Raw genomic sequence first — 72,089 nt, forward strand, 5'->3', positions numbered from 1 at the left:
AGAATAATTATAATTTTATTGAATAATTTTCTAGAAAGTATTCAGTACAGAACGGTACTCTTATCTAATATACAGTTACTGATAAGTAAGCTTTATCGCTCGGTCGCTAACTATTCCTTTAGCAAATTCTTTCATTTTAAAAGGTAATCACAATTTTCTCTCTTCTCATGAGATCTATTTAAAAGATTCATCACAGTACCTTGCATCAGTTGATTGAAGATGAAGGACAAAGGTTCCCTGCAGCCTCTGAAGCTTTACGGTTTTCTACTTACATGGATGATATAGTCACATCAGTCTCATCAGTGGAAGCAGCCAAGCAACTGCAGTCCGAGCTTACTGAATTGTTAATCAAAGGGCAATTTGAATTGCAAAAGTGGGCCAGCAATCATCCTGCCATTCTATCAAATCTCCCTCCTGAGCATTGTGCTATTGAAGCAAAAGATTTCACTTTGGAGTCTGACAAAACCACTAAAATTCTTGGCTTCCAGTGGAATCCGATTGGTGACTACCTCTTCTACAGGGTAAAGGTTCCATCCAAGCTAGCTACAAAACGAAACATTTTATCAACTTTAGCACAAATTTTCGATCCATTAGGATATTTGACACCTTTCATGCTTACCATCAAAAAGTATAATTCAATATCTATGGCAATCTGGATGTGACTTGGACGATGAAGCATCCGTGAAGGTAGTGAAGAAATGGGAGTTTATTTGCAACCAATTACCCCTGTTGGAAAAACTGAATATTCCTCGTTACTTGAACTTTGAGCTGTGTGAAAATATACAGCTGCATGGTTTTGCTGACAGCTCAATTCAGCAAACAGCTTATGCTGGAGTGGTTTATTTGCGAGCCTCATTGAAGGATGGTAGCATGGTATGCACAATACTAAGATCTAAAGCCAAGGTAGCTCCATTGAAGAAAATCACACTGCCATGTCTGGAGCTTTGTGCGGTTGTCCTAGTAGCTAGATTATTACATGAAGTTCAAGAAGTGCTCTCAAAAATTATAAACATAGACTATATTGCAGCTTGGACTGATTCAACCGTGGCACTGAGTTGGATTCGGTCTTCACCTCATCGTTGGGCTACGTTTGTGGCAAATCGTGTAAGTCAAGTACAGGAACACCTGTCTACAGAGCAATTCAGATATGTGCCAACCGAATGTAATCCTGCTGATTGTGCTAGTCGTGGACTATTGCCCAACGAATTGATTGGTAATTCTCTGTGGTGGAATGGTCCTGATTGGTTAGCCAAACCACTGGAGTGCTGGCCACACCAACTCCACGGTAATGATGATGAAATTCCCAAACAGATTGAATTGGAACCAAGAAAAATTACACTAGCAACACAGAGTAAAGAGCCCTCACATGAACTTCTTCTTATAAATAAATTTCCCTCATTGACTGTATTGAAGAGAGTTACAGCATGGATTGAGAGGTTCATTCACAATTGTTGTAATAAAGCTAGCAAAGATACAGGTCCGTTGAGCACTGAAGAGTTGAATGAAGCAATGCTCTCTATAATTGCATTAGTACAAAAAGAATCATTTCCCGATGCTATAGCTGCTATACAATCAAACGATAAATCCATCACAAAAAGTCTTGAACAGTTGAACCCTTTTATGGATTCAACTGGGTTACTAAGAGTGGGGGGAAGACTGAGAAATTCAAGCCCATCTGATAGAAATAAATACCCATTGCTGCTCCCAAAAACTCATCACGTGACAAATTTGATTATAGATCACTACCATAAACTGTATTTACATCCTGGCCCAGCTAACTTGCAAGCAGTCATTCAAAGACAATTTTGGATCTTGAGAGCAAGGGACATAATTCGTAAGAGAACAATTAAATGCATGGAATGCTTTCGTGCAAAACCCACTAGGCAACAACCACTCATGGGAGACCCCCCGTCTGCTAGGCTGCAAGGAGTCAAGGCATTCCTAGATACAGGGGTTGATTATGGTGGACCTTTTGATATAACACTAGGGCGACTGAGGAAGGCTAGAATATACAAGGCATATATTTGTTTATTTATTTGCCTTTCAACTCGGGCTGTACATCTAGAATTAGTCTCGGAATTATCAGCAGATGCTTTTCTAGCTGCTATGAAACGATACCTAGCAAGAAGAGGCACTGTTCCCACTATGTATAGTGATTGTGGTACCAATTTTGTGGGAGCAAGCCGAAAACTGTCACAATGGTATGAGCTCACAAAAGCATCAAGGTTCAATGAGGAGATGACTAGAGAGCTTGGTAATTGAGGAATCAAATGGCTATTCAACACTTCAGCAGCTCCACATTGGGGAGGAATCTGGGAAGCAGGAATAAAATCTACTAAGAGATTGCTCAAGGCTGCAGTTGGTAATCAAATTCTAACGTATGAAGAATTCAGTACTGTATTAACTCAAATTGAGTGGATATTGAATTCAAGATCATTGACCCCTGTTAGATCAGACCCAAGAGATTTAAGTGTGTTAACTCCAGGTCATTTTGTACTCATGGAAAGCCCAAAGGTTTGGCCAGAGCCAGAGGAATCAATTGAACCGGTGAACTTAAGAAATTGATGGAGTTTACTCAAAAGAATTGTATCTTCATTCTGGAAACGTTGGCAATTGGGGTATGTATCTAGCTTGCAAACCCGAACAAAATGGTACAAAAAACAAAGTAATGTTAATATTGGAAGTATGGTTCTCTTAAAGGAAAGTAACCTACCCCCTCTACAATGGAGGCTTGGCCGAATAACGAAGATATTCCCTGGACAGGATGGAGTTGTGAGAGTGGTGGAGGTACAGACTGCAAAGGGAAGTCTAACTAGGGCTGTCAATAGGGTATGTCTCCTCCCTATTGATGAAGATTAGGCCTTATTGAAGGGAACTTCAATAAGTTTAGTGGTTGGTTTTTTTTTTTGTTTCTCGTTTTACATGTGGGAAAGGTTCCCAAGTTGCTTTGTTTCTTGTTTTTATCTATAGTGGTTGTATATAGTCATTGTTTCTCGTCCCATCCTCTCCTTTCCGTGGGCCTCCTACTCCTTTTTTTATAAGTCTCCTCAAGGGCCCCTGAGAAGTGAAGATATTTTCCTTTTTTTTCCTAGTTTCCCTAGTAGGGTTCGTTATCGGTGGTTTTTGTTTTTTTTTTTGTTATTAGAAGTTCTTCCAAGGTGGGTGGAATGTTCGGACGTTATCCATGTTGCTCTGTTGTCTGGCGTTGTGTGGTAGAGGGGGCAATTGAGGGGTGATGCGCAAGCATGATTGCCACCAGTTGCCGATTGACAGCCAATCGAACAGCTCACTTCTCGTAATGTCGATTTTTGCAAAGTGATCTATTATTATTTATTGTGATTTATCACAAGTGTTGTCTCGTCTCGTATTGTGATCTGGACCCGGGATCCTGGAAACAAGGAGGATTTGGACATGAAGGTAGGCCTATGTTATTGTGCACTTAGCCATTTTAATTGTTCAACTTGCTACCCGATGCCAGACAACCCAAAAGTTCTCGATGTAATTGATACAGTCCACAAACCAGAGTGCTGTTTGAGCCAGCCTCTGTCAAATAAACATCAATAAAACAATATCATAAATAAATATAACATCTTAAATCCATTTCTTTCTTCTCCAACCACAATACAACATTTTCAAATCTGCTGCTCGGCAGAGATAGCAACTTACTTTCTATACAACAAACATTTTGATTCTTATACAATAAATCTCTTCCAAAAATACTTTCAAGTAACAATGGGCTCATTTACAATACTTCATTTACAATTTTCAGGTCTCTTATTTTAATAATATTCTCAAGATACAGGTACAATTCTTCTTTGCTATACTCCGTTTTGGGCTTTCTCTGGTAACTGGTTTCATTTGAGATTTTTTGGTAACAATGTGTTAATAACAATGATAATAATATAAGACATCTAAATAAATATATATATAAAATTAACTGATACAATAATAACATAAAAAGTTTTTTGGGAACAATTTCTTTTTACAAACATATGTTTAAAGGGCTATATGCTTTTTATTTAGTTGGCATTCGCTAGTCTACGATTTCTAGATTTCTACTTCCTACATCACAATTTGCTATCGATTCAGTTCCAATTAACCTAACTTCTACAATTCTCACATTTAAAGGTAATTAACTTATTTTATTCTACATATCCCATCTTGTGGCCTTTTTTATATGATGCTTAGAGAAGAAACACATAATTAAAAATTGTTCTTTGGTTTGTTACTTGCCTCTATCGGTTGGAGTGAATTGAAAATCGAATTTGGCTACACAAGGTGATACTTCAATACTAAATTTATTCAGGTAGGTCAGTATTTGGTTGATAATATTGTTTTTATTTGTCTTCTTATCGAATTTGCTTCAAATTCTGTGATATGGCATTTAAAATTTCCATGGTTTTCCTGTATCTTCTTGTATTTCTGTTTGTAGATATTGATGTAGGCCATTAGGTTATCTGCTATCGATTGGTGAGGCTGTCCTATTGATAATTTATCCTTCATGAATTTAAAGCCCCGGTATCTGGTGTAGTTTTTCAAACATTTCATTGATCTGGTTCCTCTTTCTTCCTTACTATCTCTGTTTATTCCATCGAGCTTTATTTTATTTTCATTGGGTTTTGGTATTTTCACTTTACCGGCCTTGTTTACAATTTTAACTACACCAACAAACAATTTTATAATATAAAGCTTCCAATTTTCTTCATCCGGTACTTTCCACTTAGATTCATCATTAGTTTTCATGATCATAATAATAAATAATTCAACAATATAGGACTTCCAATCAACAATAATAAATTCTTTCAACAATAGCATTACAATCTTTTTCATCATATTCACATCAAAGTCTTTTCTCACTGTCATGACAAACATTACACAGTATATCAAAACATTTATCCTCTCTTTGATAATATAACCTATCATCATATAATAGTCAGGTACTTTCACTTTCTTTATATTATTACTTATTTCTTTCAATCTTCTTAAAAACATTCCATCCTTCATCAATCTCCCACGATAATCCACTTCATTGTTGCCCATGCATGAATCCAACGTAGTTTTCCTAGCAGTTCTGGTTTTATTCCATTTCCTTGGTCCATTTATTCGGTCACAACCTTGAGTATCTTCCTTAAAACGTATGTGCCATGGATGCATGCTGTCGATCCCTTGTCCTCCATCCTGGTGTCAGTCGTCCGGTGTCCTCCTAGGCTGCTTGAAACGTGCATGTGGACTGTATAGGCGTGCGCGGTTCCTCCCTCGTCACTTCCGTCTCTGGGCCTTGCGGTTCATGCTTCTCCTCTCCCGGATGCCATCCTCTTGGTCCTCCATCTTGGGGTCCTTGATGTGCCTCGGTGGGGTCCATTTATGCGCGTGTGCAGGTCCTGTGCGTGGATGCATGGTGGTGGTCCCTTCCTGGCGACTGTTTGCATTTGGTAGTGCTGGAATTGGGGCATTATTGTAGTGGATCGGTTCTTGTTGTGGGATTGTGGCCGGTAGTGCTTCTTCAGGGGAGGGAATATAGGGCTCAATAGGGATTGTTGTTTGTGGGGTGTTTTAAGTGCATGGTGGGTGGCAGTTTTTGGTGGTGGGTTACCTTGTATTGGTTTCTGTTCTTCTAATAATATTTCCGGTAAATCATTCACAAAGGTGGTATATGGGGCTGAGGTATCTTTATTTTCTTTATCTATTTTTTCTGAGCTTATGTGGGTTGTATCGGGGGGTATCATATAGCCATAATTGTTCAGAAGTAGTCTTCTCTGTGTTTGGTGATGGGTTATCTGGTGTTGGTTTCTGTGTTTTTTGTTGATTTAATCTGGATGCATGCTTTACTGTATAATTTGTACTTATTTGATGTGGGGGCGGTTTATAATTTCTGTTGTAATTATTATGAGTATATCCTGTATTAGCATTCAAACGGTCATAGTCATCATAAGTATTCTTTCAGTTTCCTTGTTGTGAATAATGATTTGTTGAACGATTCTGAAAATTTCCATTATTCCTGTTATTACTCTGATGCTGGTTCTTGCGACACTCAAAACGAGGTGTCATTCGGGAATGATGATATGGTAACGATTCATAAACTTGCCTGGCATACTGATTAACATTTGAGTTATGTTGATTTTGAATGTATGACTGATCTGACTGGTGATTTGATATTGCCATCACAGATTGTATATTGTATAAATGATTTATCAGATGTTTGCAACCAGTTATTGGCTGTGTAGTTAATGGCGTTCTGACTCAGAAGGGTAGCTTTTTCAGGATTATGTTTGCTAAGGCAGGATCATTTATTGGATCATCCAACTGAGCATTCTTCAATTTAAGCTTGAACTTTTAAGCTTTAAAAGCCATTTAAGCTTTTTTTGGACTTTTAAATTATTATCTAAATTTCGGAGAGAAATAGTACAAGGAGTATCCTTAGTTTTTCTCTCCCATTCTGTGCTTTCTCGTGAAAATTAGAATAATAAATGAATGTCTCAATGTAAGCGTGGTAACAGAATTGATATATGTGTCATCTGCTCTAAGATTAAACTCACAAGATATAATATTGGCTAGTGTATCCATTTGTCTATTTTTACTCCAATATTGTTCCAGGAAAGCAGCAATAAACTCATCCAACGACAAAAATTTGTGATGATGGGTCTGGAAAAACATTAGAGGTTCACCACTCAACAAACTGATTAATCGGAGTCGCCACATATTCCAAGAGGTGGGTGTTAGGGATTTTACCAATTTTATTTGATCTATAAATTTTTCAGGTTGAAGATAGCGGTCTGTATTATCAAAACGGCCTAATCCATTGAAACCGTGCAATAAATCAAATGTTGCTATGGGGATAGGCTCTTCATTCTTGTGTGGAAATTGATGTACCTGACTCTCGAGTTGTACTAACTTCTCTTGGGCCTGTTTTCAATGACCAGTAGCTTCTGTTTCATTATCTACTACTTTGGCATTTAATTTAGATAAAAATAATTGCTGTTCTTCAATGGCTGTCTCCAATGAATTAAAAAGTACTTTGTTTTGATTGATATCAGTATTTAGATGAGTTATTTGGGTAGATTTAATATTCTGTTGTTCATTTATGGAAATAAGTTGACTATTGTTCCTATTTACTGTTGAGTTTATGTCCTGTGTTTTAATTACTACTTGCTCTAGAATTCCTTTTTCACAATCGGCTTTAATGCTTGTTGCTATTTCCTGCATTTGCGAGGTGTTTTGTACTGTTAGGTTATCTATTCTTCCATTTAATTCACAGGTAATGGTATCAATTCTTTCTGCTAAGCCTGCTGTAATTATTTCCTGATTTTCATTTTTCAAATTTATCATTACCTTCAATTCCTCCCTATAATTTTCTGCCTTGCTGTCAATAGTGTCCAACTTACGTTCTACCGCTTGTATTGTGTCTGCAGTTTCCTTACCCATCCTTTCTGATGTATCCTCCAATGACTCCTGCACTTCCTTTATTTCTGCCTTTATATCCTTCTTTACTCTGGCCATTGTATTTCCTAAACTTTTAGAAAATGACTCGAGCATCCCCTCCAATATAATCCTCCTTCTTGCTTCTTGAGAGATTTCTGATGATGTATCACTGTTCCCAGGATTCATGGCGGTGACTGGAGATATCTGGGCAGTGGATTCCATAGCGCCCCCCTCAGCATCGACCACCGCTACTTCGACTGTCTGCTACCTCACTTTGTGCGGACGAAGAGAGACTCATTTTAAAAGGATAATGTGTCAAAAATTTAAAAAAGTGAAAGTATGGCTAACAAGGCCTTCATAGGTCCACAAGATAGAACTGTAAAAAAGTGGAGTGTTCAAAAAGTTTTCCTAATAAGGAGTACCTCAATTTCATATGACAGGTATTTATCAATTTTAATTTTATTTATTGCTTATTTATTGTAGCCTATAATATTTCCAGAACGGCTTAGATTTAAATTATTAGTGACTTGATAAAATTCAGCAGTTTAGGCCCATAAAATATTCTAAAATACAGTTTCAACAATAATAATAAAAATTTATAAAAAATAATTTTCCTTTGCTTAAAGCTATTGATTCACAAAAAATTGTTTTTCATATTGCTTGCAGTCCCAAGTAAATTCTTACTGCCTATCATCCATTCACGACAAATCTCAATCTGTATTGACTTGTCTATGATTATCAGCGATATACAGTCTTGATTTACTCTCAATAATGATTCTATGAGCTCTGTTCTCATCACCAGTCCCACGCTCGGGTGCCATGTTTATGTCATGTTATTTCTTTCAATAATGGGTTGGCCTGCTTGGCTGCAGTCGATAGAGCATGAGTAAGAAATTGTATAACCCTTGTTGTGGTTCTTAGAATATAAATTAAACTAAATTCTTACTGGCTCGCTCAGGAGCTCCCGCAATTCTCTGCTCTTGCGGGTTACTGACGTCGGCTGCTCCAACAGTTCACAATTTCTGTGACTGATTTGTTCATAAATATCTATAGATAAATTTGAATTGGCTCATTATTGTTGCCCATCAACTACTGCAATTTGATTGGTTCATCCAAAATTCATAAATGCATCCATGCGCCTACTGAATATCATACTTCCTTAATATTTTTATTTATTTTATGTGTTTTGTACATGCTCATTACAGATAATAATTTTTTTTAAACTTTTTAAGTTGTTTTTCCATTTACAACAAGTTGCCATGTGGTTACGAAGTCCTCTAGTTGAATACTATTTGTTCATAACAAAAATTTGCCAAGGTGTCTGGCTAGATTTCAAATTACACGGCTTGATCGATTATTAGGTTGCTGACCAGTAGGTATTATAGCCTAACCTCAAAATTCCAATATTTTATATAATATAATAAATAGCAAATAAAATTCTTTTTTTTTTTTTTGCTGTTCTAATTGTAGCCATGATACCCATTATTATCTAATCTTTCACTTGTTGCTATCGCACCCGGCGATAATAGAGCAGCTGTTTGCTCAAGACCTATAAAATCCTTTCATTAGCGATTTTGCTTGCTTATCCAAATTTGATTTGTTACACAATCTACATAAATTAAACCCATTTTTACCTTTTATGCAACTACAGATACAAAAATATTCCATCTTATATTGTTTTATGATAATCATTATACTTTGTAAAATCTTTGTTTTTAGGGTTGTTTTGTGTACATGTGTGAGTGAATGGCAACTTGATTAGATCTTAACTTCTTCATTTCTGGTAGGTTTTTCTGTAGGATTTAACTAGTGGAATTTGAAATATTGTTCCAATTGTATCAATAAATTAAGTTTGAAATTCTCTTTTATTTCATGCTATTTTATTTTGATTGAGAGTTTTATTTATTTATATTAATCTTATGTAATCTTATTATCTTATTATCATCATCGACTACCAATGGTGAGGGGTGGCCGGCCGATAAAGGAGTGCTAAAGGAATTCGTTGCTGAACTCTTATCAGATGATATTTTCGTCAATAATCTTGTCGACCGAGTTGTCATGGAGCTCAATGATAGTTTCGACGAGGTGATAAAGGCTCGATTTCTAAGCGAATGCGAACCTCGTTTATCTGCAATGGAGGAGAGGATCGCTTCATTGGAGACTAAGATTCAAGCCATGAGTAAGGCGTCCGTGGAACGTGCTGAGGCGTATGAGCGAAAATTGGACGCTCAAGAGCAGTATCAGCGCCGAAGTAATGTCTGTATCTTCGGACTTCCTGAGAAGAGTGGAGAGAATGTTACCGAGGTTGTCACTAAACTATGTAGTGACAAACTCAAGTTCTCGATTGATGCAACACTGATCGATCTCTGTCATCGTGTGGGTCGCCTTCACTCGAGACCTGGTGAGACTGAGGCCAGGCCGCGCGCAATAATTGTCAAATTCATAAGTTATCAGCGTACTGTGATAGCGGCGAGGAGGCAGCTCAATGGCTCCGTGATGACGGTGAGAGAGGAGCTCACTCGGCGGCGTGATACTTTTCCGTGATGTCAATCATTCCGTAGCAATTGCTAGACACCAGATTCGATCTTAAATAAGGAATATGAAGAGAATTTGATTACTAATAAAAGACAGATAATTTAAGTTTATTTATTGTAAAGCAAGAACTATTCTCTCACTCATCTCTGATGTGATGTATACGTCATACTATTTCCACCAATAGCAAAATTCTATGCAAATTAAGTAAGACGGAACTGCTCAGCAAAAGTTTTTCGAGAAGAGAGACACTACTTCCCTTTTAATGCCTTCACTGTGAAGACCTTGTTCTAAAAGTTACCATTTTTCTAGTGAGATTCTTATTGTTAAATTCATGTATTTTGATTGTTAGCCCATATCTGAGGCAATATTATTCGTTATATTTGTGAAATCTATCACTTGATTACTTCCATAAACCTGGATTTTATTATTCATTTTTTATTAGTGAAGGAAATAATTAATTTCTAAAAAATCTCCCATGTGCTGGAGATTGAAGCTTGGACGAACCATCGAGTCTAAATTAATTCAAAGAAACCACAATACCAAGAACGATCACATGAGTTCTCTTTTATTTTATGGGCCCCAGCCTTCGCTTCGAAAAGAAATCACTTCAATTTTTTCTTCGCTAATTATTAATGGCCACATCGAAAGCGCAAATAGCTTAAGTGTACTGAATTGTGATTGTAGGTTTTGTGTCCTTATCTGCCTGAACCACGACCCTGATTAAATTTCACATATTGTAATATTTTCTAGTCAAATCATTGGAATAATAATTTATCTTTAAGGATTTTTAAACTTTGTAAAGAAGAACGTGCATGATAGCCCAGCATCATAGCACTAATCCAAATAAGCCTGTCAGCAGAAAATTATTCAAAACCTTTTTATCAAATCTTGAAACTGTACTGTTTATTAATTATTATTACTGCTCATTATATTTAAAATTTAATACTTTATTTCCTGAGTTCGATTATTCCCTTAACCCTTCAGATTTTGTGTTTGGTACGTTTGTACTTGTTAAGCACCGATCAAAAACGATCATTCAAATAATTGATCCAAATTTGGTTCAAGGAACAGATCTGAGTGGAAATATTAAGTGGGGTCAGATCGAGATTAAACGTTCTCTGTCCTTACCTGCTAATATCTCAGCTTCTATCTGTGCCCTATTTCGACTTAGGAATAAAGGTTCCCACCACAGAGCAGAGCAGCTACAGCGTAAAGAATCATACAATAGAGCTTGAAACTTGGAAAGATTCTGTCCGCGAAGTATCTTCCGAACGGCATTTGGTATATCAAATCTAGCCTAGACCGTCGGAATTTATTAGTGGCGCAATCCCGCAAACTATATGCATCAAGTTCCTTGCTCGACCTGTTTGATTTTGTGCACTGTCCACAATACAGGTAATAATTTAAGGTCTTTGAATCTGGTGTCTAGCAATTGCTACACTACGACGCATACTTGCAAAGAATATTATTCTCATAGTGATAGTCATTGAACAGATCAAGGGTTTGCAGGCACAAGCTCCCGCGATTTGGACTATTAAATTAAATCTTATACTGAATCTCTCAGCCTGGTGTTCTATAGTATTCATCCACACCCTCATAAATTTGAGATTACAACACCGAGGATTCAGTGTAAGATTTTATACCTGTGTGACGTCTCCGTCTGGGGCATTATTCTAGTCAAACAAAAATCCAGGAACTCCCCAAGGAGCGTTACATAATAAATTTTTGACGCAACGTCAGGCATTTAAATAGGACCACCACACTATATAAATAGATTTGTAGTCTACTATCTAGAGATAATGCATGGGAGAAAAAAGTCAGTAATAAAAGATCTAGATTGAGAATATTGAATAAAATATGAATTGAATAGGAATTATAACATTCTGGGAAGGAATATTGAAACAGAAAATCAAGAGAAAAAAATTATGAATCGCTCTTTAGGCCTATCATAGAGTAAAGATAGTTAAATTTTTATTTTATTGCTTGTCTACTTGTTATTAAGTCTATGTCTATACTTTCTTGTGAAAATCTTGAATATCATAATAATTTTGAATTCATAGAACAGACGAAGGAATACTTATTATATTTATATTGGAAATCTATATTACGATGATATCTGGTGGTTAGAAGAGAACTAGTCACGTCATTTATGAACAGTAATAGGAAATCTATTGTAATACATAAACGACGTGACTAGTTCTCTTTAACCACCAGATATCATCTATATGCAGATGACCTGAAAATCTATAAACACTGTAATAAAAAAAATTCAACACGACAGTAGAGGAAATCAATGATGAATTAGTACGTTTACTTGATTGGGCTGGTAATATTGGGCTGAAGGTGAACGAGACGAAGTCAAAGGCAATCGTGGTTGGTAATTCGAGACTACTGAACACACTTGACTTGTCAGATGAACCGTATATTACATACAATCAATGGCGTACAATTAGAGTACAGCTCAGACGTGAAAAACTTGGGACTCACTATGACTAAGATCTTGGACTGGACAAACCATGTGACTTCAGTTATGGGTTTAGAAGAGAACGATGTGTTTTTGAAAAGACTTCATTCAGGCAGCGCCAGTGAACAACAATGTTACACTCACAACATCTGACTTAAGACTAACTATTCCTTAATTAAACGTATCTATTTATTGCTTCATAATCAGGAAAGAGTTCTAGTAACGAGTGATTACAAATGGCCAAAGTTTAGAATAGGCAAATAAGAATAACATATTATTCGTTATCATTAGTGAATACATATTATCTTAAGTTTACAATAACAAGTGATTACATTGATCAAAGTTTGGAATCTGCAAATATGACTCATATGTTATCTGTTATAATGTCATTAACAACTACAGTTTAGATTATGCAAATATGACTTATATATTATCTATTATGATGTCATTGATATCTGTATTTAACTTTCGACATGCAATAGGGTGATTGCTGGGATCAAAGATGTTGAAGAAGATTTCTGACATTATTCCTTTTTCAACAAAGGTTGGTTTTTTTTTTTTAAGATTACGTCCTAAAGACTCCAGTCATGGAGTATAAGACAAGTCATGTTATTACATGATAATTCTAACACTAAGTAGTTCAACCTAGTTTAGGTTTGAAAGGAATTCTTGTACACTATAAAAAGCTCTATCAACTAAATATTTTTTGATTTGTTTTTTGAAAATCTTCAAATCATCATTACTTTTCAAGATTTGAGGTAGCTTGTTATAAAATTTCCTACCAATATAATCTGGTTTTTGTTCAAATAACCTACTATTGTGACCCATTATATGATAGTCTGCTCTGTTTCGCGTATTATACTCATGAACATCTGAATTCTGGATCACACCACTCGTTTTCACATGCATTACAACTTCATATACATACAAAGATGGCACAGTTAATAGACCAAGCTTTTAAATAAAGGCCTACAAGAGTCTAACCTATTCACTTTCTCTATACATCTGAGTGCCTTCTTTTGAATCTTAACACCCTGTCCATATTTTGTTGAGATGAATTACCCCATACTAAAATAGCATACCTAATATGAGATAGTATAAGTCCATGGTAAGCAGTTAACAGTAGTTTTTTATCATTCAGCCTAGCAAGCTGCCGCAGGACAAATACCCCAGATGATATCTTATTACATATCCTCTCAATGTAAGGATGCCATGTTAATTTCCTGTCCAATAAAATTCCCAAGAATGCTACTTTCTCTTCTTGGTCTAATTCATTTTCCTCTACAAACACATTTATTTCTCTATCCTCTACTGAATTATATTTACTTTTGGATTGTAGGAATTGACATTTCTTACTATTTATTGTTAATTGCCTTTGCTTCAAGAATTGGACAATTGACTGTACTCCAGTAAAAGCATTTATTTCTAGACTATCTAATAAATAATTGTTAAAGATAAGCGATGTGTCATCAGCAAACAACAGAGCTCTGTGATCTTTTAACTCTTTTGGTAATTGGTTCACATACAACAGAAACAGTAAGGGACCCAGAATTGAGCCTTGAGGTACTCCAGCCTGGACCTCCAGTTTTTGAGATTTAATTTTTACTATTTCATTCCCATCCACCTTGGTAAGCTCAACACACTGGTTTCTACCTATGAGATATGATTCAAACCATTTTAGTTCTATACCATTCACACCTACAGTATTAAGTATTTCCAATAATATTCTATGGTTCACACAGTCAAAAGCTTTGGATAAATCAAGAAATATTGCGGCTGCCTTTTCACCTGAATCTATTATATCTATTAGTCTTTCAACAAGGGATACTATTGCAGTCTTAGTAGATTTCCCTTTCTGGAACCCATGCTGTTCATCACATATGAAATTAATTTCTTCCAGGTGCATCAATAGCCTATTTAAAACTACTATTTCAAAAATTTTACTTATTACATTTAGAATACTAATGGGTCTATAATTTTCAACTCTTTCAGAATCACCGCTCTTGAAAATTGGCAAAATTTTTCCTTGTTTCAGATCATCAGGGAAAATACCCTGCTCTAGTGAAGTATTAAGGAGATGCAATAAAGGGTCCAGTAATTCATTTTCACATTCTTTTAAAATTTTGCTTGAGACCCCATCCAATCCTTTTTTTTTTCGTTATTCAAATTTTTTATTATTCTTGACAACTCATCTCTTGATAATGGATGAAATTTACCTTTCAACAATACCTTTTCAATTGGCTCAGCATTTAATGTAGTTGTATTATGAGTATTAGTGTCCAGTGACTTTTGGAGATTATATGCAACCTGTTGATAATACTTATTGAAAAAGTTACAAATGTCTATACTATCATCCATATAATTTCCATGTTCATCGATTATCCTAGGGACATTAGTAACTGTATCTTTTTGACCTGCTCTCCTATTTCTATTTATTACCTCCCAAACAGCAGAGTTAAAATTGGTACTAGTTGTTAATATTTCAGCTGTTTTCTTACACTTAGCTTTCCTCACTTCTTTTGCATAGTTTTTCTTTAGACATTTGTATTTGACTTCACTCGGAACATCCCTCACTAATTTAAATTCCTCATAAGCTTCCCTAACAATATTTCTTTGAGTAAGAATATCTTCAGTTATCCATTCATCTACTTTTTTCTGTTTAATTTACTTTTTACTTTGACTTTTTTCATCGGACAGCATACACTAATGTGAAATCTTAGAGTATCAATGAATTGCTTATATTTGTAATTTAGGTTACAACTGTTATAAACACTACTCCAATTTTCTTGAAGCAGTTCCTGCTTCAAACAATTTATATTTCCTAGCTCATATTGCTGAATTTCTTTCACAAAAGTTTTTTTTCTGCTTGGATTCTGGCCCTGCAACTTAACATCTAAAATTTGATAGTTATGATCTGATAGATCTGAGCTACCTAACCTGACATTACAACCTTCTATATTTGTGAGGATATTATCAATAATTGTCTGTGAAGTTCGAGTTACTCTTGTATATTCGTGGACCTTAATTTCTAAATTATTCATATTAATAATATCTCTAATATCCTCTGTCATTTTATCCTGCCTGGCAAAATCGGTATTAAAATCTCCTACTACTATAACATTTGTGAAACGAGCGGTTGTAATTTCCAAAAGTGTATGGAGCAGCTCACAAAATTTTTGCCAGTCTCCATTTGGTGACCTATAGATACCTAACACTGCTACCTCAAATCGATCATCAATTTTTAACCTTAGTCCCGTCACCTCTGAATCCATCTCAACAGAAAATCTCTTAACAAAATCCAGTTCATAAGTTTGGGTATGTTTAGCATTGCTAGTGAATATACATACACCACCACTTCTATGAGCTATTCTACAAAATTCTGATCTCAGTGAATAGCCTGGAATCCTAACTTGATTTATTTCCTTTATTTTCAAGCAATGCTCTGTGAAAATAACAATTTCAGGATCCTCCTGTTCAAGAAATACTTCTAATCTGTCAATTTTGTTGCGAAGATACTGAATATTTTGATGATAAATACTAAAAACCTTACCATCTTGTGCTGCTCTATCTCTAGCATTTGTAGCTATTTCCCTTTCCCTGTTTTGAGCCAATTTACTAAAAAATCGTTATTTGTTTTTTTGACTGTTTTTAAACCAGAGGATTGCAAACGGCTTTCAATCAGCTCTGCCAATCTATTACAAAAGATTACTTTGCCAGATCGATTTAGATGCAACCCATGATTAGTGAAGTTATGTCTTTTCAGCCTTTCATTTAGAAAACAAATCCCCAGTTGTTTAGAATTCTTATTTTTTAGGCTGTTGATAGTATTATGGATTGATTTGTTTGTCGAATTGATTGCTTCATTTAATTCTGGCCTATCAAACCTATTAGGAATAGTACTTATTATTAAGTTTGTTTTTTTGCTGAGTGGCACAATTTCCTTGATTTTTTCTGTTACTTGAGGAAGATGATTCAAGTTAGGTTCATTCATATTATTTGAGCCACCCAGTACAATTAGATAGTCATTTTCATCAAAGTCTTTAGTTTGTTCCCTAGCTGACTCTACAACTGCATTGATTGATGCACTTGGCTTGAAAAAACATTGGACATCAAATTTATTTTTCAATCTTTTATCAAGGAGATCACTGCAATCACGTCCATGACTGGACGTCAGTAGCAGAACTCTTCCTTTCCTATCTTTATTTTCCTCAGCTATATTTTTGGTTGCTGTCTTTAAAACCTCACTGTACGTTTTATTTCGACCATTTTCAGAGCATTTCCCATCATTTAGGTTAGATTCTATTTTTTTTGCATTTGGACGGAGGTTCTATCATACATTTAGTATTATCAAATTTAGATTTTAGTTTCTTTATTTCCTCCGACATTAGACTACATTGATTTTTTAGATTTAGTATTTCTTTTTTATGGTCATCTTGTAATTTTATAATCAGTTCCAAAGATTTAATTTCTTCTACCATCCCTAACCTTTCTTCCTCAGACGTTTTTTTGCTGAAGACCTTGATTTTCCCGGTTTTCAACTATTGCGACATTGTAACTACTGACATGACTGTTCAACTACTGCGGAGGATGCAGCGTGCGCATAACTACTGTGTCCGCTTCATCTTCAACCTCAGACGTGACAACCATGTGACTTAATACTTTGACCGACTTGGACTCATGAAGCAACATGAATGTAGGTCATTACATGCGGTTCTCTTTCTGCATGAAGTGTTGAAAACTCAGACACCCAAGTACGTAGCTGAAGACTTTCACTTCTTGTGTGACATTGGTCAGGGTGGTACCCGGCATGTTTCTCATTTACTGGCTGTCCCAATTCATAGGACAGTCATGTTCAACAAGTCCTTTCTTGTGACGGCTTGTGGATTGTGGAACACATTGCCTGTTGAGCTGAGGCTAATTGAGGAACCTCGTCGGTTTGGCGCGGCTGTTTTCAGGTGGATCAGGGGTGGTGTGGGTGGCTGGACCTAGCACATGGTTAATTGGTCAGTTTTTCTTTCTTTTTCCTTTTTCTCAATACAATTCAATATTTTTTATTTCCCTTTTTTCCTCTTCTTTTTCTTCTTTTTCTTTTTTTCTACTCCTACTCCTTTTTTTGTTACATTGTATTATTTTTCAGTTTCTATTCTTTAATTTCTATTCATTTCTCAATAATTATAAATTAGCTTTAATTATTTTTTTTCTCCATTGATTATTATTTTTGTATTTTAATAATATTTATTTACCTTGTTTGTAATATTGTATATATGTTTTTTCTAAATTTGATTTGTTTAATCGAGTAATTATTTAGCGTTGTATTGGAGGGTTGAGTGTAAGAGAGGGCCAGCTGCGCCCTAACTTTGCCCTCCTAGGTAAAAATAAAGGCAGCTATCCTATTCTATTCTATTCTATTCTATTCTATTCTATTCTATTCTATTCTATTCTATTCTATTCTATTCTATTCTATTCTATTCTATTCTATTCTATTCTATTCTATTCTATTCTCTCTCTCTCTCTCTCTCTCTCTCCTCTCTCTCTCTCTCTCCTCTCTCTCTCTCTCTCTCTCTCTCTCTCTCTCTCCTCTCTCTCTCTCTCTCTCCCCCCCACCGATGTCGAGTGAGTGAACACGTGCTGCAGTTCGGCTCCATACAGAAGTATAAATATCGTAGGGTTCAACAGTTTAATTTCGTTTCGGTTTTACATAGAAGTGATTTTTTTAGAAGTGAAATTACTTTTCTAATAGCTTGATCCGTTTTTTCACTATCATCGAGAAAAGTTTTTTGTCTTTGATTTTTTTATAACCCACAGTAACCTTCAGTAACATCATTGTGGAATCCAGCCGCCAGAACAATGGAACCACACCAACAGCTCAACATAGCAGCACCCCGCAGGCAAGGATTACTTCAACTCCGCCGACTCAACCGCTTGGCCAATCTATTTCAGGAGTGCTGCCATTGTCCAACAAATTCCTCCTAATTATGAAGGAACAAGTCAAGAGAGCTGTCAATGAGGCAGTTACCTCAGCAATGCAAGCAGTGTTTCAGGAGTTTGAAGCCCTGAAACAGGAGAATAAACGGCTGAACGAAAGGATTTGTGAGCTGGAGGTCGACTGCCAATTGAGGGTTGATGACCTCGAACAATATGGATGACACCACTGTATCCGCATTTTTGGAATCCCTGAGACGGACCAAGAGGACACCGATCTGCTCGCCCTAGAGGTTTTCAAGGATCAGCTGGACCTGCCCGTCACCCTGGAGGACATCAACCGCTCTCACAGAGTAGGAAAGCGTCAGCCTCACCAGCAGGGACAGCCCAAGCCGAAGGACCGCCCGATCTTCCTCCAATTCATCAGATACAGGACGAGACGGATGGTTTTTGATGCCAAACGGAAGCTGAAGGGGTCCGGGATCACTATTCGGGAGGACCTGACGTTGGAGAGGCTGAAGATCCTGAACGCGGCAGCTGACCTTTATCGCAAAGTGTGGAGCATTGACGGACAGATCAAGGTGGCAACCAAGTACCTCAGTCGCTCAGTTCGCAGCAAAAGCGATTCCAACGCCTCTGTCTAGTTATAGCGTAAGCTAAAAGGAGTCTACGCAGTCTGACATCGACAGTTTCAAAAAAGTTGTTGTTTGTTGCTTGTCATTGTAGTAATGAATTCGAATGTTGAGGAAAGATCGTTGTGCGTTCCTTTTAATTTTTATAATCCATATAACTTTGGAGCAGATTGTTGAAGCTCACATTAGTTTTATTATTTGCTGTTTGTCAGAAGTTTTGTAATTTCCTCTCAAAGTGATACCGTAATTGAATCAGGAAGCTTGTTCAATGGTTGTGTTCATAAGCGATCATTTTTATTAATTTGTATGTATTGATCCTTCCTTTAATTCCTATTTCTCTAATAACTATTTCACAAATTAGCTTATGATATTCTAGGTACTGGCGAAAAATATGGTATAAATTATATAAGTCCTTTCTTTTGTTCATTATTGTGCATGAGAAAACTTGATTCCATTTGAATATTTAAACCCCTTAAAATTTTATACAGTCCACTTTTGGGATTATGTGGAATCAAACCAGAACAGAAGGGTTGGTAGTCTATTCATATTCTTATGTAGGGGCTGTGTTTCATTAAACATTATCTCAGAAATTCATCATTAAAATATTACAGTACTCAATTTGCTGCTTTTATCATTATTGCAACTCCCAATAATTTTTTGCCCTTGTTCTCATACTTTACTGTTCAATCCTATTTTAAACTCATCTAAAATAATCTCTAGCACTTTCTCAATAGTCTCCTCTACTTCTCATTTCTCTTTCTCATTTCTCTTCTTCATCTTATAGCTATTATAATTACTAGAATATTGTTGTAGCTATTACATTCAATATAACTGTTGTGATTGTTGCGAAGATGATTATAACAGTATTATTTTCCATTCTTCTCCTTCCTCTTCTTCTTTTCTTCTTCTTCTTCTTCTTCTTCTTCTTCTTTTTCTTTTTCTTCAAAAAGAATTAAGCGGCCAATATTACAATCCCCTCCAATTAGAAAACCAGATGGTTAATTGGTCTATTTTTGAGGTATATTTATCTGATTGTCTATTGTTTTAGCTGTGGCAATAATAGATGATATCATTTTGTACACCTATTTTAGGAGAGATTACTATCTATACCCATAGATGACATCTATATCTATAACGTATGTTAATCATCCAATTTATTTGAAATTCAGCATTTCGAAAATTATTAATTATGGAAATAAAGGTGAAAGATGTAAATATTAGTAAGAATACAGATACTAATTTTCTTAGTATCCTCTGGAGTATAGCAGTTGATGCATAGAACGTAGTTTTGAGAATTAATATCAAGATAAATCATTAATCAGTATCAACAAATGTGGATTTCCTTAGTTTGAAATAATTGCCCTATATATAATCATAAATAGCAGTGGAAAGATTCATTTATAGAACAGAGATCCGGCTCATGGAAAATGTAAAGGTATATCTACTGTGGAATTTATTATTACGAATTTCCTATTATTGTAGTGAAGGGCACCTTAGTCATCGAATGCTGAAATGATTCCTTTATTTTTAGAAGGTCGGTAATCCTCTCGACTGTGTGGACCCTCTTGGATCCTCCCTCGCTGATAGAGATCTGGATCCTCCCGTCAGATGACCAGATTGATTGATTGATTGAGTACTTTATTTATGTAGATTACAATATATACTGTCTTATACACTTATATACAATAGCTTACAATGCAGCAAAAATTATAGATGAATTTACATGATATTGACTAAGAAAATACTCCCCAGAGAGAGAGAGAGAGAGAGAGAGAGAGAGAGAGAGAGAGAGTGAGAGTGTGATTGATTGATTGAGTACTTTATTTATGTAGATTACAATATATACTGGCTTATACACTTATATACAATAGCTTACAATACAGCAAAACTATAGATGAATTTACATAATAGAGACTAAGAAAATAATTATTGAACTGTATATGATATGAAAAAGCAATTTGTAATATAATAACTATAGATAATAATTATATTGTTATGCATCTACATAAATTGGCGGAGCTTTGGACATATCAATGTCCATTCTTCGGAAAGAGTATTAAAAATATCCTCCCCACTAACTCTCTACCAAAACGTTAATTTCATTATTCAATCTAAGGATTTATTCAATTATGGAAATATTGTAAAAGTTTTGATTAATATGAATATTTAAGAGAAAAATAACAGAAAATTGATAGAGTAAACTGATTATATAGGTAGATAAGATCAAATAATTGATTAATAAAATGAAGTAGGCTGAAAGTAGATCAGGGTAATCAACTTTCAGTAATATACAGCAGTATGCAGAGGATAATTGAAATAACATGAGTTTATATAATATATTATATATATTTATTTATTCATTTATTTATATACAATTCGTTCTATAACAGGTTTAAAGGTTTATATTGGTGGAATGGGTGAGGGATGTTTGTCATGTGATCGTTTTAGGGCCGTACAGTTTCAGTCATTTGTTCCAAAAGATGTCTTTTTAGGTCAGGATGAAGCTCGCTCGGCTCTCGATAGACCTGATAGAAACAGGAAGTGCATTCCATGCTCGACAGGCACTGACTAGGAAGGATTTTGTGAAAATAGTAGTTCGATGATTGGGTATCCTTAAAGTACTTTCTCCGGTTCTAGTATGTGAAGCATCTACCCTCTTACCTTTAGCGACAAATTTGAAATCATCTTTAAAATAGTTCGGATTACCGTATTTCAAGATATCTCTAACAAGCTTGACTATTCGGAAAAGCCTTTGATCGGGAAGCTTTAATGTTGAACTAGCAATGTGGGCTGGGGTGATATGATCATGGCGTTGGAGAGAGTAGACGAAGCGTAGACAATAATTTTGGCAACGCTGTAGTTTATCATTCAGAGTGACTTGCATATCGTTAAGAACAGAATTACAATACATTAAATGTGGGAAGATGAGATATTGAACCAATAATAATTCAATGTTTCTAGGGAGGATATCGTGCATTTTCTTCAATGCATGCATGGCTGAGAATACCTTTTTACAGGTTTTGTTCACTTGTTCTGACCAGTCAAGAGTATTGTTCATAACTAGCAGGAACCCGTGCTTCGCAAGGATCTGTTGTAAAACTTGACGTAATGAAATTTTGAAGAATTGAAAATAGACCATCCTTGGTTAATAAAGAATCTGTATGCAAAATTTCAAGTTAATTAGTCCAGTAGTTCAGACGTGATGATGCATCAATAGTTATTTGTGCAACTAGTGCGCAGAGTGACAGTTTGCTGCACCGAAAGAAACGTTTACACCCGAGCCGTAGGCGAGGGCGGAATGGCTTCTTGAGTGCAGCAGAGGAACTTTGCGCACGTATTTCACATTTTAATTTTCCCTACAGTTACCATTGAATATGAAAAGTGGGTAATTATGGATAAAATAATGGCTGAAATCCATCAAATGTTTGTGTGTGTGATGCTGTTATAATTAACAACCTTAATTCATTTAAAAATTAATAATCCAATTGAAGTTGAAAATTCTCAGCCAAAGTTCTCATTTTTATTCATTCAAGAATCAGAAAAAATAGAGATAAAACAAAAATTTCGCATTCAAAATAGGCTACACGCCAAGCAGCTGGACTGCAAAATGGCTGAACCGACAAGCGCACGACCTAGCGGGAAGAATCGTACCTAACTTTGTTTCATCCAGCTAAAAACAGTAGGCTATTCAGATATTTAGAATTATGATTAACTAGAATAAATTACCGAAAAATACCATAAGTAAACTGAAAAATATTTATAAAATAACATAGACAACAGAAAATATTTTAATGTAATAATTAACCTGAAAATTGGAATTTCAAAATGTGTGTTTGCTACATTTCTCATTGCTTGGAGTTGAAATAATTATTACTGTTAATAGAAAATAAACATTATCTATTATTAAATGATGAGAAGTTATTATTTAATTATGATTTAGATAAACATTATCCTTGTTTTGGATTTCTAGATTGGGATTTTATCATTTATATGTAGGGTACGGTAGCCATTGAAATGATTCTTATCTAAATCTAACCACAGTCATTGTAACCAACTTAACTTTTGTTTTCGTGCACTAATCCTCCATATAACCCACCAACTATTTTGTGTTGCCATGTTGCAAATCTGGAGTGCAGAAAAAATTTTTCCCGCACTAGAGCGGAAAAGTGATTCTTTGCGTTCTGTAATCAGTGCAGGAATGGCCACTTTTCAAGGTAAATGTGGGAAAACATAATTTTCCTATCCCGTACGTGCATAAGCCAGCTCTCTACTTTATATAATAATTATAGAAATAGTTAACGACTGCAAGAGATAGGACTGTGGAACAGAATAGTGGTGAAACTATGATAGCGCCAGAAGTGTCTCAAACACATTAGTAGGTACCTACTACATGAACTTTTTGAGAGTGATTTGAAAAAATGTTAAAACAACAGAACTGAATTCTTATCATTCTACCTTCATTTAGAGAGGCTTTTATTTGAGCCGAATGAAAATCTATTTATAAAAAATGAATGTCTGTTTGTGTGTTTGTTTGTATGTTTGTTTTTTCCCTGTAGACTTGAAAACTACTTGACATAATGGCATTAAACTTTGGGAATATGTTGTGTGAATATTGAGGATTGTTTCTGAACAGAAATTTCAATAGAGTGGCTAATAATAATTATTTATCAATCCATTCACAGACCTATGTTTTCGAAATTTTCGGCCGAGCGGCTACTGAAGAGCGGAAAGATGATCATGATTCAAAATCATATTATTGTGATAATATGATTCAGCATTTAGAGTTACCAGGTGTAATAAACACGTCACCCTATGATAAATTGTGTACTGGTATTTATAAACAGTAGTTTGGAGTTGAAGTGTAGTTGATTGGTACCAGCTGTTGATAATGGTTCCTTAGAAGACCTGTACAAATAATTATCACTCCCCTATCATTGAGAAACTGGAAAATGTTGAAAAAAATTATTCACCCAATGAAAGAGAGTTTTTCATATTGCATTCATTAATTACTGAAGAATGAAAGAATAATTATTTTTTTTTTAATTTAGCTTGGCTTATATTCATCCTAAAATGGAAAGAATATGAAATTCTGTGTGATTCATCGTACTTCGCATATTTCCTGGACCATATATCGATGAGCTGGACCATGCAGCTATGAGAACATTGAATTCATCTTTGAAACACTGATTTAACCTTTCTTTTTTTGGTTCAAAACTTTACTGATAGATATTACTACCAATTGATTGAGAAGAATAATATGTTTTCGGAATAATGAATGCTGCATGACTAAAGCATATAGGAAGTCCGTATTGAGACGTAAATGAGAATATTGATTGTCTGATAAATTTCACAATTCGCCAAATAAATTCAAGTGTGACATGAGATACATTGGCGGTACGAAGTTTGTCGGGTAAGCTAATTGTAAATTAAGCTTTATTATTAATAGTCAACGCTGAAAAAGACAGGCTCAATCACCAGAAATACTATAAATTCTATGAGGGAGCAGTAAGCCATTAATTTTGGGTAGTTCTATTACTTCCATTATGGACACTGGATACATTATGGACAATCAATACGTATGAAATTTATTAGCTACCGTACAGAATAAAAAACATTACTTTTGATTGCAATGACCACGGCTTCTATATTATGAATAACCATTTGAATAAAATATAAGGAATCACTCGCATCTCTCATGAACCCGTAATTTTTATTCACAAAATATTAACAAAAAAAAAAATATATATATATATATATATTAAGTTATATTTAATAAACTCAAGGCTAGTACTCAAGTTTGTCTTTTTCTGGCCGTGCTACAAATGAATGTGTGTGTATATGTTTGATATTTTGTTTCTGTAATCTTGTTGTCTATTAAGGAAGTTTTCTATGTGATTTTTGATGGCAATAAAATTTGAATTTGAAAAAAGAATTATCAACAAACTCCTAACCAAAGGGAATCTATGTGCTCTGTTTTAATCGGAATGTATTACACTCCATATACAGCTGATAGAAGGCGCGAACCGAACTGGCCAAGCATACAACAATGGAACAAACACTTGGGAAGCTCGCGCTCTCAATCAACGCAAAATCAATTTGATCAGCCGATTGATCAAATTGTTTTAAGCTTTCCAATGATTACAACATATGTTAGAATATCATGTGTGAATTATCTCAGTTCCATAAGGAGTTCACCTTACCATGTTCATAAGCTTACATAATAGGGTTCTTTTTCATCCTTTGAAATCCTTAGAGGCAAAATATCTCAAAACCCGTTCTTAGTGCGCGTCTGAAGAATATTTGTGCAAATTCTTATATCTGTAGGCTAATTAGTTTGAGCTGTAGTGTGATTTCACATCAAAATTTTCGAAAAGTGCCCTCTCCTGAACCCCCCTGTGCTCCTGATCGGAATTTTTTTCTGCAAAGATCTAATTTTTTTCGTAGCTGAACGGAAAAGTTCCTCATGACTTTGCTGTGCAATGAGCGGTTAAAAAGTAAAATATTTGGGGGCCCAGCTCCCTCGGGGGGGGGGGGGTTTCCTGAAAATCCTTTCGTAGTGGATGTTTTGAGGCTACCGTAAACAATTTTGCGAAATTTCAAGTTTTTGGCTCAGTTGTTTGGGCTGTGGTGTGATTCCAGTTCATCCGGGCTTAGCCTTTTATAGATATAGATAAGAGAAGAAGAAGAGGAAGAAGAAGAGGAGGAAAAATAAGAAGAAGATAGATTATTATGTTGCTTTGACCTGCGATCTGTATAAATGTCCTGTAACAACTAAAGGTGCGTCCAAACATGCCGAACCGAACTTCGAACCACGCAGCAAACCGTGCATTCCTCCGAACATCTTGCCTTTCAGCGAACATGAGCATAATATGTTTCATAATGTTGAAATTCAGCTGTTAATCATTCGCCGTACCGTACTCCGAATCGTTCGCCGTGCCGCTTGGCTCTGTTCTAACTGTTCGCCTCACCACACTGCGAACGCTGAACTTTTCAGCCAATCAAAGCCCTCGATTACAATTCGCCGTGCAGCTCGCCATACAATATTTTGGCTATCCATCACAAGTGGAAAACATGCGAACATGAATACAGAAGTATGAACCATTTTTATTTGATTAAATTCATGTTTTGAACAATTAATTATTACGAATGATATTGATAGGAGCTCATAAATATTTTCTAATTCAAATGAAATAGCTTCTGAAAAAAATAATGATTGGATGAATACCAATATTAAATTATTGTTGACCAAAAACTCAGTACATTGACAATTCATTCAACTAATTCTTTAGGTACTGATAAAATTATAATAATTTTTTTTATTGATAATCAATTCCATCAACTAATCATAAACTGACTGAAAAAAGTACTTCAATTTCCATGAATTCAATTAATAGAATTATATAAATCTAAAGTGTAGGTCATATCTAAATTCACAAAGAGTTTGATTCTTGTTGGCAAGAAAGATGTTATTCATCGCAGAAATCATTGGTATTTTACTAAAAGATAGGATGAATTGAATAGTTTCCCTTTCAGGGGGAGTTTTGACAACCCACTAAACTCATTTATCATTTGAAGAAATATCGAAAAAGAGTATAGGACCTTATCTTTTTGTTCAGCTTGCCATAATTTACCCCACATTTCTATATTAAAATTTTCGACTGACTGTACAGTGAGTCAATCATTCTATCAAGGCTTGAATAATTTTGAAATTGTGATTAAATAAAAATGGTAGAGAATAATTATCATGTAAATATCAACACCTTTATTTGAAGACATATCAACTGCATGTGTTTTCATATTGCCGATACAGCATCGATAAAATTGCAGATTGAATATTTAGCAGTCTCAAAAAACTGTTTTAGCTGAAAAATTGATAATCCATGCCACGTGTAGGCCTATACATTGCATCAGGAAAACGAAGTTGGAAACAATGAAGTAGGAAACTATGGTTTTCCTAAACATATGTTTTTGAGATAATTTCTTTGATGCAGCTGTTCCACATTCACCATTATATTATACAGAGTTTGTGAAAATAGAAATATTCATTGATTACCAAAACAATACTTTTATTATATTAATAATAATGATAATAATATTATTAAACATATTTATCAATTATCAGAACAATATTATTGAGGTTGAGTGGAATCAGGTAGAAAGCAATCGTAGAACAGATGTTCTTTTTTGAATTTCTATCATATTATTTTGTTATTTTCAATCATTACAACATATGTTAGAATATCACATGTCAATAAATAAATTATCTCATTTCCATATGGCGTTCACCGTATCATGTTCATAAGCTTACTTAGTTGGATCCTTTTTCATCCTTTGAAACCCTTAGAGGCAAAATATCTCAAAATCCGTTCTTAGTGTGCATCTAGCATGTTTGAAGAATATTTTTGCGAATTTTTAAGTTTGTAGGCTAAGCAGGCTAAGTAGGCTAAGTAGGGCTGGAGTGTGATTTTCCATGAAAATTTTCGAAAAATACCCTCTCCTGGACCCCTATATGTTCCTGGTCGGAATATTCCTGCATAGATGAAAGTTTTTTTCATAGCTGAGCAAAAAAGTTCCTCATGACTTTGCTGTGAAATGAGCGGTTAAAAAGTACAAAATTTTGGGGGGACCCCAGCTCCCTCAGGGGGGCAAATTTCTGAAAATCCTTCCTTAGTGGATGTTTTGAGGCTACCATAAACAATTGTGCGAAATTTCAAGTTTTTAGGTTTAGTAGTTTGGGCTGTGGTGTGATTTCAGTCTGTCGAGGCTTAGCCTTTCATAGATATAGAGATAATGCCCAAATTTTTAACTGAGCTACAGTAAGGAATGTCATTACCGTCTACACTAATTTTGTGAATCGATTCAAGGTCAATATTGTTTATAAGACGAGAATATCCGATTATAATGGGTTGTGTTTTGATGGGATTAAGCTTAAGGCCATTTTTCTTTGTCCATTCTACTATCGAGTTGATATCCTGATCCATTATTCCAACTGTTTCATTAATTTGTGTTATGGGACAGCTTAAATAGATTTGAAGGTCGTCTGCATAAGTATGGAAACTGGAGAATCTAATAATGGAAGAAAGGTCATTAGCATACAAAGTGAAGAGGAGAGGGCCTAAAATTGAACCTTGTGGTACTCCATGCATAACGTTTTTCGAAGTTGACTTTTTGTCACCGACCGATACACATTGTTTCCTACCTGATAGGATTTGAACCAAACTAACGAGTTGTGACTGAGACCAAGTATAGCCAACTTATCCAAAAGGACTGTATGATCAACAGTATCGAATGCTTTAGAAAAATCAAATAGGGTGAGGATGGTGCATTTTCTTTGGTCCATAGCTAACCTTATATCATCAGTGACACGAAGCAGAGCTGTCTCAGCTGAATGGAATTTCCTAAAGCCCGACTGAAAGTTATGAAGCTTACTATTCTTGTCTAGAAATTTTACAACTTGAGCATGAATGACTCTTTCTAGCACTTTGGACAATGCAGGTAGAATACTGATTGGTCTACAATCCTCAACTTTATTGGATGATGGAACTTTATTTAGAGGGCGAACCAGAGCAAACTTCCAGTTTTCAGTTTGCCTTCTTCAAGTGACTTGTTGAAAATGTATGTAATAGTTGGTAAAACAGCAAATAACATCTTCTTGATAAATTTAATTGGAATTTTGTCTACACCCAAAGCATTACTATAAAGACGTTGAATTGCTTTGAAAGTGTCTTCTTCTGAGATTGGATGGGAATGAAATTGATCAGTAATTGGTAAATCTAAGTTTATAACCTGCTCTTGAAGATCTTTGATATAATTAGCAATGACAACTTCGTCGCGTTGGTTAGAGTGTGAAATGGAATGGTCATTCATATTGTTAAATGGTAAGTCAATTTGGGTATTCAATTTCTGTTTGCCAAGCCCGAATTATTTATTCCCTGCCAAAGTGATTTAGAGTATTGTCTATTGTTTGTCATGAACGAATTCAAGTACCTGATCTTTGAGTTCCGTAATTCCTGTTCAACTCTATTTCTAAGGCTCCTATACTCAATCAAACTGTTCAAGTCAAATGTCTTTTCAAATTTTCTATGTGCTTTGTCTCTACGCCCCATCGTCTTAAGTATGTCTTCAGTCATCCACGGTACTCGTCGGTTTCTATCAATCCTCCTTGTCACATAAGGTGCATGTTTGTCATACAAAGTCAAAGTCCAATTCTCGAAAGTCTTGACCATGTCATCAACTGAGGGTAATGCTTCAATTTGATGCCATGGAGTCTGAGCCACATCAGTCAGGAAGGCGGCTTCATCAAAGTTTTTGAAGTCTCTATAAGTGATAATTTTCTGTTCTGGTTTAGGTATCTCATGGGAAAGTACACAGTAGATCAAATCATGTCTAGAAATAGCTGGGACTGAGTTTTGGCCTGCTTGAACAACCTCATTGGGATCACTAACAATGAGAAGGTCAATGAGTGTGTCTGATTCATTAGTATGCTGAGTTGGATCGAGAGGAGATATAGTCATGTTTAGGCATTGGGAAATTGTAGTCAGTTGAATGTAGTCAATGTTACGATTTGTCATGTTCAAGTCGGTGTTCATATCCCCCATAACTAGTATACGGTTATAACAAGGCATAAGAGAAAGCAAGGCATTTTCGAAATCTGTGAAATGACCTATTTTTGGTGGGCCATAACAGATACCAATGAGTAATTTATCAGTACTAGATGAGGATAATTCAAGTAGCATAAACTCTGGTCTGGAACAATACTCTTGTTTAGATGTGATTAAAACTTTTGTTTTGATACCATCTTTCACATAAATTGCTACACCCCCACAAGCTTTATCTAATCTATCATTCCGGTGAAGATTATATCCAGGCAATGCAACAAAATTTGATGAAATACTAGGCTTCAAAAATGATTCGGAAATTCCGATTATATTGAAGTCCTGAAAGCGGAAGATTGCTCTGAGTTCATCAATGTGGCAGCTGAGGGATTGGACGTTAAGGTGAGCAGCCTTGAAAAGTTATTTGAAAGAGTGGAGCTTATTTGCTAGAAACATACCTGCGTCATTATTAATATTATTGAAATAATCATACCTACTTGAGGGCGAGCGAGCTGATGTGTCAGTGAGAGGCATCATGGAAGCAGCAGCCTAATCGTGAACCGACCTTAGAATGACACATGACGGGGAAAATGGGGATGAAACTGATAAAACTCAACCTAAATGAAAAAGTCTCTTGATTCGAGTGCATTCAGTATGCCTTGACAGTTCGGCTCCCTTCACTATTTAAAACACTAGTTCAAAAAATCACTAAACACAATAAAATGTAGATGTATGGAGTTCCGGTGATGAATAATCCTAATGGTGAATAAGATAAAGATTGAGGAAGAACTGGTAGTGGGAGATCTAGTCCAAGTGGAGATAGAGCGAGTAGGTATCCAGTAGTGGAAGAATCGGGTCCAAGTGGAGGTAGAGCGAGAAGGAATCCAGTAGTGGAAGATCGAGTCCAAGTGGAGACAGAGAGAGATGGAATCCAGTGGTGGAAAATCGAGTCCAAGTTGAGATAGAGAGAGATGGAATCCAGTAGAGGAGGATCGTGTTCAAGGTGGAGATAGAGCGAAATGGGATCCAGTAAAACTGAAAAAGAGAAGAAAAAGCCAGCAGAAAAACGAAAAATCTTTGAAGAAAGTTATCAATAGATAAAAGATAGATAATACTACTGATAATGAATAATATTTGCATAAAATTGAAGAGGAATAGCATGATTTTATGTGGGAAAGAATTGAATATCAAATATGGATATTAGTAGAAAGTAATCAGATAGAAAGAGAAAAGGTAGAAAGAGAAATAAACATTTGAAATAAACATTTGAACATGCTGGATAGCTAGTGGGAAAATCACAGGGAAAATAATGATAATAATAGGAAAGAAGAGAAGAGAAAGAAGGAATGTGCACAAATTGAGGATAACTTATGAAACTGAACTATAGAATAAGAAATAGAACATCGTATTGTGATCTTGAATTAATCAAGGAAAGAAGAAGAAGAAAAGAAAGAGAGAGAGAAGAAGAAGAAGAAGAAGAATAGAAAAGAATAATAATCATCATCACAAAAATCACTCTATAACTATATAATCAATCAATCACTATATATAATATTATATAGTATTAGAAGTATAATTAACTATTGGGGGTTGCAATAATGATAAAAGTAGTAAATTGAGTACTGTAATATTTTATTGATTAATGTCAAAGATAACGTTAAATGAAACACAGCCCCTATATAAACATATGAACAGACTACCCACCCCTCTGTTCTATCAATAATTCTTCACACATTAGCTTCTATTGTCCAAGCTGTGGCGATAGTAGAAGATATCATTATGTACACCTAATATAGAAGAGATTACTATCTATACTTCAGATTACATCTATATCTATAAAGGATTTCAATCATCCAATTTATTTGAAATTCAGCATTTCGAAAATTATTAACTATGGAAATAATTCTGGTAAGAGATGTAATAATTATTAGTAAGAATAGAGATAATGATTCTCTAAGTACCCTCTGGAGTATAGTAGTTGATGCATTGAGCGTAGTTTTGGGAATTAATATCAAGATAAATTATTAATCAGTATTGACAGATGTGGATCTCCTCAGTTTGAAATAATTGGCTCATATATAATCATGAATAGCAGTGGAAAGATTCATTTATAGAACAGAAAGCCAGCTCATGAAAAATGCCAAGGTATATCTACTGTAAAATGTATTAATACGAATTTCCCATTATTGTAGTGAAGGTCACCTTAGTCATCGAATCCTGAAATGATTTAATTTACCTCTATTTTTTGAAGGTCGGTCATCCTCTCGACGGTGTGGACCCTCTTGGATCCTCCCTCACTGATAGAGATCTTGATCCTCCCGTCCAATGACCAGACATTCCTATGCCCATGACAGTCGGCCGCAGCGTTGAGGATCTTGAGACACTCCGCAGTCAGATCCTCGCGAATGTTGACACTGGAACCCTTCAGCTTCCTCTTAGCGTCGAAGATCATCTTCCTGGTCCAGAAGCTGCAGAGTCGAACTATGAAGGGTCGGTCCTTAGGTTTCGCTTGTCCTTGTTGAGGTGGTTGACGCCTTCCAACGCGATGCAAGCGGTTGACATCCGCCAGAGTCACGGGCACGTTCAGCTTCTTGTTGAATACATCAAGCGCCAGCGTCCGTATCTTCTTTGTCACTCTCCGGGATATCAAAAATACGTATTGAATGTCAGCGCCCGTATTGCTTGAGTTCGTCGACCTTCAGGTGACAAGACACCTCCAGCTCAAGAATTCTATCGTGCAGCTGTTTGTTCTCCTCCTTCAATGCCTGAAGTTCCTCAAAAATAGACTTCACAGCCATTGAGATGGCATTATGCACAGACTCCTAGATTTGCTGTCGAATAATGCGGAGGGTCTCTTCAGACAATGATCCAGAAATGGCTGGCCCTGGCTTTGGAGCATTGACCTCATTCTTCGGCATGCCTCTGTTCGGTCGAACCATAGTGTACCGTTAGGTGGATTTACACTTTTACAGGCGAGAAGGTAGACTGAAGTATTAGGAAAGTTTTTTCAAGATAAATAAAAAGAATGTGAGTTAATCAAAAATATAATTCCACTATTGAATTTAGCTCGAGAAACCGAATAACCACATGTATAATTTGTAGTGAATTGAACTGTATAACCCTATGAAATATCTGTTAGAAGACGGAGCCAAACTAACACATGTTTACTCACTCGACATAATCAAGAGGGAGAGAGAGAGTGTGTGTGAACTGGTTCATGTAACGTGTTTCATGCTGCTATAAAGAGTATTTAACTTGACATGATCCATAGGAAGATCTACTGAGAGAATTGAAGGAGAGTGTCATAGGAACTTGACTAAACTGAACAAAATACTGACATGTTGAGTGAAATAGACAAAGAAAGAAACAGTTTTTTTATATTCTCAGCTACTGGGAATGTTATTTAGTTTTAGTCTTACTTGAAAAACAGAAAGTAGTAGATAAATGGAGTGAGTAGGCCCACTGTCTTAAGTGTATTCATCATAATATGCTACATCATCAGTCATACAATGATCAATATAACAGTTTGTATTTATCATAATAAGGTGCAACATAGATCTGCTCAGATGACTAGTTTAGAAAATTGTTTAGTGGCTCACCTTTATCTTGTGCAGATTAGCAATCCTCTCAATGGTGCGCACTCTCTTTGTGTCCCCATACTTGGCTGCCACCTTGATCTGTCCGTCAATGCTCCACACTTTGCGATGGCCGTAAAGGTCAGCTGCCGCATTCAGGATCTTCAGCCTCTCAAACATCAGGTCCTCCCGAATAGTGATCCCGGACCCCTTCAGCTTCTGTTTGTCATCGAAAACCATCCGTCTCATCCTGTAGCTGATGAATCGGAGGATGATCGGGCGAAAAATGTTCAAATTTAGTATAGAAGCTCAGCTAGGGTGTAATAATGTTTTGTTATGAGGAATTTGAAATAATGCCAAAGATACGCTCAAAATCCGCGTTTTTTTGCGTTTTCTCAGCTTTATCGAGAACAAATGAACAGGAAATGTTCAAATTTACTACAGAAGATAAGCTGGGGTGTAATAATGTTGTGTTAGAAGGAATTTGAAATAACGCCAAAGATACGCCCAAAATTAGCGGTTATTTGCGTTTGGGTGATTGAATTGAGCGAGGAAGTACTTCGACTTTCTGATGGAATGAAGCATGCTCAAATAAAAATGCAAGCGAGCAAAGCGAGCCCGCTGATCTAATTTTTGGACGATCCAGTTGGGGGTCCAGGAGACGGAGTCTTGGACGACTGGCTTGGACTGACTGGATATGGCGAGCAAAGCGAGCCTGATGGCTAGTAACTGAATAAAATTTGTGTATAGGGGTAAACTAAACATATCAAAAATTATAGAGAAAGGTTTTTCAGAATTGTTTGAGCAAAAAATGGTAATATATCTTGAATGATTATCAAAATACAAGGGACAAATATAAAAGGACCATGAAACTTTCGGTTGTCATCTTGTTTTCAAGGTGCTTGCATGTGATTTTGACTTGAGTTCTAGACTTGATTTGTTGATGAATGTTAGTTGATTCAATTGAAATAGTTTCAATTATAATATTATGTACAAAACATGAGAACATAATGTCAATCAACTTGAAAGAACTCACTCTCCACTCACAGACTCAAATCTTTGTGGAGAGTATTCACTGTTAAATATGTAAATTTGTAAAATGTGTAGACTTGTTGGTTGCTTTTTGCAGAGACTAAGGAATATTCAGAAGAATAGAAGGAGTATTATGTTCTCTTTGCTTGTTGCTAGTTCCAGACTAGACAGACAATTCAACAATCGATTGGTTACGTCCATCTGCAAACTTGTAGGAATGGTTGATGCCTTTGTATTTGCTCTTCTATTCACTCACTTACTCTCTCCTAGCTCTCTCGCTTCTCACACTGAACTGTTTTTAGCAGAGATTATAGAATGCTGAGATTCTATCCTCACTGGTTTTTAGCCCTTACCTGGCTAATGGGATGGGCTACCAGAGCTGACTCCGACCGCCTCTTAATACTGTAAAGCCTCAACCAGCTCCTAATAAGTATGGTATAGAATGTATTGCTTTACATTCTATTGTACATTCATTTTTATTGTACGGTATAGCTTTATTGGCTTCAAGGCCTGTGATGGGTCCAAGTCTATTTTTAACCTTGGGCAGTGCAACAGGTAGTTGGAAAGGGTCAGCTATTGTTTCTAGGTCTATGAATGCCTATTGTTGGTGGATAGTATGAAAGTTGGACCCAAATGTAATTTGTCATCTGAAGAGAGCACGATTTGGAGTTATGTGGAGTACTTGGCTACACATGCATATTAGCAAGTGGGCCTATGGATTTAGGAGTTTAAGGACTATGATAATAATTGTTACTAGTATTATTACAAAGCCCCCTCCCTAATCTATCTTTACTCACTGATACAAAACTACACAGCTTATTAAATTGAATATAATTATATATGTTATGATTATGATGATTACTAACTATGTTTTTGAGTTGATTCTTCATCAGTGAGGACTGTAAGCGAATCATGATTTACTTTCACGAAAATAATTAAAGCTCCCCCAGATAATAAGTGAATATTGTAGCTGAAACACAAATAATTCAATTTTGATATTATGTTCAAAAATGGATTGTTTTCTTCAAGAGAGAGCTACGTTTAGTCAAGCAATTGAATCAGTTCATTACTGATTCAAAGGTTGGATTTTGTAATAAATTTATCCATATCTATAACTACCTACTAACCTACCTATAGTTCATTTGACTAGGAGATAAAGTGAAAGCATCGAAAAATCATACTCTCTAGAGGTCTATGGTGAAAGGAAACGATTATGTGTGTATCTATGATAAAAGTAAAAGATTATCTGTGTGCCGTAGACAGATAGATCTCTAGACAGTATGCTTTTACTTTATTTTCTCATCAAATGAAGTATACTAGGTACTGGCGTGCTACCAATTCTCAAGGTTTAATTTGAAATAAGAATTTTGTGGTGTAATGAAAGTTTGAAGTGTGATTTTATAGCAGTTTCATACCGACCAGTATGGGGTTGAATAATACGAGCGGTACGGACCTCTCATGGGTCCACAAAATATCTACTCCGAAACGTGCTCTCTATAGTCAACAGCAACAGGGAAGGCTCAAAATCGAGAAAATGGCCAACTATTATAGATCAATAGAAAAAGGATGAAGGAAGAAATATTGCCATCTTTATAAACAATAGGACAACCGTTTCCGATCCCATCAACCTGTTGCATTTCTACCTTCAGGTAGTTGGACCCACCAGAGACCTCAAAGCCGAACTATTTACATCTTGTGTAATATAGTATTCAAAATACTATGACAGTTCATTGATTGAAAAAGTTTGTCATACTCGATATTATCCTGTAAAAATAGAGACAAAAAATAGTGATTCAATTTCAGCTTCCTCATTAAAATTTCACAAAAGTAGACAAAAATAATATAAAAATAAGTACATTTTTATTGTGTAAATAATTGAAATATGTTTATTCTACAGCTTATAAGGATTTTTGGGAAACACTGGTATTATTATTTTACAGTACTAGTGATTTCTTGCTATAAGTTCAACCAAATTCTTCATAGAATTACAATTCTTCATCAATAACATCAAAGTGCTCACAGAGTTTTTATTTTCGACTATTTTAGAGTTTCCGCGAACCATTCTACTAATTCAAGGGCGCTGAATCTGAATCTGAAATCAAAATTCTGCTATCTCGATTTTTAGGAGATTTAGATTTAGGTAACTACACGCGCCCGGCCGGGAGAGCCCACACACTCTCGGATTTCGCCCGAGCCGAGCCGAGCCGAGCAGCGCCAGTAGCCCTCGACGGATTTGGCTCGGCTCGGCTCGGCCTGGCTCGGCTCGCAATAAAATCGCCTACACACTCACGGATTTCTCCCGAGCCGAACAAAGACAGGCCAAATCCGCGAGCCAAATCCGTAGGTGTGTGGGGCCCTTTAGATCTCGTAGCTTCCTAAAGAGCTCGTAGCACACTTTACTGTCAACTTCTACTGTCAACGAAAAAACTAATTCTCTAAACGTTTCAAAGTCGATTGAAACAATAATAAAACAGTGGAGTGTAAAATTGAGTGAAGGACAATATAACATGATAATCTATTATATTGATCCTATAGAAGTCAATTAACTATCCAGAAGAGGAATAATATTATGTCGGGGAAAAATTGTAAGAATAATCTGAAATGACACAAAAGAAGCGTATCTAGGCTCACATGCCTGTTATCTTATTTTCAGTCTGGAGCTCACACGCTCATTAGCTGGATTTTGCGATTTGATCAAACAATGCCGATTGTTGGGCAGTCAACGAGTTGTCAGTCAGGGAGAGACGTTGAGGTTTTTTGTTGTGGGAATGCAGCTGTTCGCTTGAATGCCAATTGCCCAGCCCTAGTCATCAGCCCAGTCTGGTGGCTCAAACAGATCAACACAAGGACAAGTCTCGGTCTCTGCTGGCTTTAAAACTGGATGGATGCTGAATGATCTTCGAGAAACCAGTTCAGGCCACCATTCAATGATCAACTGGAAGCCAGAAACGAAAAAAATACGTAATCATTCTCTTAGCATTCAAAGAATGATGTTAACAAGATGCGAGCACCTCGGTTTTATGCTAGCTTGGCATTAGATTATTCTATCTATATTCACCGAATGAAGATTTTGTAATAAAAAATCGGATTATACATGAGTTCATCAATTCAATTTCATTTATCACACATTCAACCATTATTATCATAATACACTACGAGGTTAGTCGATAAAAATGTGGAATACAGGCTAAACTCCTACAGAAACAAAATAGTTGTGGTGTATAGAGAAGGATAGTAGATGATTCAAGATTCAAGATTCAAGATTTCTTTGTTGCAGAAAACATTTATACAAATGCATAGCATCGTCATAGATTAAACATGGTAAATAAAAGTATTTAGGCTACATTCAAAGAAATAAAAATACAAACACAAGCATACAAACATCAAACAGAATACCCTCAAATAAGAAACTCCTCTTTTCTATATGGACATATTTCTATTAACATCTTTTTTATGGCTCTTTTAAAATTACCAACTTCTAGCTCTTTTAAATGTGCAGGAAGCTTATTATAAGCTCTTATACCGAACTCCTTAAAACTGTTCAATGTATTTGCATAATTGCACTGGTTCACCCTAAGCAATTCATTCTAGTGTAATGGTTGTGAACGTTGCTATTTACAGAAATACTTGCTAAATTAATTTTTACATACATAAGACATTCAAGAATGTAAATAGCTGGTACTGTCAAAATCTTGAATTTTTTAAATAAATCTACACAGTGAAAACGACTATTCACATTAGCAATGACCCTCACTGCTCGTTTCTGTAACACAAATAGTTTATTTACATTCGTATCATTACCCCAGGCAACAACACCATAATACAAATGGGAATGAAGATAAGCAAAATACACTGAAATTAAAACACTCTTATCAACAATGAACTTTAATCTATTTAACATAAAAATTCCCTTTGACAGCTTGCCACATAATATTTTGATGTGTAAGCCCCATTTTAAATTGCTTTGAACTGTAATACCGAGAAACTTTGCATTGTCAGGATGCAATCTAAATCCAAATTCCAAAAGTTGAGTTTTGTCCTTATTAAGACACAATGAATTAGAAGCTGTCCAATCTTCAATTATTTCATTAACCGTATGTAAGCTACCAGAAAGACCATTATTTTTTATTTGAACAGCTATATCATCAGCAAACATAAATGGTCTTACATTTTTACAACTGATTGCTGCAGGAAGATCATTAACATATATAATGAAGAGGATAGGACCTAGTGTGGAACCCTGTGGAACACCTGATAACACTTTTAAATAGTTAGAAAAACAGCCATCATAAAAAACAGTTTGGAATCTATCACTCAAGTAGGAGGCAATTAAATTGGTTGACATGTCATCAAAACAAGTCAATTTATAGTCAATTTGTTGATAGTCAATTTGAGCTTTTGTAATAAGATGGGATGAGATATTGTATCAAAAGCTCGGCTCATGTCATAGAAGCTGCCTAGTAGATTACACTTCTTATCAATAGAATAGATACAGTTTTTCATGAATTCAGATATAGCTGTATTTGTGCTTCTATTAGGTCTGAACCCAAATTGACTATCGGAGAACAGTGAGTTATTTTCAAAAAACTCAACAATCTGACAATACAAAATTACCTCAAAGATTTTAGAAATAACTGGAATGATAGAAATCGGTCTAAAATTATTATACTCACTTGCAGAACCTTTCTTGAAAAGAGGAATTATTTTGGCAATTTTTAAGCAATTAGGAAAAACGCCATCAAGAATACAATCATTAAACAGATAGCACAGAACTTCATAAATATGGGGAGAATCCAGTTTCAACAAGTAAGAATTCAAGCAATACACATCAAGACAAGCACTATTCTTTAAGGATAGTATTACACTATGAACCTGAAAAGCTATTGAAAAGCTATTCAACTATGGTTACCTAGATATCAATTCAAATGCTGAGTCAATTTGAATCATAGATAGATTTGATTTGTATACATTTGATAAAATCTATGATTTACTTATAAAGAGTTGAAAAATTACAATGTTAGTTCTGTTACTATGAAAATTCAATTCTTTTTCAAAAACTCTATTCAAACGGACTTAATAGAATTTCGAGCTTTTCCAATTCAAATTTCCGGGAAAATTAAAATTATACACATATAATTTTCCATCGAGTTTTCTGAAGATAGAGTGGAAGCGTATGCTGTGACGAATAACCAATTTGGAATTCATAAAATGGAGTTACTACAGTCCATAAAAAATTACTTTTGACCTTGAGGAATATGCGGCGCAGAGAAATGGAGGGAGATCAGCAAACTACAGTGATGAATAGAGTCATAGGTAGAAAGCAGTTGTTAACCAACCATTGAAGGAGCGTTCTTATAACTCATCTCGAAATACAGAATTCATTCTACTTATTTGGGGTTTGCCCTTTTGGTAGGAATGATGCTTATGTCAGTCAAAGAATTAAGCTTGAGTAATGAGAATAAATTATGAAATAATCCAATAATCTAGAAAGGTAATATAAAATAGCATTCTACGTAATCTGTTAAGCCCTTGGTAGGCCTGGAATATAATGTGATTGGAATGTATTTTGTTTCTAGTGAATTTGGATCCTTGTATATTTGCATACAGCCAGAGCTGAATACATAATATTGTTAATTATGTCAACGTTTTGAGGAATTCTTCTAAAATGAATAATAATTCTAATTTCTATTCATTCCTCCAGGGTATATAGAACAAAATGCTCTTTGAAGGTTAACAATATACGTTTTCCCGCTTGTACGTGTTAAATTCAAAAGTCAAAACCAGATCAAAGTTATAATGGGAATAATAAAATATTACACTTGTATTTGATAGCCAACATCACAGTTTGAGTGAATTCCAGAAAAAAATCCATGAAATCCCTGTCAAAAACGTTCTATAGAAATGCATGGAAAATACAACGTCTATCACCTTTCAAAGAGAATCAAAAAAGCTTCTGTCACTTTATATCCTGCAAAATAATTTATTCCAATCCTTCAGGGCTGGTGAGTTACAAGAACTCTTCGTTTGAAGAGTATATTTTTGCTCCTGATCGGACTCTACTTTTTGATGTAAAACGTTATAAAACAGTGTTTACTTTCCAAGCTATTACGGCTCTGCAATCCAGGCTTCATGGATTTTCAGTAATATTTAATCTGTGAGTCAATTTTCACTGCATGAGCAATTATTGTTTGAATGAACTACCTACGGAAAAATCATGAATGATTTTTAATTGTCTGTATTTCAAAAAAAAATAAGATGCATGTATTCTTATATGCATGAATATAAAGATGCAACTATGGATTCTTTTAATTGTAGGCTTTCATTTTATAAAAACTTCAATACAATACAAAACAAATACAATACAAATATCACAGGCTAAACTTTATATTCTAGATTTATGGCACGAATCATTACCATGTGCCTTTATCTTAAAATCATATGCATTCTGTTGCATGTAGCTGCGATATGCGCTTGCTAATACTTGTCGACTTGGATAATTCAATCAAAAAATGTGTGCTCTAAGATCAGCTTGATAAATTAGCCACTAATAATCCAAATATATATATATTAAAATCTCTAGTATTAGTAGATTTATTTGTATCGAATATATATTTTTATCTCAGGGTGCAAGATTCGGCACCTGACGGAATAGGTAGAGCCATTCATCTAGTGAATTAGAACTATAATAAATTATCGCAAATTGTATTGCAAAAAATTAAATATTATATGCATATGTTTTAATAGCCTAGATTTTGTACTTCTTTGATTTAATAGAAATTTCTAAAATATTGATCTATATTTTTCTTTCAAATAAATACCTTTAATACTAATTTTACTTGCGCAAGTATTACTCTTATTAATTTCTCAATTTATAATAAAACCCTTTCGGCGAGCTAGCTTTGATCATCAGATTAATTCGAAGCACTAGGGCGCCCATCACTAATTCAAATTTAATCACTCACGTGTCGAAAATCTTCTTGTAAGCCGCCGATGTCGATCCAACTCCATGTGGTCCGGGAATATGGTAGCCGGAATCGTCTCCTCCAAGGGGTTATAAATTTAATTAAAAATGAAAATGACTTCTGCTTCACAATAGCATCACGAAGTCTTTTAAGAAATTTAATAATTTACTTTAACTTTAACTTTTACAAAATCATTAGTAAGGTACTACGCTCTAAAATATTTGGGGTCCTCTTATGGTGGCATTTGGCTGGCGAGTGCTGGTTCTTCTTTCTCAAGTTTTACAGATCCTCTTTCCGACTTTCAAATTAGCATAAAATTTAAATATCTTAGTCCTCCGCCATTAGGTTCAAATAGATCTTACAAAAAATGCCAAAATATTGCTTAGATTATATGATTAATAATTTCTTTGCATTCGAGCCATATCGATAACATAGATTACACAAATTTTAACACAAAATCTAGTACATTTATATAAATATATAGAAATATTTTTGAATTGGCCTACAGTTGCCGCCTATTAACTGCCGTTTTACTATTGGTGCATGCAAATTTTATTCGGTATTCATGCGCCTGGTAACTCTTATTTCCTGAATACATTAAATTATTTTTATTTGGTTTTTTATTTATGCTCTTTACATGCTAGTTAATATTCTATACATTAATATTAATTCCATGCTACCTAATAATTAGCCACGTGGACAGGTGTTTTTTCACATTGCACACCATCTGATTGCAATAAAGCTCTGCCAAGGGGTTTTGGTCAGATTCTACGTTCCTCGGTTTGATCGATCTCTAGGTCACCGATCCGTGAATACATGTACATAACCTCAATCTTCAAATATTTTATATAATAATCTATTTATGAGCAATAAACTTCCTTCAAATCCTTTTTAGGTTCTTGTACCATTTAGCCAGAACAAGCTGATGCTATCTAATCTTAGTTATTATCTATTTGGCGATATTAGCCAGTTACTTTATTTTCAGACCTATTACTGTTTCTGTTAGGGCTTTTTATCTACCCAGATTTAATATGTTACACGCGCCCCTGGGTTTGAATTCAAAATATTTGAGAATCACAATGTTTTTAATGAAAACCCACCCTTCAATACATCGATATACACTATACTTTATTTATAAATTATACTCTCATACTTCTATCACAGTTCGCAGACATATTTGCTGCATCTCCTTTATACCTTTATCAAATACAATAACAAATTCTCCTCCTCAACACACATAAAATATCATAAATATAAACTTCTAAACGCACTCCTCCTGACAACACTTAAAACATAGTAATTTTTAAATTCGCCGCTTGCAGGGCCGCCAACCTAACTACACACATTTCATAATTCTCATAAATGATTCCTTTTAGACAATAATTTCGATTCACAAAACTTCTGGGCTTATATCTTATAGTATTTCTTAGGTCTTAATATAAATAATTTTCTATACATCAGGTACAATACTTTTCTTTTGCTAATGGCTCTTTGGTTTTTTGGTAGCTTGTATTCACTTTAAGTCTTTTCAGGTAACAAACGTGGCATAATTAAAAGTAATAAATATAAAACATATAAATAAATATACCGACATTAATAAATATAATAAATAACAATAATAAATAACTTTTTGGGTACAGTACTTCTTTTTATAAACATATGTTCAACAGACATTACATATTTGATTTAGGTGGCTTTGCTCAGCTGGTCGCTGTTCTACATTTCATACTGCTACATGTTACATCAGAATTTGCTGTCGAATTTCATAACTAACCTAACTGCTCAATTTTTTCTCTTAAAAAGGTAATTAACAAATTTTAATTTTACTATCCCCGCTTGTGTCCTTTTTTAGTGGATGTAGCTAATTTAATTACACATTTAAAATTATTCTTTTTCTTATTGCAGGCTTCTAACGGCTGGAAGGAATTAAAACACTGGATTGTTGCCACGCGGTCCTATGCCAAGATTAAATTTATTAAGGAAGGTTAGTAATCGGTTTGATAATAATGTTTTCCTTGATTTCTTATCATATTTATTTCAAATTCTGTGATATGGCATGTAGAAATGTTGTGATTTACTTGCATCTTCTTGCATTCTGTTTGTAGATGTTGTAGGCTGGTGAGGTTATCTGCTGTTGATTGTGAGGCTGTCCTAATTGATAATTTTTCATCATAAATTTAAAGCCCTTGTATCTGGTGTATCTTTTAACAATTCCTGATTGGTTCTTCTTCCTTATATTTTATTGTTCCATTGAGTCTCATATTTCATTATGGCATTGTTTATAATTCTAGTTACACCATAACGACTTTAAATATAAATTCAATCATCTTATCCGATTACTTTCCACTTAAATTCATTATTAGGCTTCATCATCATAATAAACAATTCAATAATATAACACTTCCAATCAACACTAATAAATCTTTCAACAATAACATGGTCTTAAATATAGCATCACTTTTCAATATTATCACAGCCATCATAACAAATATTAAACACCATATCCAAACATTTATCATCTTTTTAATAGCATAATCTCCAGGTACTTTCACTTTCTTAATATTATTTTTTAATTCTTCCAATCTTATTAGCACCGTTTATCCTTTATTAGTTTCCACAAGTTCCATTTTATTGTTTCCATGCATGAATCCATATTTGTTCCTGTAGTAGCTCCATTTTTGTTATATTTCTTTGGCCTATTATTCCGGTCACATCGTTGATCATCTTCCTTAAAACGTATGTGCCGCGGATGCACGCCGTCGGTCCGCTCCTGTCCTCCTCGGTGTCGGTCCGGTGTCCTCTTCGGGCGTTTGAACCGTGCATGCGGCCTCCATCGGCGCGCGCGGTTCCTCCGTTTCTTCCGCCTCCGGGCCTTGCGATGCATGTTCTTTTCTCCTGTATGTGTCCTCCCGTCCTGATGTCGGTCGGGTGTCCTCGGGCGCCTCCGTCTCCGGGCCTTGCGGTGGTCGCTCCTCTTGTCCTGGATGCCGTCCTCTCGTTCTTCCTGGGGTCTTGGTTTGCCGTGTGGTGGAATGATGCGGGGGGTAGAGTCTGTGCGCGGATGCTGGTGGCGGTTCTTGATGCGAGGTGTGACGTGCAGATACATGGTGGCGGTCTCTGGATATGCGGGCTGCTCTTCCTGCGGTGATTGGCTTCGGTGGGAACAGGATACTTAATATGGGTTGATGTTTGCGGCTGGTTTTTGGTGGTGGTATCTGGTATTGATTTGTTCTTCTAATATATTTCCGGTAAATCATTTCTAAGGTGGTGTATGATGTTGAAATATCTGCTTTTCTTGTTTGTTCATTGGAGCTTGTGGTGTTATATCGGGGTATCATATAGTCCTGGTTTATTAGCTGTAGTTTTCTGTATATCTGGTGGCGGGTCGTTGGGTGCTGGGTTCCGGGTTTTTTGTTGATTCAATCCTATTGCATGTGCTCATGTATAATTTGTACTTACTTGTTGAGGTGGCGGTTTATAATTTCTGTTGTAATTGTTTTGTGTGTGATTATTATGTGAGTTTAATCGATCACGGCCATCATAGTGATTCTTACGATTGCTCTGCTGGGCATAGTGGTTGGTTGTGCGATTTTGAAATTTTTCATTATTCCAGTTACCATTTTGCCTGTGCTCATAGCGGCGTTCAAATTGAGGAGCAGATCGGTAGCGATCATATGATACCGGTTCATAATTTTGGCTGTTATACTGATTAAATTTTGAGTTATGTTGATTTGGTGCGTATCTCTGGTCTGAACGGTGGTTTGATATTGCCATTGCAGACTGTATGCCATATAAATGATTTATCAGCTGCTTACAATCAGTAATGGGTTGTGTGGCGAGTGCCATTCTAACTTGATACGGTAGCTTCTTTAAAATAATACTTGCTAATGCCGATTCATTAATGGGCTCGCTCAATTGAGAATTTTTAAACTGTAGGGCAGTGACGAAAGTGGTACATGCACCGTCTAAGTTAGGGTTGAAATCGCATGATATAATGTCCGCTAGCACGTCCAACTGTTTACTTCTGCTCCAATACTGTTCCAGGAAGACAGCGACAAACTCATCCAATGATGTAAATTCATGGGCTCTACTCCGAAAGAACATCAGGGGTTCGCCAATCAATAAATTAGTCAAACGAAGACGCCAAAAATTCCAAGAGGTAGGTGCAAGAGTTTGTACTAATTTTATCTGATCAATGAATGGTTGAGGTTGCAAATGGCGATCAGTATTATCAAATTTTCCTAGTCCTTGTAATATACTATGTACGTTGAGGTTGTCTGTTTGAATCCCTTGAGGTCGTTGTTGAATATGATTTTCTAATGCTGTTATTTTTTCCTGTGTTATCTGCCATTGACTATTATGTGTAATTTTATTTGCGTTTATTTCTTGATTTAATTGAGTCAGAGTGGATTTTTGAATTAGTAGAGTTCCGTTTAAAGCTTTACAGGTTTCAGTATTTTGATTGATGCTACCTTGCAGTTGGTTCATTTTTGTGGACATATTAATCTGTTTATTTTGTATTTCTTTAATACTGTTAATATTTTTGTCAACTGTAGTTGTTAAGTTTTGATTGGCAACGGTAATTTGTTTGTGGATTTCTTGGTGGCAATCGGCCTTAATGTTATTGGTTATATCCTGAATGGGTGTAGTGATTTGTATGGTTAGGTTATCTATCCTTTCATTGAGTTCACATGTAACCGTATCCAACCTTTCCGATAATCCTGCCGTAACTTTATCCTGACTTTCTTTTTGTAGGGTTATCATTGCTTTTAATTCTTCCCTATGATTCTCTACTTTAGTTTCAATATATCCAACCGTTGTTCTACTGATTTTATAGCGCCTGCGGTCTCTTTCATGCCCTGTTCCACTGTTTGTTATTTTCCTCTTTTACTGTAGCAATCTCTTTTTTAATCTCCTGCATCATATTATCCATTGTTTTTTGTAACATAATATTGAAAGTACTGCTAGTTTGTTCCATTATTACCTTTTGAAGCGGATCTAACTCTGTGATTGAAAATATACTTTGTTTGCTCAGGTGTGACTCGGCCTCCGGCGATGCGGGTTCTGCAGGCTGCTCCTCGCCCCCTTCAAAGTTGATCTCTACTATCCGTTGATTCAATGGTGTGTCAGCGGCGTCGATTCGAGTGGATGATAGAGGTTGCAGACCTGGTGGATCGAAGACTATCGACCCGACGCTTCCTGGTTCCCTTTCTCGTGGCGTATTGGCATCTACCGTGGTGGGGTTTGATGTGCTTGGAGTCGACAAAGTGGGATCTGTGCAACCGCCGTACATATATGAAACTTCAGAGTTTGCGGGAGTGTGATTCATTATGTCAAATATGATAAATGCTAATTAAACAGTGATAAGAATGATAAGCGAAAATGCTTAAAAAAGAGACACAACCGGGACTTACAGTGAAACAGTGATGTGTAAAGTGTTTGGATACTCTTACAACAAGGTATTTATACTTAAGTTTTTATAATGCTCTAGCGCCCCCAATGTTTTGTTTTGATTTATTCTTGGCTAGTTTACAGGCTGTGACTTATTTTCCAACCGGCTTAAACACATAATATATTTTTGACTAGAAAGTAATAGCAGTTTAGGCTTATAAAATATAATCTCTCTCTATAAACATGTATTTTTTTACAGTACTAATAATATAAAATTTTCTTTAAAACATATAATTTCTCTTTATTTAAAGCTATTGATTCCCCAAAAAGTAATACAAATTTCCCTTCGCCAGTTTTCCTCACAACTCGTATAAGTTATCTATAATTTTCAATATGGTTATTGACTTAATTTCAAATAATTATTCAATGAGCTTGGCTCTCATCATCAGTCCCACGTTGGTACGGCATGTCTTTATGTCACGTTATTCTTTATATTTAAATAACGATTAGCCTCCTGCTTGGCATCAGTCGGTAAAGCATGAGATTTGATATAATTAGGTCGTGGTTTTCTAATAGTATTCAGTCTTAAAAAATCTTGATAGGCCTAGATATGGGCTTCTCCTATAACTCTTGTAATTCAATAAATAATAAATATATATATAAATGATACTTATACTATAGTGTTGAGGAATAAAAAATAAATTGCACACCATGAAAGTTTCATACATATATTACACAAATAATGCAAAGATCAATCGAGGCAAAAAATATATATAGAGCGATAAAAAATATAATATAAAAAATAGAACAATAATTGAAATCAGTAAAATATCACAGGCTAAACTTTATATTCTAGATTTATGGCACGAATCATTACCATGTGCCTTTATCTTAAAATCATATGCATTCTTTTGCATGTAGCTGCGATATGCGCTTGCTAATACTTGTCGACTTGGATAATTCAATCAAAAAATGTGTGCTCTAAGATCAGCTTGATAAATTAGCCACTAATAATCCAAATATATATATATATTAAAATCTCTAGTACTTAGTAGATTTATTTGTATCGAATATATATTTTTATCTCAGGGTGCAAGATTCGGCACCTGACGGAATAGGTAGAGCCATTCATCTAGTGAATTAGAACTATAATAAATTATCGCAAATTGTATTGCAAAAAATTAAATATTATATGCATATGTTTTAATAGCCTAGATTTTGTACTTCTTTGATTTAATAGAAATTTCTGAAATATTGATCTATATTTTTCTTTCAATAAATACCTTTAATACTAATTTTACTTGCGCAAGTATTACTCTTATTAATTTCTCAATTTATAATAAAACCCTTTCGGCGAGCTAGCTTTGATCATCAGATTAATTCGAAGCACTAGGGCGCCCATCACTAATTCAAATTTAATCACTCACGTGTCGAAAATCTTCTTGTAAGCCGCCGATGTCGATCCAACTCCATGTGGTCCGGGAATATGGTAGCCGGAATCGTCTCCTCCAAGGGGTTATAAATTTAATTAAAAATGAAAATGACTTCTGCTTCACAATAGCATCACGAAGTCTTTTAAGAAATTTAATAATTTACTTTAACTTTAACTTTTACAAAATCATTAGTAAGGTACTACGCTCTAAAATATTTGGGGTCCTCTTATGGTGGCATTTGGCTGGCGAGTGCTGGTTCTTCTTTCTCAAGTTTTACAGATCCTCTTTCCGACTTTCAAATTAGCATAAAATTTAAATATCTTAGTCCTCCGCCATTAGGTTCAAATAGATCTTACAAAAAATGCCAAAATATTGCTTAGATTGTATGATTAATAATTTCTTTGCATTCGAGCCATATCGATAACATAGATTATACAAATTTTAACACAAAATCTAGTACATTTATATAAATATATAGAAATATTTTTGAATGGCCTACAGTTGCCGCCTATTAACTGCCGTTTTACTATTGGTGCATGCAAATTTTATTCGGTATTCATGCGCCTGGTAACTCTTATTTCCTGAATACATTAAATTATTTTTATTTGGTTTTTTATTTATGCTCTTTACATGCTAGTTAATATTCTATACATTAATATTAATTCCATGCTACCTAATAATTAGCCACGTGGACAGGTGTTTTTTCACATTGCACACCATCTGATTGCAATAAAGCTCTGCCAAGGGGTTTTGGTCAGATTCTACGTTCCTCGGTTTGATCGATCTCTAGGTCACCGATCCGTGAATACATGTACATAACCTCAATCTTCAAATATTTTATATAATAATCTATTTATGAGCAATAAACTTCCTTCAAATCCTTTTTAGGTTCTTGTACCATTTAGCCAGAACAAGCTGATGCTATCTAATCTTAGTTATTATCTATTTGGCGATATTAGCCAGTGTTTACTTTCCAAGCTATTACGGCTCTGCAATCCAGGCTTCATGGATTTTCAGTAATATTTAATCTGTGAGTCAATTTTCACTGCATGAGCAATTATTGTTTGAATGAACTACCTACGGAAAAATCATGAATGATTTTTAATTGTCTGTATTTCAAAAAAAAATAAGATGCATGTATTCTTATATGCATGAATATAAAGATGCAACTATGGATTCTTTTAATTGTAGGCTTTCATTTTATAAAAACTTCAATACAATACAAAACAAATACAATACAAATTCACATAAACTACACAATTGACAAATTTACATGCTAGTAAAGAATTTGCCAATAACCTGCGTGTTTATAAGGAAATGGAATTGAAAGAGTCCATTGAATTGAGAATTTCAAATTCTTGTTAAATAGAATTTTCGAATGAGATTAATAAATCAAATCTATTGGAGAAATGAGTATTGTAATTGGAATTATTTCAAATTGTGTATATCTTGTTGAGACTGGATTTAGAAGTATTCCCAATTCTACAAAGAGTGTGAGTGTTTCATACTGTACGGACCTTCTGAATTTGTTTACCAACTATCTGAAACAATACTCAAACCAGTTAAGTCAATTAGAATAATCGCCAGGAGCTTTGTGGACGCCAGAAGGTATTCCTCTATTGATGGTATTGATGTTTCCCAGTTTCAAAACACTAATCCATTTTATCTGAAAGATAAATCGATGCATTGGATGGCAATAAATTATGTAAAGGATGACGCTTGTAAGCCCGCGGCTGTTATAGAAAAAGGAAAACATACATATATTACAAAAGACACAGGTCTGATAAGATCAGACTCTGGGAGGTCGCTTTACAGATAAGTACAGTGATTAGTGATTGGACGTGCTCATTTGCCGCATACTTTTCAGTGGTTGGTTGAGAGAGGCATTTCTCAGCCCTAGTCGATTATGCATTCACTCAGTAGCCGTGTTCTGCAGCATTTTACATAGAAAACCACACCACTACCCTATATCAAGAGCCATAATCATAATAGATCATCCAACGAAATCTGAAGATTTCAATGTTTCACTAGACATATTTGAATGCAAAACTTTTGTCGAATACATAGATAGATATCATTCTTGACCCATAGTCATACATAGATGAATAAGATCACGTCAAGAAATTAAACCACTCACAAAGAATGATAAATAGAGTCCAAGTCAATAAGTTGATGAATGATAGCATTATGTACTGTACCCTTTCTCTATAATGCCTATTTATGGTGTGAGCGGTTGTATAGTAATGCAGGTCTATACTGCTGATTCAGGCAGCTGAAGGAGTCACGTATGTGAAGTTTTTTTTGTATTCTCTGAAGCCAATGTTCCTGAATCTGAGTCTGGCCACTAATGGTAGGACATGATGCATGATAAACATATGTGTACATCCATGTTTTCTCATCAGCGGGAGGATTCTAACATGAAATGAACAAAAAAAAAACAATGAATATACCACTAGAAAATTACAAATCATAATTATACAGAAATAATGGAGCGGTGAATTTTTATAATAAAAATAATAACTTAAATAGATCAGCAAAGAAACATGAACACATCGGAAGAAACAAAAACCTAACCTCAAAAATGTTGCTCGAAGCCTTTCTCTGAGATGACACAATAATGTATGACATGTGTGATGATCACACATGTTAATCATGCATGTCCTGTCGTTAGAGAACAGCCTGTAGGGCAGTTCATAAATATCTACTCATAATCGAATGACTGGACCTCTTCTTTTCCAGATGGACAAAAGCAATCCAATGTCATGCCTATGTCGAGTATTGATTACATGAACGTTTGATCTACATTGGAGCGTTTCCCTACATTCATGACTGTGAGCAAGGCTACTATAAATAGCCTTGTATATATAGAAAAAATATTTACCACCGTTGCCAAGCTCGACAAAGAGTGGCTTACATTGGGCAATTCTATCAGCTCTACTCATTATTCTTATTGCTCTCCTCTGCATGATCAATACCTCACCAATTTCTGTAGCGTTACCCCAGCACACCATATCATACCCTACAAGCAAATTACGAGGATTTCACATATTCAAAAGGACACTTTGGATTCCCAAGTCAATAGATAAATAGTACTATAGAAAGATGAAAATCTTGAAGATTTCAGGAGTTTTTGATGAGTATAATTGATTAACTAGAGAGGGAGAAATCAGATCACTTTGGTGTTAAGTGGTATTTCCCAAATAGACAGCGATTTTTTAAACAACTAGTCTATTTTGCTTACAGTGAGGCAAACATATATTGAAAGAATCATATTATTCACTAGCAGGGCACCCGTGCTTCGCTACGGAAATTAAAAGATGGAATTATTTTTGTGAAACATTTATAATCTAAATCCTACCAAAATTGTTATAATCGTTTTTAAGATTAGGCCACAACTTGACATGAAAATTATCAAGTCGAATCATTCAAATAATTAATTGATGTGTTGGAAGTGCTCTGTATAAGAGTAGTCTGATTGCAGCTAATTTTGTAGGATATGATGCGGGGCATGAGAGTCGCCCTAAACTTTATTCATTGGCAATTAATATTTCCTGTTGACAGTTATCAAATTAGCAGTGATCATGTTATTTTAGCTTTGACAATCGAAGATTAAATTCCAAATTAGGTTGATTCGGAATTTGATGACTCTGGTATCCATGGATCTCTTGCTTATTCTGGAATTTTTGGCATAGCCTGTCGATTACTTTTCGTTTCACTTATCCAAAAGTGTAAAAGCAGCCAATCCACTGATTCTTTCTTCCATGGAAGTCCATTCATACATAAAAGTCCATTCATAATAGTATAAGATTTATTGCAGCTGATTCCACATGTCCTAAGCTCTACAATCATAATATTGAAGTGGGATCACTTTAATGTGAATTACAATAAAAATCATCTATGATATATTTATACCTTTAAATCTATAGTCATGACTTTTCCCAAATTGACGAATTAATACGCTGTATAATTTTTGTAGATTAACAGGGATCTCCTTTATATGTTCGAATAACTTACGTAGACTTTTGTTTCCATTTTTGTATTCGAAGTATATTCGGCCATAGAATATATCATTCCGGCTGGATCCTTCCACGTGGCGAAAACGTCAAACAGACCTCACTATTCTAATTTCAGGGTTTATTTAAATGAAATCGCAAAAATTAACATCACAGATTATTATAGGAACTTTAGAACAACTTTTTAAAACAGAAAGACAAAGATTGAATTACATTATAACAGGAATTAAAGCTTTTAAACAATTAAGTATGTGGACCACGTCTGTATCCCACTGGTGATTTCCGCAAAATGGTCATGAGTCTTCTTCCTCTAATTTCCACTTGAGTTCCTTCTTAGAAATTTATTTCGCCAAATTTACATACTAATTCGGGATTGGTCAGATTCTGTGACGTAACCAATACGCTGAATGAGTGGTGGAAGTGTATCCAAACGAGCAAAATTCCTGATTTTGGGTTGTTCTGAATTATTATTGGGTTCCATATAATTATAAAGATATGCAAATAAATAATATAAACTCATCTATCGTGATATACATTTGTCAAATAACTTCCAGAGTAGCTAATGATTTTGTAGAACATATTCATGATTTCATAACATAAAGTAGGAGTATAAAACATATAATAATACACATTCTTGTAATAATAATGATCATAATAATAAATAAATATATCTTTTTTGTTTATATAGTTTTTTATATGTTAGAATATCGACCCTTAATCATCATATATTGGCTAAGCTAATTTGTCTTCATATTTCTAACAAATATATCTTCATGACAGTTCATAAATAAATATTTAGGCCCATTCAGCATAGAAATTATAATATAAAAAATGAAAAAATTGATATTATATAACTGTTGCGATCAATTATTAATCAAACTGCCTTCTCAATTGGCTATTTGTTGACAAGTTAGCTTTGGTCGGTTCAGGGTTATGTTTTGATTCAATTCTAATCTTCAAATATTGCATTACTGATCGAAATAATAAACATTACAAATTTTTTCAGTTAATAAATTTCTGAAAGGTATATAATTACTGACTCATTAGTTTCAGCCTTTGTAGGTCAGATAACTGTCGTTTATCTGCCTTAGATAAGATTATGGTGCTTTCCCAGTGATGGAATTTATTCTGCTCATATAACGGCCTATGAATAAATTGATTTATAATTAGAGGGCTGTACAATCCTTTGGTACATCACATAAAAGTCCCTCTAAATAGAATCTGTGGGTTTATGATCCAGGAACAGGATCTATGAGCATGCAGGCTCGATTTACTCAAGTACCAAATGATTGATTCGATATCTGGTATCTTACATAGCTGGTCTCAATTAACTGAGCAAATGTCCGGTTCATTAAACACAAAACAGTTTCAAAGTGCCCTAGATGGTACGCAGACTCATTTGGTGCAAATTAAGGTGATAAGGTACCCCTTAATGGCACGCAGGTCATTGGTAGTAACCTTTAGGAGTGAGGTTCGTCCCTCTAATCTCCTATAAAATTCATAGAGTCAAGCTGATTTTTTCATTTACCTCAAAAAGTATAGTTTTTGGCATTTTTCCATGCAATGCAATGTTTAAAACATAGATGCGACTTTAACAGTTAGTCGATATTGGGTAGCTAATTTGTGGTTACTCTTCTTTTGAGCAATCGTGTGTACTGAGTTGATGTTTCCATTTGATACCGCCTGTCCTGAATGACCCTCACACAAAATTACACATAGAACATTTACAACGTTTAATTTTGTCTAAATTTACATTAACCAGTAAGTATGGTTTGCTGTTTAATTTGGTACAGGTTGAATGGATTGATTCTGTTCACAATTTCAAACTATTAATTCATATTGTTGCGGTTATGGGTCGATATCTCATCCTTCTTCCATGCAATAATATAAAATAAATATTATAAATAAACAAAAAATTATTTTTGGTTTTTTCTTACTGGTTTTTATACACAATACACACTCATAAATACAATATTGCACTTGAACAAATATAAAATTTTGGCCTTGTGAAGTTGGCACTTCTACTTGGTGTTTTCTTTGCTTACAGCTGATTATCGATTTCTATGATCTCGAATTGACTTCATGTTTTTTCAGGTCAAATGCCTATTTCAAACATTCAATATATTACATGTAATAATATTTACTAAATCCATGTACCGATTTTTAGTTGGACAAATTTATCCAGCCTTATTTTTAATAGTAATTTCTTTTTTCAGGTCAGAGATGAGATGTCCATGGGAAATCATCTCGATTTGAGTTGAAACTTTATATAGCCTTGTTGTGGTCAACTTACTAAATATCAGCTAGGTGAGTATTACAGATATAAAAAATTGTTTACATTTGTTATCACCTCTAGCTGAATTGATGCCTGTTTACCTTTCTAATTATCAACGTTTGTTTATCCTTCATTACTTGTTTACATTTTTGTGGTTGTTATACACTCCACTTGGGTTAGCTAGGCTAATACTGTAAACTGGATCTTTGTTGTTGATATTTCATTGATAATTTAATTTCCTTTAAATAATGAATATAATTTATGAATTTGTATGATGCTTTTAATTCGCCTGTAATACCTCAAATATTCATTGAATATATTTATAATCTCAACAGTGACAGGTTGGACTGATTACATGAAATAGGCCAGGCACTATGTGTGCTATTGGTGCTATATATAATATAATATATTATATATATATATATATATTTATTATTTATATTTATATATATAATTTGTATGTGATTTTTGGCAATAAATTCAATTCAATGATGAAAACACCTTATATATATATTATATATTTTGAATCTTTTCTATCAATTCGTAGTCTGCACCTTTCCTTATCCATAACCCACTCAGGTTTGAGGTCTCCAGCTTGGAGTGACCCATCATGGCCCGCCGGCTAGTCTCATGGTGCTTCTTCAATCAGTGCGCCTCCGTTTGTCTATGCTCTGTGGTCTGCACATATATATATTGTACCTATTTACTTACATTTATATTGTTTAAATTGATAATTTTAAATATTATTGATTAAAAATATTATTACTAGTATTTCTGTGAACAGTAGACCTCACGCAGTTACATTACAATTACTCATCCTCACTCATCCACAAGTAGTATCTGATGTCACCTGTTTGGAATGTTAACAAACTCAGTTCTCGTTTGAATTTGTATTTCATTTAATATAATCCCTCCAGTTCCGTGATAATACTTCCTTCTGATGAAAATTAATTTTTTAATATGTATTATAATTTATTCAGCAATATCCAGCTCATTTGATCATTTTTATCACCTATGAATTGGTTTTTTCAAATGTGAGAATATTGATGCTGCTGGGCATGCATAATAATTCCATGACTGCAAAACAAAATATTGAAACCAAAGACCTTAAAATGCATGCCTATTCAAGGTCTTTGATTGAAACTATAGACTTTATAGAAACAGACACGGCTTCTCCTGACATCTGTGTAATCCACTTGTCAGCTTATTGATTATGAATAATTCTATAGTCTGATTAATCAGTTCTGATTGATCAGGTCTGACTGATTGAGTTCAGTTCAGACCGTGATAGCGGACGGATGTTTCTAATCTTATCGCGATAGCTCGGTCTGCTGGCTCCTGTCAAATAACAAAGTATACTATTCTCTATAATTTCAGTAATTAACCTACAAAAGTACAGTAACTTAACTTAATCTAAAATGGAGAAAAATTGTTTTAAGTGCAGTTCAGAATTTGAAAGTGCTAACAAATATATTGAGTGTAGTGTATGCAAAAATTGCTTTCATCCGGAGTGTACGAGACTGAAAAACAACAAAAATCTTCGTAAGTTAGGTCAACGTAAGGCGACCTGGAAGTGCGAGGATTGTATCATGACCAAAAAGAAAGCTTGAATGACTCTAGTGATTCCAGTGAAAATACCGAGGACACTGTTAAGCATTAAAAGAATTTATCGACGGTAAGTTCAAGGAATTTAAAAAAGAAATCGCTACTCTGACTAACACAATAAGTAATATGAAACTAACCATGGATGAGCTTAGAGTAGAAAATAAAACAATTAAAGAGAACTGTGAACAATTGAAAACAGAAAATAATAAGTACCGGCTTGAAATAAATGAGTTGAATCAAAGATCGCGCATAGACAATATTGAAATTTCGGGTGTTCCTGTGACCAAGAATGAAAACGTCTACAGTATACTAAATAACATTGCAACCATTTTGGACATTCCATTCAAAGACGAGGATGTGTCTATTGCTCACAGGGTACCGACCAGGAATAAATCTATCAAACCAATAATATGCAAATTTGTATCGAGATCTTCAAAACTTAGATGGTTGGCTGCAGCAAAAGGAAGAGGTAACCTGCTAACTACAACTTCACTAGACGCTCGTCTCTCACCAGACAACATAATATATATCAATGAACATTTGACCAGAGTGAATAAAATTCTGTTGGGAAAAGCCAAATCATTGGAAAGAGACAAAAAAATTGCTTTCGCATGGGTTAGGGAAGGCAAAGTTTTTATTCGAAAAACACCAGAATCTCCAGCGATAAGAGTTGTAAAAGATGAGGATCTCGAGATATTTAACAATATGTAATCAGTAGTTGCATTTGTTATTGTACATAATATACATGATAGGAATCTCATACAAAAAGTATTGTTTATTTTATCTTAGTTCTTTCAGTATAAACATACATAGAGAATACCTTTATAATATTAATTAGTTGATAGGAGTCTACAGGTAAGACTCGATTTGTTTATTGTTTTATTTTTCTAATAATTTAATTTAATTTTCACTTATTGATTTTTATTTTTTTTTCTCACTTTTATTAAATGCCATTTGCAGATGAATTAGATGAAATTGATTTTGAATGCTATGATACAATTGAAATAGATAACTTTTTTGACTATGAACCAAGACAATATGCACTAACTTCATCATTATTCTTAAATGTATTGCATATGAATATACGAAGTATAAACAAAAATTTTGATCAACTGCTTTGCTACCTGAAGGAAAGCAGAGTCCGATTTCAATTTATTGTTTTAACTGAAACATGGATTACTGATGACCAATTTTGCAATTATAATATAGAAGGTTATCAGATGGTTTCAAAGTGTGGTAGATATACTAGAAGTGATGGAATATGTGTGTTTGTGGATAGAAATATTGAATTTCATATATCAGAAGATATTATAGGTTACTCAACTTCAATGTTTATTGATTTCAAGGTAGACAGTAAGAATTATACCCTAATATCCATCTATCGTTCTCCTTCTTTAAACGTTTTTGATTTTATAAATAGTTTAGATGCAGCATTGACCAATTTTGATACGGATAGAAATGTAATTATTGTTGGAGATATGAATTTAAGCATATTGGAGGTTGGAAATGTGTCAAGTGAATATCTTAGCGTTATGCATCTAAATGGATTTAAATCTTTTGTAAATAAGCCTACGAGAGAGTTGGGTGAGAGTAGTACTTGTATTGACCACATATTTTTCAAAAATTGTAACACAAATACTGGTGATATAATTGGTACAGTCTTGAAAACTTCTATTACCGATCACTACTGTACATCCATACACATAGGGCATAATAAATTGAGAAGTAACAATAATAATGCATTTAATAAAACAAAATCAATAATAAATTATACAAATCTTTCTTCTTCTCTTGAAAATGAGACTTGGAACAACATTCTTCTATCTAACTGTAATGATGTGAATATCTTAGCTGAAAATTTTATAAAAACATTGAATGGTCACATTACAAATAACACAAAAAAAATTAATATAAGTCATAGGAAAACGCATTTGAAATCATGGATGACTGATGGAATCTTGATTTGTATAAGAAAACGAGATAAGATGCACTGTAAACTAATAAAAGAACCTTTCAATAACAGACTGAAAGAAGAATACAAGAATTATAGGAACAAGTTAAATAAATTAATCAAACAGACAAAAATAAATTACTTTGATGGCAAGTTTGATGAGGCCAAGGGAAATAATAAAAAAACATGGCATTACATTAGAGAAATAATTGGTGTTAAAAACGAACGTAGGGATCCAAACTTAGAGCCAGAAGTACTGAATTCACATTTCGCTAATGTGGTTCGTAAATATGCAGATAAAATATTGAATGAAAATGGCCCAAATGCTGCTATAATCATCCCTCCTCCGCTATCAGAACCCCCAAGAAACAGTTTTTTCATTCATCCAACAAATATAATTGAAATAGAACAAATAATATCTACTCTTGGTAATAACTCTTCACCCGGATATGACGAAATAACAGGAACTTGTCTTAAAATAATCTCCAACTTCATTGTACATCCTCTAGAATTCATATTTAACAAATGCTTTATTAATGGTGTATTCCCCGAAATTTTCAAAATTGCTGTGATTAAACCAATTCCCAAATCTGGTTATCTGTCAAAACCTGAGAACTACCGACCTATTAGTCTTCTTACTAATATTTCAAAAATAATTGAAAAAATACTAAAAATGAGGCTTTTAAACTTTCTAAATAAAAATAATTTTATAGAAAAATTTCAGTATGGATTCCAGGCGGGAAAATCAACAAAAAATGCAATTCTTCACTTAACCGGAATTATAAGCAGTAATTTCAATGATAATAAAAAGACAATATCAGTGTTTTTGGATCTTGCAAAAGCATTCGATACCATTCCACACATAATATTGTTAAATAAACTAGAAAATTGTGGTGTTAGAGGTGCAGCAAAAAACCTTTTTGCTTCATACCTCGCGAACAGGAAGCAGATCCTCACCCTTAACAAAAAAACTGACAGTAGACACACCTCAGAATTTGGACTTCCACAAGGAACGGTACTTTCACCTCTATTATTCTTGATTTATGTAAATGATTTATATAAGCTAAATATACCAAATTGCAATATAGTATCATTTGCAGATGATACAGCATTAATTTTCACAGGGGAATCATGGAACGAAGCTTATGATAATGCAAATAGAGGGCTGTCAATTACGAACTACTGGTTACAAACTCACATTCTCACTTTGAATGTAGACAAAACAAAATTTATTGCATTCTCACCAAATAATAGCGGACAACCTCCCAATAGATTACAGCTAAAATGCATAACCATAATGAAGTCTCTGTGGACTGCTCTTGCAAAGTTATAGAAAAAGTTGAAACAATTAAATACTTAGGTATAATTATAGATCAAAACTTGAAATGGAATGCACATATACTTCACCTTTGCTCAAAATTAAAATATCTGACTTATATTTTCTACAAAATCAATAAAATTAAACATCCAAGTATTATTAGAAACATTTATTTTGCTTATGCACACTCTTTATTTCAATATAGCATTGAGGCATGGGGGGCAGCTCAGGATACTCACTTCAATAAACTTTTTGTTCTACAGAAACATATTATCAGAGCAGCCCTGGGAAGACCGAGAATGTACCCTAGTAGACTACTATTTAAAGAAATTGATTTACCAACATTGAGACAAACATATGTAACTAACGCAATTCTGTACATTAATAAAAACAAAAGAAAATTTGAGTTGAAACGTAGACCTCACTACGTTCAGTCAATAACAGTATCACTGTCTGATCAACTACTGTCTTGTCGACCCAAAACAAGACCCTAGAGGTCCATATGGGCGATTAATTCACTTGTTTGTATACTGTACGTTTGTTTTATTGAATAAAGAATTTGAATTTGGAAAAATCTGTAGTTTGAAAATGAAACACTCATATTTCCCAATATCTGGCTTGAAACGAAATAAATTTTTTCTGCTATTCCATGTATTACTACTTCAGTTTTTATTCCATTTCATTCAACATTATATATTCTTCATTCTAAAATAAAACATGATTTTTTAGATTATTATTGATAACTAGCTGGCCCGGCGAACTCCGCACCGCCAATAATTATAGTGCATCTCATGATAAACTTTAGCTTGATGCACACTGAGGAGGCGCGATGCGGCATTTTGCATCCAGGTGCTTCTTACTTATTAGTTTGAATGGAAGAACTCACACACACTGAATCGGGCATAGTGTGGAACGGTGTGATAAGGCAATCTCCATAAGATCAACAGTGCATCACTAAGCCGCGCCTCCTCAGGTGTGCTTAGCCTTAACTCAATCTGATGCACTATATTTTTATGAAAATTATCCAACAATCAGTATTAACATTTATATCTCAATATGGACTTCCTATGTGCTTAGTTAGTTGTGTAGCAGTTTGTATTTTTAGATAAAATAGTTGAATGCAGCTTGGTGGGAAATTGAATGGTATATCTCCTTGCTGCTGATTTTCCCGTACATATCCTAAATTTACAGCATTTCGAGTTCTACGACCCAAGTTTGGACGTCGTTCGTACCGCGGCATTGGGAATAAAATTTCATGAATCAGTAGAAAGAAAATAGAAAAACAGATCTACCGACGGCTATATTGGATGACGCAATGATGGTCAGCTCACAAATCTTCTCCCATAAGGATTACATGTAAACTTTGAAGGACCGTAGGAAAGAGTCCTGAAGTCGGATTATGAATTTCATAGGCCATAAACCTGCTCCTGAACATAACAAATACAACCAAGAAAATCATCAAATTCGGTACACACATAAAAAAGTTATTGAATGTCAAAATTTGAGGCTCGATATAGATACGGTACTGTACACTATAATTTTTTGGATTATTATTGATAATACGGTACTGTAAAAAATATGAACAGCTGTGCTGAATAATGAGTTGCATTGTTTTATGGTAATTTTGTGGCTTTCCATGGTAATTAAATAGATAAATATTCAACTAGAGGTTCTGTGAACAGTAGACCTCACGCAGTTTTCTCATCCACAAGTATCTGATGTCACCTGTTCTAGTTGATCCAGTTGAATCACAATTCACAGTTGAATAATAGTTCACTCTTAAACCCTGTTATTTGTTTTCTCCAAGATCAAAAATTCACTTATGTTAAGAAACTCAATTCACGTTTGAATTTGTATCCCATATTTTTTTTTTTTTTTATTGTCAATACTGTAGCTATCTAGTCTAGAGACTAATGACCTAATTTTTTCTATCCTAACATACTACTTTAAAATGTTAACAGGGAATATCTCATTAGATATTCTTACTGATATTGATTGTTTAATTAATAGGTACACTTATGACTGTACTATAGAAGCTAGATTCACTCAATCACTGCTCTGCTCTTTCACTGGACACTAATTGAACAAGCACTATACTAGCTCATACGGTTTCCTCCTTTTGAGCCTCCGCACCAACCCTCCATTGTCTAGCAGCTGGATCTCGGTGGACACCAGGTCGACGTGCAGGTCTCTATGAAGATCGCTGTTCCTGACATACCAAGGAGCATCCACAATGTTCCTCAGCACCTTGTTCTGGAACCGTTGTATTACATTGATGTTGCTGTCTTTGGTACACCCCCAAAGTTGTATACCATATGTCCATAATGGCTTTAGTATCTGTTTGTACAGAAGTACTTTGTTTTGGATTTGTAAGTTGGAGTTTTTACCGATCAGCCAATACAGCTTCTTATATTTGATTCCAAGTTCCTCTCTCTTCTTCTTGACATGGGCCTTCCAGCGAAGCTTTGCGTCCAAGGTCATACCTAGATACTTGGCATCATTGGCATATGGCACAACTTGGTTGTTAATTGTTATTGGTATTGGCAGGTCCTTCTTATTGGTGAAGTTGATGTGAATCGACTTTGCTTCATTTAGTTTCATCCTCCACTTTCTAGTCCAATCTTGAATTTTGTTGATGGATCTCTGTAGTTTTTCTGTTGCAATATGAATATTACTGTCTACTGATAATATGGCTGTATCGTCTGCAAATGTTGCTGTAGTATTCTCATCAAGGCTGGGAATATCGCTGGTATAGAGTAGGTAGAGAAATGGTCCTAGAACACTTCCTTGAGGAACTCCTGCTTTTATTTCCTTCAAATCAGAATATGAATTTTCATGCCTGACTCTAAAGTATCTGTCAGTCAGATAGGATTTTAATATATCTGTAAATTGCTTTGGTAGCACTTTTTTCAGTTTGAAAAGAAGACCTTCATGCCACACTTTATCAAAAGCTTGCCCTATATCAAGGAAAGCTGCTGAACAAACTTTTTTCTCTTCAAGGCTCTTCTCTATTACATTCACAATCCTATGCACTTGGTCTATTGTTGAGTGTTTCATTCTGAAGCCAAATTGGTGATTTGGAATTATGTGCTGTCTCTCAATTATTGGTGTTAGCCTACTCAGTAAAATCCTTTCAAACAACTTGGCAAGCACAGGTAGCAATGATATTGGCCTATATGATGATACTTCATGTGGCTCTTTACCTGGCTTGAGTAGCATTATAACTTCTGCTACTTTCCATATTCCTGGTACAAATTTGAGTCTGAAAGAGGCATTCAAAATGTGTGTTAATTTTACTATTGCTTTTCTTGGTAGGTGCTTGAGGACTAAGCCAGTTATCATTTCGAATCCAGGGGTCTTTTTGTTATTCAGATTTCTTATTTCTCTTTTCACCTCTTCTACTGTGACACACATTATTTCTTGATTTGGCTGTAAGATGTTCTCCTCTGCTTCTAAAGTGTATTCTTCAGTTGTGTTGTTTGGTTTAAAAACGTTCACAAGATGATCTGCAAAGGTCTGTGCCTTTTCATCACTACTCCTTGCCCATTGTCTGTTCTGCTTCCTAAGAGGAGGAGATTGATGAATGGGTTTTTTTATTTTTTTAGCTGCCTTCCAGAGTGAATAGTCTGTACTGCGTTCTGCTGTTAAGTTTATCAAGTAATTATTGATTGATTCATTCTTGATACATTGAATCTCTCTCCTTAGTTCTTGAGTTAGATTGTTTAAAACTCTTTTGTCTTGAGGGGAACGTGATTGCTGCCATCTCCTTCTTGCTCTTCGTTCTAGCGCAGGAGAAGCATTTTCCTTCTGTAGAATTGAATCACTGAGAGTCAAAATGATGGGTGAGTGGTCCGAATTTAGATCGAAATTATCCTCTAAATGCAAATAATTTTCTGATATATTCTTTGTCAGAAAAAAATCTATAAGATCTGGGATTTTCCTCGTATCGGTGGGCCAGTAGGTTGGTTTACCAGTTGAAAGAGCTTCGCACCTCATCTCTCTCATTGCTTCATAGAGCTGTCTTCCCATGTGTGTTGTTAAGCGCGATCCCCAATGCACGTGCTTTGCATTGAAATCTCCACCAAGAATGAATTTGTCTCCTAACATATCAAGCAATGATAAATATTCATCTTTTCTGATGGAATATCTGGGAGGACAGTAAATAGCTGCAACAACAAAATGATAATTGACTGCTTTCACTGCTACACCTGTCAATTGTATTCTATCACTTTCGAGTTTCACTTGTTCATGATGTTGTAGATTGTTAAGGAGTCCATCTAGATTCTTGATACCATCCACTATGATTGGGGGTGGTGGCATTTCTTTCTTCTCTCTCTTCTCCACGTCAGTGGTTTTAGAATTTAAGTTCTGTTGAATTCTTTTTGTATCCCATATGATAATCTTTCCATCTAATAAAAATATTTCTCAACTATTTTAAAATTAATTTTTCTCTATCAAGAATATTATAATTTCTTCAGCATTATATAGTTCATTTAATCATTTTTTATTTTATTTTCAATCACCTATTAAATTTGTTTTTCAAATGTGAGAATATGTATACTGATGGACACGCATCATGAATAATATTGAAACCCTACCTTATAGAAATAGACACGGTCAGACATTCTATTATATTAAGCGGGCAATTTCTGTATATCTGTTTATATTTTTAATATCGGGGGACCGAGCTTACTCTGGAGTGTAAATCATAGAAAATTTGTAACGAAAGATTGAATTTATAGTTTATACTGTATTCATTTATTTATTCATTTTTTTCAGTCGTACAATTATTTTTACAGTTATATGAGTATAGGCACAACAGGCTTATCCCCAAAACTGTCCCTTTTCAAATTTATAGTCCAAATCAATATACAGTCTAAATCAAAATCTAGGTTAAGCTACTATTACTCATCAAAATAACAATTTATTCACACTTCAAAGAACAAACGCATCATCAATTACGAATAGATATACTATGAATTCGATTTAGAATGATATACTATGTTTGCTACAATATTTTTGTTAATATACTATGTATCATTAACAGCATCTAGTTAGGTACTATTTTGGACTTTCTAAAGTAATCATGTTTTCTAAAAAAAGAGGAATAAACGAAAATAAGTTTCTCTTGCTGAATTTTTCTTCTCGTGAGATCAGCTGGATAATCCCACACACATGCACTCATTCACTCTCTTCCATTACGGTAGGCCTATTGACAGACAACAAAATTTCCATCTGTTTTTCCAAGGACGTATTCATCCTTTAAATGTCCTTTAGCGAGTTATCTAAGGGTTGAGACCTAGTGCAATCGAATCTTCATAAGCCTACTTTGTTTCAAATTTCGTTAAAATCGTTAGAGCCGTTTTCGAGATCCGTTGAACATAAATATATACCAATATAACCACATGACCAGATAACCAGATAACCACATAACTATATAAATATATATATACATACATACAGAAATTGCTCACTTAATATAATAGGATTTCTGGTAATATGGCTATTTTTATATCTGGTTATTTATGTTCAACGGATCTCGAAAACGGCTCTAAAGATTTTCACGAAATTTGGAACATTGTAGGTTTATGATATAAGAATTCGATTGCACTAGGTCTCATCCTTGGGGAAACTCGCTGAACGAAATTAAAAGGATAATTCATCCTTGGCTGAAACAGCTGAGACTTTCGTCGTCTGTGGATAGTAAAAAGTAAGCGAGTGATTCTGTGGAAAATCAAAATATCGCATCCCCGAAATTCATAAGCTGACGTATTTAATAGCATGCTGTAAAATATAAACACGATCATTTGAGAGAATTGTGTTCTGTCATGGCTTACTCTATCTATAGAAGGCTATGGTTCTGTTTATCAATAAATAAAAATAACGAGTGAGCTCGGTGCCCCGATATTCTGTGTATCGTAAAGCATGCAACGAATAATCCACTTGTCAGCTGATTTATTATGAATAATTCTATAGTCTGATTGATCCTACTTCAAAGTAGATAATATAGTGATATCAGAGTATGGAGGAATTCCTTTTCTTTTCATATTATCCTTAAAATGCAAAATTCCAAAAAAACCTTGTGTATAACCTTGTGTACATCGACGTGCAGTTGAAAAAGGAATATTCCTGCCAAATCTCATCGAATTCTATCAACGCGTTTGGCCGTAATCGCGTTACATACAGACAGACAAAAGAGAATCCGAGTTGAAACATAGACCTCACTACTTTCGGTCAAAAAAAAACAAATACAAAAAATCTGGTGTGGCGCACTCACACAACTTTCCTTGCCGTTAAGAAAATTGATCACCTGACGCTAGTGTATTCGCGCATCTCAAGTCTACTTATTCAAAGATATGAGACAGCTGGTGATAGGTCAATAACGCTGGAAACACACGAGGTCTGCTATCTCTTCGTAGTGGATGATTTAATAGAACCAACAGTTTGCAATTTAATAATCACATTTTCTCGGATTTCAAGCTTATTTTCAATTCTAGGTGGAAATGTTACTGGACATTACTTGCAGAGATTTCCATGCTCAATCTTTTCCACTTGAAATTCCTTGTTCAAATTGTATATGAAGGTGGATAATTGAGAATCTAAAATCAAACTTTGCATAGATGGGGCAAAGCTCCTGAAATTTTTACAGATATAGGACTTGTTGCAGTTGATAGAGCTTATCAATGACTATTCCAGGTATGAATCTCATCAAAATCGTCGAGAAAATCGCGAAAAACCCTGTTTTTGACAACACTTTCGCCATTTTAGCCGCCATCTTGGATTGCATTTGATCGAAATTGTTCGTGTCGGATCCTTATAGTGTAAGGACCTTTCGTTCCAAATTTCAAGTCATTCCGTTAATTGGGAGATAAGATATCGTGTACACAGACGCACATACACTCATACACACACACACACACACACACACACACACACACACACACACACACACACACACACACACACACACAAACACACACACAAACACACACACACACGCACCCAATTTTGTGATTAAATAGTATCATCACAGTATTTCTTAGTTTACTACACATATTATTGAAATAGAAGACTTGCAATTGAGAAGATTCCAGAAACTGATTCTGTATTATTATTATTAATTAATAATTATTAATTATTATTATTAATTTTTATTATCCTTAATTTTTTTTCGGAAAATATTCCACACTTGGAAAATTTTAAAACCTAGTGACAGATTCAATAAACATTCGTTTTAAAAGGTTTGTATCTTTTGATTGTAGTCAGATAGACTACCGCTGAAACCAGTCCCGAATTCAAGCAGAGAGAATATTCTTATACATGGTATATTATACCATGTCCATTGAGTTGAGGGCTTTCGGTTGTCTTGTGCGTGCTTCGGGCCAACTCGGAGCTGTTCGGGTGTTTCCGGAAGCCAGCACACGACCGGCGTGCGCCCGTTCATGTTGAAACTTGCAGTCTGCTGTTAGCTTCCGTAGAGTGTAGGTGGATTCGTGTCGCGTGCGTCCGCTGAGTTATCCAAGTCCATACGGAACTGCTGTATCACTGATTTCGCCTTCCCCAAAAAATTATAATCATGTCCTCCAAATTTGTGATTCCCAAAATACAGATTCAGTCCTGTACTGACTGTTTCCCGATTTACTGAACATGTGTGCTATAGTGTAGATTTGTAAAATTTTCATGTAGAGAAAAATAATAGGTAGTGAAATAATTGTTCTTCTTTTGGATTAATTTATTGAGAAGCATTGAATGCGCGATGACTTACCATCATTTTCATGTTGCTGTTCAGCTTGGGACTGCCTGTCTACTTGTGTACTTGGCGTCTGCAGCTAAAATCACCAATGAGGAAATAGGTTTGTAACAAATTTGTTCAATTCATTTTATCAACATTAATGAGATTCAGTGGAATAATTAAATTTCCCCTTTCGTTTATAAATTAATGCATATATTTTTGTCTACATTTTTGTGGAATACATATAATGTTTATCTAATAGATGCTCCAGGGTTGTGTATCGGTAAAGTCAGTAACGTTCATAGATTAAAAATTCAACAATATTTTATACTCGTGAATGGACAATGTGAATTATGTTTCTTCAATAATTCACTCACAATATAAGTTTTGATATGATATACCTAATATATACAATATATTTATATCTAATATACTGAGAACTATAAAAAATGTTACATTAATTTATTACAGTTTCAACTACTGTACGCTGTACGGGTAAACTATGTAGGCCTACCAATTTATTTTTGGGAGTTGAAATTTTAAATAGCTTGCGATCAATACTTCACGTTCAAAGAAATCACTAACTAATATTTTTATTGTATTCAGCAGTGTTCAAAGAGTATTCTTCGATATAAGAAGATAGGAAGTGAATATTTTTATTCACTTCAATATTTTTTTTTGAAAATAAGAGATAATGTTACCCATGGGATGGGGTAAATTTATCTAACTTTGAAAAAATATTTGGATTCAAGTTCAATCTCAAGAGTTAGACAAAATAAAACCAACTGTAAACCTTTTAAATGAATGATAACATTAAAAACAAATAGGATCCACTTCAAAAAATCACATATCATCTATTAAAAAATATCTCACTCTTTGGTAACCGAAGATTTTTTGTAGCGATGAGGCATGTTGGTTGCAGCTACAGAATCTGTAACAAATGTATATCCAGAGCGTGGACTATTAATTTCAAGCAATGTGGATACTTGTTTTATTAGATAAAATTCATAATATTAATCATAATTCACATAACGAGATAAAGTAATCCCAAGTCTTGCCGGAAAGTGGCCTTCTTGTATCTAAGTAGTACCTATTAGATTCCGAACTAGTTCAACTATGGATATTATGGAAACCGGTTTAGCAATTGAAATACAATGGAAGAGCAAAAATTGAATGTACAGTACTCAACGATATAAGTCTTCTGAAAAATACGAAGTTTTCCGACAGCGAAATCACAAGATGAAGCAAGCAGTTTGGTTTTATATCGATAGTTCGATATATCGAAACTATATATATAACTGATATATCGAAAGTCGACAAGATATCGATTGTAGAACCTCGATAGGATAATGATTGTTATCAGGGCGCGAAGTGGGACGGTCACCTCGCGGTAGACGAAGACACTTGCGGTAACCTACTTCATATATAAAAAATATTTAAAACATCAAAAACAATTCAACTAGGCATTAGACGCGTACTGAGATTTTAAATTTCCCTTGAAATGAGATATTTTCCACTAAGCAGGGGTGCCCAGAAAGGGGGCATGGCGCTATTTTCGCCATCAAAATTTTTGGGGGGGCATGATTTTTTTAAGATTGTATGTCAACATTTTAAACCATAGCTAAAAAATCAATATATTAAATAGAAATATCCTAATGTAGTTAATTAATACTTTTTCTAACCTTTACAATGTTATATTTTGCCAAGTGTAACTCAATATAAAGCCTGAAAAATAAAATTGATAATAATATTTTGTATGTAGAAATTTGAGTAATTTTAAGCCTATGAGTTTGAAGGTAAATCTTTGACAAAAATAAATGATAACCTCATCATCCACTATTATTCTGATTTCCTATGCCTAACTTTAATTTTTAATGGTCCTATGTTTGAGTTTCCTTGATGTTGCAACCTAATTTTCTTAAAATCACAATGATAAGTTAAATTGTAATGTATATTTTAATCTAATCATTATTTTAATTTCGAGTGCATTTCATGATGATATTAATGACTCAATATTTTTATTCAAAGTATTGTGCTCACTATAACCTTAGTGTCCGGTTTCCCAATGTTTCTTATTGGACTATTATACGGCAAGGTGGAACTACCCTTAGGTCTCCTCACCATTGAAAGCCATACGCTAATAATAATGACTCTGAAATGGGAACGAAACTTTAAACAACATCGCAAACTCTAGTGAATTTGACAAAAGAAAAAACTTCTTTTGTCAAGAATTTAAGAAAAGTATCAAATGAAGCCAATTTCAATCTTTCAAATTTAAAACAGTTTTTTCAAGAATATTAACACCTCCAAGAGCGGATATATCGAAAACTAGAGGGGATATAAAAAAAGTTGTGGTATGGATATTGTAGGAAATTATGTAAGCTTTAATTTGTTATATTATGACAGTCAAGTGCTTAATATACATAGTTTTTGATTCGAGAAACCAATAAATCTGGTGTGGTACACTCACACAACTTTCCTTGCTCATTGAACTGTAAGCCTCATTCTTAAACGAGAATAATTTAGGGGAATAACATAATGGCGATTGGCGGCAACATATTTGAAACTACGATCAGACTACTGTATATGTGTATATATATAATTGTTTTCAGAGTACTTCTACCTTTGTGTAAATTGTGAAATTCGATTATTTTTTTAAAAGTCGTCAAAACAGCTGTTCTACAGGTGAAATATCTCGACTATGTGTTTTTTCATAAACTGCTCTACCTACCTACCTCATGCCCGAGAAGAACAAAATACTCATGTCAGTTTACAAAGTTCATTTCTCAAGGATGGAGTGGACCCTATTAGTTTCCCAGGAAATAGACTCATGCCAGTTGATAGAGCTGATAAATAACTATACAGGGTATGAATTTGAAACAAATCGTTGGAGCCGTTTTTGAGAAAACCGTGGAAACATGATTTTTTAGTAATTATCCGCCATTCATCTCAAGAATATTACGGAGCTCCTGCAATTTTCCCTGAAATGAGTCTCAAGCCAGTTGATAGAGCTGATGATACAGGGTATGAATTTGAAATAAATCGGTCAAGTCATTTTTGAGAAAATCGTTAAAAACATGGTTTTTTAGTAACTATCCACCATTTTTCTCAAGAATATTACGGAGCTCCTGCAATTTTCCCAGAAATGAGACTCATGTCAGTTGATAGGGCTTATGAATAGCTATCCATGGTATAAATTTGAAGGAAACCGTTAGAGCCGTTTTTGAGAAAATCTTGAAAAACATGGTTTTTTAGTAATTATCCGCCATTTCCTTAATTTTTATAATCCAAAATTTTACACGAATTAGGCAGAGTAATTACGCGTATAGGCGTTTCGATAATAATTATACTGATAAAGAGTCTATTGTAGACATGTTGGTTACCCATTCACTGAATTACCGCTTCTCAACTTTTTATTTATACATGCTTAATAACTATAGCGTAGCTTCTACTATTGGAGGAGCACGCTTTGAACGGTCACATTTACATAAATCAATCACTCTATTTTTGGAGTAATGTCTCGCGAATAGTTGAGCTAACAATTATGCATGATATATGTAATACTTTGTACTTTCACCGAATGAAAAATTCAATAGGCTAGGGCAGAGAAAACTCTTATAATTAATTCTATTAATTATAAGAGAATTGCTATTATTAATTCTGTGGCTAGGGCTAGTCGCTAGTGGTTCACTGGTGAGGTATTTTGCATAGTGTGCTGTCTTAATTATTATTGAATACGTTTTTCTTATTGTTTTTGTGACCGAATGATTGTACTTTGATTGCTTTTAGGCAGATAGTATAGTCTAGTATAAAATGTAATAATTATTACTCTCTGGTTGGAGGTCGCTGATTGAGTACAGTAATAAATAACTCCGGTCATTAACAATGACTGATATTATGTCAAAAATAAACCGATTTAGAATTACGAGTAGTAAAAAAGTTACAGGGAAATAAAATTGATAAAGTAATAAACCGTAATCTAATTCTACTATATCGTTTTTTCAACTACTGTATGATGAAATTTCATTGACACATACACAAATTTCTTTCTTTTTAGTTCTATTCTTATCCTAAGTGATTTGAATTTGATAAATATCTTCGATTTCATTGAGGTCAAACCAATAAATAAAATCATTGGTTGAGTTCCATCTTGGCTTTGAATTTATCATAATTAGAGAAGATAAATATCTATTATATTCATCCATGATAATTCATAGATTCATTCATAGTTTGTATTGATTGCAAACATTATTCGAAAATAATTGGGATTGGAATCAAAAGTTCGAAATTTTTATTGATTAATAAAAATTATCAGTCAAAAAATAAGTTATTTTACATGAGTTTCTTGTTCATAAAAATGAATTATTAGTCACAGTTATTGTGGCTCAACTCATAAAAAATCTGGTGTGGCGCACCAATACCTACTATTTACTCGAAGTAGGTAAGTAATAGTAGGTATTGGGCGCCCTCACACAACTTTCCTTGCCGTTATGAAAATTGATCACCTGACGCTAGTGTTCACGCGCATCTCAAGTCTACTATTCTAAGATCTGAGCCAGCTGGTGACAGGACTATAACGCTGGAGATACACAAGGGCTGCTATCTCTTCATAATGAATGATTTTATAGAATCAACAGTTGCCAACAGTTTGCAATTGAATTTTATCAAATTTTGAGCTTATTTCCATTTTTAGGTGAAAATGTTACTGAACAATTATTGTAGAGATTTTCATGCTCAATCCTTTCCACTTGAAATTTTTTGTTCAATTTGTATCTGAAGAATGATAATTGGGAATCTAAAATCAATGTTTGCATAGATGGGGCTAAGCTCGTGAAATTCTTACAGATATGGGACTTGTGGCAGTTGATAGAGCTTATCAGTGACTAGTTTAGGTATAAATTTGATCGAAATCGTTGAAGCCGTTTTTGAGAAAATCGCGAAAAAACCTGTTTTTGACAACATTTTATCCGTCATCTTGAATTGTACTTGATTGGAATTGTTCGTGTCGGATACTTATAGTGTAAGGACCTTAAGTTCCATTTTCAAGTCGTTCCGTTAATTGGGAGATCACGCACGCACGCACGCACACACACACACACACACACACACACACACACACACACACACACACACACACACACCCAATTTTGTGATTTAAATTGTATCATCACAGTATTTCTTGGTTTACTACACATAATATTGAAATAGAAGACTTGCAATTGAGAAGATTCCAGA

At 34.6% G+C, this 72,089-nt stretch overlaps 2 protein-coding genes across 5 annotated transcripts in view; both read left to right on the forward strand.

Annotated features, from left to right (window-relative positions):
* Nucleotides 1-3,981: 3,981 nt before the first annotated feature.
* LOC120351172 lies at nt 3,982-10,897 on the forward strand. 3 transcript variants are annotated; one of them, XM_039427466.1, is made up of 4 exons: nt 3,982-4,310; nt 6,595-6,709; nt 7,599-7,859; nt 9,385-10,897. In XM_039427466.1, exon 4 carries the CDS (start codon nt 9,478-9,480, stop codon nt 9,961-9,963), a length of 486 nt encoding a protein of 161 aa, XP_039283400.1. In that variant the 5' UTR covers nt 3,982-4,310; nt 6,595-6,709; nt 7,599-7,859; nt 9,385-9,477; the 3' UTR covers nt 9,964-10,897. The 3 variants fall into 3 exon arrangements, with proteins under 3 accessions (XP_039283400.1, XP_039283401.1, XP_039283399.1); XM_039427467.1 differs by having other exon boundaries at nt 3,982-4,278; XM_039427465.1 differs by having other exon boundaries at nt 3,991-4,306.
* A 55,682-nt stretch (nt 10,898-66,579) lies between these two features.
* LOC111051989 (hemicentin-1) overlaps nt 66,580-72,089 on the forward strand; it is a 731,812-nt gene continuing 726,302 nt past the window's right edge. For both annotated transcript variants that reach the window (XM_039427471.1, XM_039427469.1), the window contains exon 1: nt 66,580-66,975. In XM_039427471.1, coding sequence (XP_039283405.1) covers nt 66,879-66,975 — 97 coding nt within the window. In that variant the 5' untranslated portion in view covers nt 66,580-66,878. The remainder of the gene's footprint in view (nt 66,976-72,089) is intronic.

The sequence above is a fragment of the Nilaparvata lugens genome, chromosome 4 (assembly GCF_014356525.2).
Source record: "Nilaparvata lugens isolate BPH chromosome 4, ASM1435652v1, whole genome shotgun sequence".
Taxonomy (NCBI): Eukaryota; Metazoa; Arthropoda; class Insecta; order Hemiptera; family Delphacidae; genus Nilaparvata; species Nilaparvata lugens.

Coding starts and splice junctions, on each gene's coding strand:
- LOC120351172 (XM_039427466.1), top strand. CDS start 9,478: ATGGAGCTCAATGATAGTTTCGACGAGGTGATAAAGGCTCGATTTCTA.